The sequence below is a fragment of the Pelophylax lessonae genome (assembly GCF_965119305.1).
Source record: "Pelophylax lessonae genome assembly, chromosome: 13".
Classification (NCBI taxonomy): domain Eukaryota; kingdom Metazoa; phylum Chordata; class Amphibia; order Anura; family Ranidae; genus Pelophylax; species Pelophylax lessonae.
Window position 1 is genome coordinate 167,760,043 of NC_138780.1, and position 72,089 is coordinate 167,832,131.

The following is a 72,089-nucleotide window of genomic DNA, read 5'->3' on the forward strand; positions in this document are numbered from 1 at the left end:
ACCCTGCGTTTAGTATCCCTGGATAAAACTCAATGCTTAACAATAATCTATCAGTTTCAGGAATGCAACTGGTACATATTGGAAGATATGAATAGTGGTATAAAACTGTGTGACTGAGGGACATGATGCTGTCATAAACCCAGGACAGCCCGTAGACACTCTGTTTTATTGGTCAGGGGCATCTGTCAACATCCCTTTGATCCCAGAGAAAAAGGGAGATGCCAAGACACTTGGGAGTTCTCCTTTACCATCAAATCAGGAACATCTGTCAAGTCTGGGAACCGATAACACCTGGCTCATCGAATGAACTCTGATAACACCCAGGACATTGATTGCAAGTATCCTTCCTCCTCAGTTTTACCTTATTTCTCTGTTGCTGAATCATGTCTTTATTTCTGGGAAACACCTTTTTTTCTGTAAATATTTTATTTGCACCAACTTTGGCCTTTTCATTATTAAAACCTTATTTTGAAAAGTGTTAACCTTGTCCCTAAGTTCTTAATGCAAGCTAACAAAGAACCTGTCTCTTGAAGAGTGCTACTGTATAGGATAAATCCCATGAACATACCTGTCTGTGGTGATGGTGTCTGTTACAGACGATTATTCTAAAATCATAGTTGGTAGTTATGAACTCCCCCAAGGGGGTGGTGGCAATTAAAGGGTTAATTGCCTTATTAGCCCAGTGGTGATTCTCAGGCTTCTGGCACCTAGATTGTGGTCCCGCGAGCTGAAAAACCTTTGTGCAGGGTTCAGCGTAGAGTGGCATTGTTACGTAACTTACAGCACGGTGTGAGATCGGCCAGTCTTTGGTCATGTGTTCGTGATTCGTGAGGAGGGCAGGGATCACTCTCAGGCTGCTGGCACCTAGATTGTTGTCCCGCGAGCTGGAAAATCTTGGTGAAGGGCTGCAGCTGAGAGTGGCATTGTTACGTAAGTGACAGCATGGTGTGGGATTGGTCAGTCTTTGGTCATGTGTTCGTGAGGAGGGCAGGGATCGCTCTCAGGCTGCTGGCACCTAGATTGTAGTCCCACGAGCTGGAAAATCTTTGTGCAGGGTGCAGCTGAGAGTGGCATTGTTATGTAAGTGGCAGCGCGGTGTGAGATTGGCCATTCTTTGGTCATGTGTTCGTGAGGAGGGCAGGGATCTGACACCCCCATCTGTCACCTATAGGAGCGTTTGTTAAGTGTTAGAAACTTAGTCAAGTGTGAACAAGCCCTGACACTCACACTAACAATACACAACTATAAACTGATACTTGAGTTCACACACACTGATACAATGTATCATTGTTTTAAGCCCTGATAAAGGAATGGAGATACAGCGCCCAAGACATGTTGGCTTTACAAACATTTTATCACTGGAATAACCTTGTGTTTGGATTTGAATGTTATGATGTGGTGCTTCAATTCTTTTTTTTTTTAAAACAGTGAGGTTTATTGAAACTTTTGGTACAATACAAAAATAAACCGTGCATTGAAACTTCGTTTAGATTTATAACACACAGGGGTACAAAAATACAAATATACACAGTGATTAACACTTAGAAACAGAACAGACATAGTAAAAATAAGGCAGTAGTCAGTTACTTTCTTTCGGCCCAACACTCAAGCAGACAATATTAGTTTAACAGGGGCGGTCAGCATAAAGTAGTTACCCACTTCACTACTGAGCCGTATCAGGGCACTGCACCCATTTGTCCCAAATCTTGTTGAACTTCTGAGGGCACCCCCTATGTTTATATAAAAGTTTATGAAATGAGATGACACTATTAATTTCCTTAATCCACAATCCTAGAGTAGGAGGAGTAGGTCTCATCCACCGCCTGGCTATCAATTTACGTGCTATAAACAAAGTTTCCTGAAGAAATATGACAGTGGATTTGGGCATCTCTCCATCCGGATAGACCCCCAGGAGACACTCCTTAGGAGAGAGTTGTAGAGGAGACCCCATTTTGTCATGCAGAAATGTGACTACTTGTTGCCATAGAGTCTGTAATTGGGGACAGCTCCACAATAGGTGAAAGAAGGAAGCATCAGGGTCTCCACACATAGGACAAGAGGGGACCAAGTCAGGGTGATATTTGGACAGTCTAAGTGGGGTGAGATAAGCCTGGTGTATTATAAAGGTCTGGGTTAGGCGATCCGACAGTTTTGGCGACACTCTGCGGCACGTCTCCAGGGCATCCTCCCATTCCTCATCCTCCATGGCCCCCACATTGCGCTCCCAGCGGGTCTTAAGTGCAAAAGCTAAAGTGGTCGAGGAAGGTGTGTGAAGCTCAGAGTAGAACATGGAAATGAGGTGACTGGGTTCTGTACTTTTAACAATCTCAAGGGTGGTAACCGATTCTATCTCAGGAGGACCGTCAGGGAATTGAGATCTATAGGCATGGGAGAGCTGTAAGTATCTGTAGTGCATGGGGCCCTGGAGCGCAAACTGGTCTCACAGGGTCTCGTAAGACCGTAGACCAGTGGTCGTGGAGATATGGCTAAGGAGAAGAATACCCCTCCCACTCCATACCGACAGGTCAGGGATGGAGAGGAACTCACGCAATGTACTATTATGCCACAGAGGGGTGAATGTGTGGAATGGAGGGCACCGAAGCCTGGACGCTACCACCTCCCAGATCCGACAATAGTGATATAGAAGAGATCTGGGGCACAGGGGCTCCGGCGAGCCCCTGACGCCCCTAAGGATAACTAGGAGGGGGTCCCCGAGGGGATGAGCCCACCCAGGGCAGAGCAGGGTCAAGAAGCGTTCTCTATCCGTTTTATCTATGTGAAAGAACTGGGACAACTGAGCTGCCAGATAGTACAGATTAAAGTCCGGCAGGGCCAACCCCCCTAGATTTGTAGGATTCTTGAGTTTGCGCCAGGAGATCTTGTGCCGGTTAGCACCCCAAACAAAGGTCTTGAGGAGTGATTCCATCTGCTTAAACAGCCTGAGTGGCAGATATATAGGAGAGTGCCATACAACATAGAGAATTTTGGGAAGGAGAATCATTTTAATTAAATTGACTCTACCCATCACTCCCAGAGGTAATTTGGACCATACTTGAATTTTAGCCTTAAGCAGAGGGAACAAGGGTTGAACGTTATCCGGGACATAATCTGCTGAGCTAGCTGTCACCAGAATCCCTAAGTATTTAATGCGGGATACACATTGTAGGGCCGGGCTTGCGGGGGCGATCGCCTGCGGGCTCTCGTCAAGCGGGAGAATTTGTGACTTATCCCAGTTTATCTGAAAACCGGAGAATCGTCCGTACCGTTCAATTAAAGAAAGGGCTGTGAGCAGGGATTCTCGAGAGTCTTCCAAATATAACAAAGTGTCATCAGCATACATGCTGATTTTCTCCTCCAGCGGTCCCTTACGTAGGCCACGAATCCCGGGATGTGCTCTAATGGCCATCGCCAGGGGTTCCGCGGCCAGGGCATACAGCAGGGGGGAGAGGGGGCACCCCTGTCGAGTGCCACGGGATAAAGGGAAGGCGGTCGACTGCCAGCCGTTGGCCAGGACCCTAGCTACCGGGGCGCTATATAGAAGTTTGACCCACTTAATAAAATTAGGTCCAAAGCCGTATCGGTCCAGGCAGGTCCATAGAAATGGCCACTCTACCGAGTCGAATGCTTTAGCCGTGTCCAAGGAGACCACCACCCTGCCGCCCATGCCGTCGTGTTGTGCCTGGAGATTCATGAATAACCGGCGAAGGTTAAATGAGGTGTTCCTCCCAGGCATGAACCCGGCCTGGTCCGAGTGTATGAGTGAAAGGATCACCTTGTTAAGACGGAGGGATAAAATTTTCGCAAGGATTTTAGTGTCTACTGGGAGCAAAGAGATGGGACGGTAAGACTCTGGGGCGTGTAAGTCCTTGCCCGGCTTGGGGATGAGCACAATTAGCGCCTCCCGCATAGAAGGGGGCAGGGCTGCATCTTTGAACAGAGATTGAAACAAAGCCAATAATTTAGGAGAAAGGAGTTCCGAATATTGGGAGAAGAATTCAATCGGGAGGCCGTCTAGGCCGGGGGCCTTAGATCTAGGGAACTCGGACACGGCTGCTGCAATCTCCTCCACAGAAATGGGTGCCTGGAGGGTCGCCAACTGGTCGGGTGTCAAAGTGGGAAAGTCATGCATGTCAGTGCAGTCAGCGGGGGCCTTAGAGGTGTAAAGTGTACTAAAAAATGATCGGAAACACTGTGTCACCGCAGCAGGATCAGTGATCTCATTACCCAGGTCATCCTTTAAAGTAATAACTACCGGGGGCCTATCCTCACAATGGACTAAATATGCGAGGAGTTTCCCCGCCCGCTCTCCATGTGCAAACAGATTCTGCTTCTGAAAAAACATCTTAGATTTCGCCTTCTCATATTCAAGTTGGGAAAGGACTTTAGAGGTCAATTTATACTGGGATTCATGTGTCGGAGTCGGGTCCGCCATAAAGACCTGTTCAGCTTCAATTAGATTTGTCGTTGCCCTGGAGATCTCCTCAGCAGCCCGCGCTCTAACAGCTTTGATTTTGGAAATCATAGTGGATCTGGCGAACAGTTTAAATGCCTCCCACACTGCAGCCGGGGAGGCAGTGCCCTCATTATCAGAAAAGAATTGTGCCCAGGTTCCCTCAATGTCGTTCCCATCAGACACCAAGGGGAGCCAGGCGGGATTCAGGCGCCAGGCCGGGGGAGGTCTATTGCAGGGCAAGGACAACAGTATCCAATAAGGGCAGTGATCGGACAGAGTCCGTGGGGCGAAGCCTGCCGCCAGTAACCTGGGGAGCAGGGTTCGAGACAACAATATCAGATCAATGCGTGACATAGAATGGTGTGCAGCCGAGAAACAGGAGTACGCACGCTGAGCGGGGTATTTGCTGCGCCAAGAGTCGGCCAAACCAAAGCTCTCCAACAATCGGGAGAACCTGGTCGGGGGGGCGCCACCGGATCTATCCAGACCCGAGTCCATCACATTGTTAAAGTCGCCCAGCCAGATCACCGGGGCCCCCGGGCATTGTGCCATAAACGCCAATCCCTCCATTATAACCACAGCAGAGTAAGGGGGGGGCACATAGAAAGCCATCAGCAGCATCAATTCCCCATAGACTGACGTTTTGAGAAAGACATATCTACCCATTGGGTCAACCTGAGATCCTAGGAGCTGGAAATGTACCGATTTGGCCACCAGAAGCGCCACACCCCTGGAGTTCGAGCTATATGCAGAGTGCTGCACCCAGCCAACCCAGGGCCGTTTGAGAGACTGCTGTACGCGGCCCTCCAAATGTGTCTCCACCAGTACTATAATGTCAGCCCGGACACGGCGTAAAACATTAAAGACAGCCGTCCGTTTAATCTTATCGCGCATACCCCTGACATTCCACGTCAACAATTTCAACGCGGCCATGGCAGGGGTAATACGGAGCGTGGAGCGGAGGCTCCCAGGATCTCAGGTAATAAGGCCACAGAACTAACAAGTCCACGGTCATACACTAGCATTAATAAACGGCAGCAAAAGAGCGGGCAGTTATTACTTGAGGTCAATGTGCATAGAACAGAAACAGTATAGAGATTGTACCAATTATAAACTGTAAACAATGGTAATACCCCAATCCCCCCTCCCTGCCCTGCACCAACCCCAACTTGTGCGGGCATGTTCCCAAACAAGTGCCTCAACCAGAACAGGCCCACATGCGACTGGTAAAGAGCAAGATCAGGAGGCCAGGGACCCCCAGGATAGTCAGCAAAAATACAGCAAAATACAACTAGGACAAGCAAGGGGGCCCGGGGGCCCAGGTCTAACAGAAGTCGCAGGGGGCAACAGGGGAGTTGGGCACAAACACACGCCTGAGCGGGTGTAGGGGGCGAAAACCAACAGGTGTATCGCTGGGTAGCAAAGCCTATGGGCAGGTGGAAATCCATAGGAAGAGAACAGAAAAATCAGTTCCATCTGTGGAGCTAGGGCGCTCCGCCGGTCAAACACAGGAGCAGTAATGCAGGGAAATGAGGGGGGAGGGGGGGAAGGGGGATGCAAAGTCTTGAGTTCCGCAGGATCTACAAAACCCCCTCCACCTCTGCAGCAGCGTAAGGCATAGGCAATCAGGGAGAAAGTATCATGAAGTCGCCAGGGCAAGGTGGTCAGGCTCTAGCTTCCAGTCCTTCTAACCAGGAGATGGCGGCTTCCGGATCCTCAAAGAAGTGGGCTCGGTCCTCACCCTCCACTCTAAGACGGGCCGGGTACAACATAGAGTATTTGATGTTCTTGATACGCAGCCTGCGTTTGACCTCCAAAAAGCTCTTGCGGCGCCTCTGGACCTCAGCAGAGAAGTCGGGGAAAATCGCTATTTTGTGATTTCCAAATGGAATGTTCCCCTTAACTCTGGCCAGGCGTAATATGGCATCTCTGTCCCGATAGTTCAGGAATTTAGCGATGAATGTGCGGGGGGGTGCACCCTGAGTGGGGGGACGCCCTGAGAGGCGATGTGCACGTTCCACAACAAAAGTGGGTGAGAAGGATTCTCTGCCATATGTCTGAGTGAGCAATTGTTCCAAATAAGATGAGGGGTCTGCACCTTCAGAGCCCTCCGGGAGGCCAATGAACCGCAGGTTACAGCGGCGCAGCCTATTCTCCATGTCATCTTGTTTTTGAAGGATAAGGTGTACTTGTTGCTGCAGCCTGTCTGAGGAGCTTTGCAATGGGGGGAGGGAGTCTTCCACCTCGCTAATTCTGTGTTCAGCCTCACCAACTCTGTTCCTTAGCTTCTGCATATCCTGACGCATCAATGATATATCTGCCTTCACCTCCTCGATTTTAGTTGTCAGCATGGTCTGGCAAGTGGCAATCACTTCCAATACCTTGGATGTAGCAGGGCTCTCAGGCTCCTCCACCACAAGCGACGGGCCGGCGCCATCTTGGATCGGGGCCTCCTTCTCCAGCCTCCGGAATGCAGCTAGTTTTGCCGCAGCTTCAGAGCCTTTCTTCGGCGGAGACATGCGGAGGTCAGTGCCGCGGGTGTGCGGGAGGTGAAGGGAGGATTATCGTGCCCGGAGGGCTGCAGGATTAGCGGTAAAGGATATTAGTCCGGCGGAGCTCCTCTCACACACGTCCTCTCACATGCTGCGCCAGGCCACGCCCCCTGGTGCTTCAATTCTTAATCACTCATCACATTCAAGATGGCAGCACCCGGCAACAGTCTAAGAGCTTTTGGATGTCTACAAAAGGGAGGATTTTACAATTTAATAACATGCATAAAATATTTTAACTACATATATAATCTCTTGGAAGGATTGTGTTTGAAGATTGTTTGAATGGTGTGGTGAAGGGGTTATTTAACTACTTGCCAACCAGCCAGTAGCAATTTTACTGCTGGGCAGTGGCTTCCCTGGGCACCGCGATGTACCTGTATGTCGCAATGAAGTTTCTAGTTTAGAGGCACGCATGCGCGTACCTCCTGCTCTGTGTTGTGGTTGGACACAGCACGAGCTTGTCAGCAGGCTACAGCCAGTGATTTTGGCTGTAAACCTGTTGATCAGTATGGCCAATCACAGCACAACGATCTGTGTGTTAGTAAACACAACACACAGGATCTGGCTGGTCCTTTCTGCCTAGTCTCAGTTATCATTCAGATCTGAGATCAGGAAGAAAAGCCAGCCAGGTATGTGAGGAAAAGCAGCAAACATACACTTGTTAGGGACACAGGTAACTCCTTAATTGCCCTCCTGATCACCCCTGTCACCCAGCCAGGGTACAGTGGGTATAGAAAATAATCACCCCGCCTTTAAAATTATCACATTTTGTTGCTTTGCAGCCTGAAATGAAGACACAATTTGTGTTTTATTCAGCTGTATTTACTCAGTGCAACTTATAACATTCAAATGAAAGATAAAACACCAACATGTCAGAAAAAAAATAAAAATAAGAATCACTGAGTTGGAAAAAGGATCACCCCTCTCCTAAAAATGACTTGTAAACTTAATCAGGTGTAGCTAATCACCTTCTCAATGGCATACAAAGCCATTCCTACAGTAAAGCATGGAGGTGGTTATATCCTGTTATGGGGATTTTTCTGCAGCAGGGACTGGAGCACTTGTCAGGATGGAAGGAAAAATGGATGGGACAAAATACCATCAAAATCTGCTGCCCTCTGCCAGAAAGTTGTCAATGGGAAAGTTTACCTTCCCACATGATAATGACACAAAGTACACAGCAAAAATTACCACACAGTGGTTGAAGGAGAAAAAGGTGAATATCCTTGCACGGTCTAGTCAGAGCCCAGACTTAAACCCCATTGAATATCTGTGGAATGATTTAAAGACTGCAGTCCACAAATAGTCACCATCAAATTGAACTGAATTTAAGTAGTTCTGCAAAGAAAAGTGGGCAAATATTGCAAAGTCTAGATGTGCAAAGTTAGTAGAGACATATCCCAACAAACTGAAGGCTGGAATTAAAGCAAAAGTTGGTTCAACAGAGGGGGGAGCGGTGCTGACCCCAGGGTCTGTGATCACCCCCCCCCCCCACTTACACTGATGTGATTTGTTACTACCGCATATCACTAATAAGTGTCATTGCTGAGATTTTGTAACCCTACATGTTCAACTGGACCTGTGTATGCTTTGATATGACATTATGCTCCTTCTCACTCCTTGTAAATCTTTTTATGTTTTTTCAATAAAATAAAATTGAACTAAAAGTTGGTTCAACAAAATACTGACATAAGGGGGTGATCCTTTTTCCAACTCATTGATACTGTTTTTGAATTTGCTATATATTTTTTCTGGCATGTTGGTGTTATATCTTTTACTTGGATATTATAAGTTGCACTGAGTAAATACAGTTGGATACAACAAAAGCCGTGTCTGTCCTAATTTCAGGGTGCAAAGCAACAAAATGTGATTATTTAAGAGGAGGTGATTCTTTTCTTTACCCACTGTATCAGTTCCTCTCCCAGCCAGCGTCAGTTGCCGCCAGTCCCCGATTGGCCACCACACCATCACAGTCACACTATAACCTCTAATTACTAGTATAGTGTCTGTAGGGGTCAGCATTCAATCAGAACTATACTAGTGTCCCCAGCAGTATAGTGTCCCCAAAAACACATTGCCAGCAGGATCAGCCCAGATCACTGCCAAAACTTGTAGCAGAATACATTTTGACCTAAATTTATGAAGAAATTAATTTTCTCGGATATGTTGTATAACAGAAAATAGAAAATATTGTTTTTCTTTTTTTGTTTCAAAATTTCAAAAAATCTTTTGTTTATATAATAATAAAAAAAAAAAAAAAAACAGAGGTGATCAAATACCACCAAAAGAAAGTTCTATTTGTGTGAAAAAAATGATATAAATGTAAATTGGGTACAGTGTTGCATGATCGCGCAATTGCCAGTTAACCACTTGCCGACCAGCTGCCGCAGTTATATGGTGGCAGGTCGGCAGGTTCCCAGGAATCACTGTACCTGTACGGCGGTTTGCAGGAGTGATCCTGTGGGCCTGCCCACGGGCACACGCCAGCGGGGAATCCGAGGCGTGGGGCCGGCAGCCGCGATTGCTCCCCGTGAAGAGAGAACAGCGGTCTGCTGGTGTAAACACAGCAGACCCATTGTTCTCTCTGCAATCAACAGAGCCCCTGTGTTCCTGCTATTTAGGAACACAGGTCTCTGTGTTGGTATTATAAGCCCATCCCCCATACAGTTAGAAAACACCCTCTAGGCTCACACTTAACCCTTTGATCGCCCCTGGGTTAACCCCTTCCCTGCCAGTGTCATTATTGCAGTAACAGTGCATAATTTTAGCATGTCACCTGTCCCCCCAAAAGTGTCAAAAATGTAAATTAGGTGTCCGATCTGTTCACCGCAATGTCGCAGTCCCGTTAAAAATTGCTGATCGCCGCCATTACTAGTAAAAAGAAAAAATAAATAAAAAATGACATAAATCTTTCCCCTAGTTTGTAGATGCGATAACTTTTGCGCAAACCAATCAAAATACGCTTATTGGGATTTTTTTAACCAAAAATATGTGGCAGAATACAAATTGGCCTAAAAGGATGAAAAAATTTGATTTTTAATTTTTTTTTTTTTGGGGAATGTTATATAGCAGAAAGTAAAAAAATATAGTTTTTTTTTCAAAATTGTTGCTTCTTTTTTGTTTATAGCGCAATAATTAAAAATCGCACAGGTGATCAAATACCACCAAAAGAAAGCTCAATTTATGTGGAAAAAAAAGAACATCAATTTTATTTGGGTACAGCGTTGCACGACCGCGCAATTGTACGTTAAAGTAACACAGTGCGAATTGCAAAAAATGGTCTGGTCATTATTCATTAAAAGGGAAAAATCTCCTGGCCCTGAAGTAGTTAAAGTAGCACAGTGCTGGACAGTAAAAAATGTCATAGAGGTAAAACTTCTGAAGGTCAAGTGGTTAATGCTTGTTATTTCGTTCAGTATTGCTGGTCCACCCACTATCCATAGTGCCACCCCACCATGTCGCTATAATCTGCCACATAAGTTCCTGGACACACGCCAGTACCAGCACTTGTATATAAAGCACCTTAGAAAGGTGGCTGCTGATGGTAAAGAGTTGGGCAGCAATGGCTACAGAGCCTGTGCCGGTGCCTGTACTTTACATTCTTGTCTTTGCATTTTTATTGTGCATAACAGAAAAGAACAGTTAATCCATCTCCAGTTTTTCATTTGCCTGGAATGTATCTTCCGATCTGCAATATCTGAAATTTAAAAATTGCATTTTAATGTTACAAAAATGAATGTCGAGTCCGGTGTTTTGCAAACAACATACATTATGTGGCGTATCTTTCGGAGTCTTTTCCCGTGATTAAAATTCCTGCCAGTTTATGATGAATATATAGTAGGTAAACCTAGTTTGATATTGTCTCGTAGAAATGCATGGCTTATCTGATATATTCTGTCACCAGTTTTATGAGCACACTCATAGACGGCATAAGATGAAAGGCCATTGCTGTATATTTAGTTTCAACAAGAGAGTGATTATTGTATCACTGTTTATATGTTAAAGGGCACCTGTTAGTTAGTAATCTTCTACTCTATCTCTGAAAATTATGATTAGTAGGAATCAGTGACTTCACAAGACACCAACAACACCACTGAATATGGAGCCTAACCATTTACTACAGAGTGATGAGATCACTTAGAATGCAGCCTATCTATTGACCAAAGATCAGCAACATTACTGTGGGTGTAGCCTTTCTATGCACTAGAGATAAGTGACATCACTGAGAATGCAGCCTATCCATTCACCTGAGACCAGTGATATCACAGACAATGCAGCCTATCCAATCACTAGAGACCAGTGACATCACTGAGAATGCAGCCTATCCATTCACTGGAGACCAGTGACATCACTGAGAATTCAGCCTATTCATTCACTAGAGACCAGTGACATCACTTAGATCACAGCCTATCCATTCACTAAGACCAGTGACATCACTGTGACTGCAACCTATCCATTCACTGAGACCAGTGACATCACTGAGAATGTAGCCTATCCATTCACTAGAGACCGGTGACATCACTGAGAATGCAGCCTATCCAATCACTAGAGACCGGTGACATCACTGAGAATGCAGCCTATCCATTCACTAGAGACCGGTGACATCACTGAGAATGCAGCCTATCCATTCGCTAGAGACCAGTGACATCACTGAGAATGTAGCCTATCCATTCACTAGAGACCGGTGACATCACTGAGAATGCAGCCTATCCATTCACTAGAGACCAGTGACATCACTGAGAATGCAGCCTATCCATTCACTCGAGACCAGTGACATCACTGAGAATGCAGACTCTCCATTCATTAGAGACCAGTGACATCACTGAGAATGCAGCCTATCCATTCACTAGAGACCGGTGACATCACTGAGAATTCAGCCTGTCCATTCACTAGAGACCAGTGACATCACTGAGAATGCAGCCTATCCATTCACTAGAGACCGGTGACATCACTGAGAATGCAGCCTATCCATTCACTAGAGACCGGTGACATCACTGAGAACGCAGACTATCCATTCATTAGAGACCAGTGACATAACCCAGCATTAAATCTTTATATTCACTACAGATCAGCTTGTGGCAGCTCAATGATGTGCAGATCTTTCATTGAGAAATTTGCTTAGTGAGAAATCTGTTTTCCTAAAGTGGTTGTAAACCTCAGTCATGAAATCTGAGCAAAGCACATGCTGTATATCTGTAGTGTTTACTTATCTCTCTCCAAAGTGTTGATTCTCTTTGGTGCTTCATTCCTCTGTTATCAGCATGAGTCACTTGTGAGAAGTTTTCCCGGCACATGAGATAAATGTGTCTTGGGGAGGGAGCTCAGCACACAGCTTGTCTATTCAGTACACAGGTCTTCTGCTGTGTGAAGGGGGTGTGTTCCTTTCCTCCAATCAGCTCTCACACACTGTAACTGCGATCTCTCAGCCCCCTCCTCTCTGCTCCTCCTCACAGATAAGACAATTTTGTCCATTTTAAGGGGTGTAGGGAAGAAGAGACTGCAGATAAACAAGTGAAACTTCCAATGAAATGAATGAACAGCCAAAGGCCTGATGTGCCCGAACTCGCCTACATGCTTTCTGCCTACCTGCGTTAGGCTTTAGGCACGTTTGTAATGCTGCAGGAGAAAAGACATTCAGAAGAGTTGGGGATACCCCCAGTGTGCATGAGGCCTTAATTTGATCAATGTGATATTTCTCCCGTCCTGAATACCGTATACACATTTCAAAGCATAGGTGTGCGCAGTCCATTGCTTTAGGGTGTGCATCCAAAAGCTCAAATACATATCTTTCTCTGCAGCCATAGCTGCACGGGACAGCAAATAAATGGGAAGTGCTCTGTGTTGAGTGGCTTCCTGTTCATTCACCAACTGAAGCATAGTAAGCACAGCTTACTATGCTTCAGTTATGAATGGACACAGTGAGTGAGTATGTTCACTGTGTTCATTTAGAAAAGGAAGGGGCCCGTAAATTACATATTTACTAGCCCCTTCCCTTGTTCTCCATTCTGAAATATCACCCGCAGCAGCTGGGAGGAGAGGAGAGAAGGGAAGCCAGCAGAGCTGTGGAGGGAGGCACAACACGGGGGGGATTCCTGGCCAAAAGGGGGAATCAACACCGTACGTAGTGATTAGGATGTGCCCAGGCACACCTGGCACACCCCCTGCACACACCTATGTCTCAAATGTTTTCTTATCATTTCTATTGAAATATCTCTGCCAGCAATAATGAGTGTATTCAATGCAGGAAAAGGGTATTCATTATCATCCAGGAATTAACCCTTAAGTTGCTTGACTGATGTCAAAGGTACCAGAATTTACCTAATTTATGAATATTGGGCCGCTGTCTATCATTAACTTGTTCAAGAGATTTCAAGAGTAGCAAGAAAAATCAGTTTTCTGCGTGGCAGCAAACAATCATGAGAAAGTAGGAAGATGAACTAGCAGTCCCTTTTGTTTTCGGTGGCAATATTTGATGAAAAACTGGTCGGAGATTCCCAGAGCAGCGGAAAGACCACCAAGGTCACCAGCAAGGACACGACAGTCAATTAGTATGCAGATCAGAGTCTCCGAGTTCAAAGGTATTCTTCCAATTCAATCACATTAGCCAGACCAGTAATGAGGAAACGCAATGACCTTAATCACAGATCCAGAGCCACTTGCTCAGAATTGCCTGTGCAACGGGACCCCCTTCATTTATTTCATTCTTTTCAATTTTACAAATGACTGATAGCCCCAGTTTCCTGTCTTCCGTACTAAAATGTGTTTGTTTTAAAGGTCCAAAAAACATACATGTATGTATCCACATAAAAGGATATGCTTTGATACGACAATGCACTACCTCTAAGAGAAATCTTCTTACTAAATAGGCACATATTAGCAATATTAAACCCAAAAGCAAACATATATTTTATTGCAACCTACCAGTCCTACCAGTGATGGTTGTATTAGTTTTCTATTTAAGGCTTTCTTTTTTTTTTTTTTTTACTTTCATTTGGTGATTCAGCTAGTATGTCTGTTGTTTTTTCAACAGAACAAGCTCTCCTGCAAATTTAGCAGTTAGCGTGTTGGGACAAACCATTTACCACTCACAGGGGTGTTTATGGTTACCAGCTTTTATTTATTCATGGAAAACCTTTTTTACAAAAGGAACAAAACTGTTTGCTGTACCTGCTTGTGTAAGCTCGAATTTGTTAATGGGAAAACAAGTGAAGTCCAGGTAAGGTAGCAGGAAGCGAAGGGGAGGGGTATGGGAGGTGAAGGGGATGAGTCTCTTCCCTGTAGGATGTATGGGATGGATGTTTAGACTATATATGGCAATATCCCTAACCTTTGGCGGTTTTTGCCTGCTGACATTGGTTCTGACCATCATGGATTATTTGAGTGACTATTAGAATATTGCAGTCCTTTCATCTAGCTTTGGCTCCACCATATCCTGGCCCCTGGCAGGACACATCCCCTCCCGCCTAGGATCAACTTTTTTATCGTGGGGATTGTCCTTTTCACTTGGAGAGATTCTTTGTTTTTCCCCCTCACTTTCACCTCCAATACAGCGGGATTGAAGGGGACTTCACCTCTTACCATACCCTACATGCTTTGGTTTGATTTTAAGAGATGGATATCTTTATACTTTGCATTTCTTTGTGATACATACATACCGGTTGGATCCTGAGGAAGCTATGTCAGCGAAACGCGTTGATACGTCAGCGAACCATACTGTATACACTCAGATTTCCTGAATTTTCTTGTATATGTATCAATACTCCGATTATATGTACCGTATATACTCGAGTATAAGCCGACCCGAATATAAGCCGAGACCCTTACTTTTACCACAAAAAAGTGTGAAAACTTGTTGACTCGAGTATAAGCCTAGGGTGGGAAATGCAGCAGCTACTGGACCCAACTGGACCAACACGAGACACAAAACACGGGCTGCGGGCATGGTACAGGAGATGGCGCAGGTCATAGTACAGGCATTGCACAGGTCATGGTAAGGGCATGGCACAGGTCAGGGCACAGGTGATGGTACAGGCATGGCACGGGTGATGGTATAGGCATGGCACAGGTCATGGTACAGGCATGTCACAGGTCATGGTACAGGCATGGCATAGCACAGGTGATGGTATAGGCATGGCACAGTAAGTACAGGCATGACACAGTATGTACAGGCATGGCACAGTAGGTATAGGCATGGCACAGTGAGTACAGGCATGGCACAGTATGTACAGGCATGGCACAGTAGGTATAGGCATGGCACAATAAGTACAGGCATGGCACAGTAGGTATAGGCATGGCACAGTAGGTATAGGCATGGCACAGTAAGTACTGCATGAGGAAATACAGGGGCTGCGGAGGAGTCTCACTTACCTGTCGGTGAGGCACCGTCTTCGATTTAAAAATCGCGCCACCCGGCGCCGCCAATATGTCACTGCAAATGCGCCGCCGATGCTTGGGAAAGACCGAACATGTTCGGCTATTCCCGGGCATGCAGCACATGCGCAGTGACACGAGCGGCACCATTTTTAAAAAGACACTCTAGCCAGTGACTCGAGTATAAGCCGAGGGGTGCATTTTCAGTATGAAAAAACATGCTGAAAAACTTGGTTTATACTCGAGTATATACGGTATTTTTATTGATCTAATGATTTTTTTTGTACAAATAAAATATTGTAATTTTATATGAAACCCTTTCTAGTGGATATGTGGCACACTTAAATCCCCATCACCCAGGTCTGGTAGAAACTCATCCCCTTCACCTCCCATACCCCTCCCTTCGCTTCCTACTGCCTTACCTGGACTTCACTTGTTTTCCCATTTATATTTTTGGGGACAGTGCCGGTTTTGTTCAGCCTACCATTCTCCATACAATCTCCACTTGAATTTGTTACTGTATCTAAATCTACTAGTTTACCTAACACTCGCCTCTCCCCAGACTGACAATGCTGTTGTCCACAGGTACCCCCTGTGCTCCCTGTGGGGGCGCTCTAATACAGGAGGTGCGTTACTGGCCAGATCTCCAGGTGAAAACAGAAGGAAAAAAGTTAAAAAAAAAAATCTAATGCAGCCACCACATCTAAGGATTGGTCAGCTGAAATATATTACATTTTTGGTTTTGGGTTTAAAGTGATTCTAAAGGAATGGATCCTCCTCCCCGCTAAGTGCCTTTAATAGCAAGCCTCTTGCTATAGGGGAATTCAAGCAGGCTCACTCCTGAGCCCAGCTCTCCATGTCTATTCACACACAGAGCATGGATCTGCCCCACCCCTGCTCTCTCCTCATTGGCTCACTGGCTGTGATTGACAGCAGCAGGAGCCAATGACACTGAGATGTCATTTAGGTATATATAAGGGGAGGCTGAGGAGGGAGCTGCACCCTGAAGGTTTTTTACCCTAATGCATAGAATGCATTAAGGTGAAAAATATCCAGCTACTAGAACCACTTTATTACCCCTTTAATAAGCAATTCTGAGATCCATAACCCAATCTGCCATTTTAAAAGTTACAACCAAACAAAACAATCCAAGCCATTACTAGCCAATCACAGCTTGTTTTACTCAGTGACAAATTTCTTTCTGTAATAATTCTTTAGTGCTGATATTTTATTTTCGCAGAACATTAAAAAAGACATTCTGACCAGTAAATAATGTATTTAAATACAACTTGTACTGTAATGTATACATTGCTTATCATCTTCTGAACATTTTAATTTACTGGGTACTACAGGTTCTTTCCAGATCAGCCTTTTTCAATCTACATGGGGCAACCTTTGAAATAACTTTCAGAACTTGGGAAACCCATGCCAATAATTACAGTATCTACAGCTCATGGTACATAAACAGTAAGTCATTTAAGACATGCCCCCTTATATTGGGGGTCAGCAAAATTCTCCCTTACATAGATAGACAGTGGATGCAGGCTCCCTTAGATTTGTAGTCAGTGGGAGAAGGGCCCTATTACATTGGTAGTCAGTGGCAATATTGTCCATTGCATTGGTGGTCAGTGGTAATATTGTCCATTGCATTAGTGGCCAGTGGAAAGAGTGTTCCTTACATTGGTGGTCAGTGGAAAGAGTGATCCTTACATTGGTGGACAGTGGGAAGAAAGTTCCTTAGATTGGTGGTCAAAGCGAGGAATGTTCCTCACATTGGTGGTAAGTGGAAAGAGTTAGATTGGATTGGACTTAGATTGGTCGGCAGTGGGAAAAATGTTCCTTAAATTGGTGGTCAATGGGAATAATGCCCTTTAGGTTGGTAATCAGTGGGAGGAATGCTCCTTAAATTGGTGGTCAGTGGAAAGAATTTCCCTTACATTGGTGGGCAGTATGGAGAATGCTCCTTGTGCAGATTGCTAAAAAGATCTTTGGGGTCACAAATTTCTTGTTGCTCATGGAACCCCTAGCAAGCTTTGGAGGAATTCTAGGGTTGCATAGATCCTTTGTTGGAAAAGGCTGTTCTAGACCATTAATCCAGAAAGTGCAGAAACCACTGGATCAGCATGAGAGACAGGGAATATTCATTTTTAAAGGAAAAGGATCACAAAGTCATCCTCCATTTTTTTTTCTGCACAAATTTCCTTTGAAGATAGTGTTGATATTAGTATGGTTATTCTTTGACTGACCCATCTTCCCCCGGCTAACCTCCAAATGATTTTATTCACCTGTCCTCACTCTTACCAGATCTTGGCTATGTGACCTGCTGGGGCCAGATAGCGTCTATTGCACATGCACAAAAAAAAAATCTGTTCATTCTAATGAAGAGGCTGTCCACTGTTCAGATGCATAATTGTCAGCCTCTCCTTAGGAAAGATTGGATTTTTTTTGCACATGGGTAGAAGACGTACAATTATGCTTTAACCACTTATATACCACTGTCTGTTTTTGACAATGGAAGCGACGAACACTTATTTCTTCAATGCCATTTATAAACGGCACCCTTGAATGTCCAGTGTGCCTGTTTTTGGCTGTGAAAGGCTTTGTGTACAGAGCTGATCTAAGCAGTTCTGTACCATGTGATTGTTGTGAAGATCAATCACAAATGGAAGCAGTGTAGTGTTTGCACTGGAGAGCCCTCCCTTCTTCCTACACCAGAGGAAGGGGAGGAAGGAGAAAATAATGTCTGAATCATTTATAGGTTAGTTCCAGATCAGTGGATCACCAGATCCCAAGGTTGTGGGATTGCTTTAACCCTTTCACACCACTCCTCTCCTGTATATCTCAGCCCCATCCCATCTCTGTAGTCACCTGTATAATATTAAATTCACTTCCCTTAGCCTTCAGATCTTTACATGAATCCTTTCATCTTCGGTATATTAGCTTGGTGACCTTTCCTTATATGTATGACCTGCACTTTTAATGTACCCAGTGCATCATTACCAAGCTCCATGTTTTAAAGTGTATGGCTACCAGAAGATTTTTTTTTTTAAGTTTTGGATAGAATTGGGAGGGTTTTTTTTACTGCTATCCATGGCTCTATTACAGAGTTTTACCCTATGTTCAGGGACTGAGCTTTCACCAGAGAGAAAGTGAAGGAAAATCTCTAACAGCAAAACAGACATAAAAATATCCATATATATACTTAGTAAAGTAGGGGAAGTCTAACATCCCTATCAGTTTCCTGATTCCTTGTTGCACATAGTCACTCTTTTTCTGTCTGGTGACATCTTTGTCTTTGTGATAGAAGGCAAGGAGAAATCTCTGTAATGGAGTCCTTTCTCATTCTATTGATACCAAAAAAAAAAAAAAAAAAAAGCTGTGGCTGGATTAACACCTAACTGTGCATTAAAAAAAAAAAATATATATATATATATCTAAATATCTAAATATATATATATATATATATATATATATATATATATATATATATATATATATATATAGAATATATATATATATATATATATATATATATATATATATATATATATATATATATATATATATATATATTTATTTATATTGTATATATATATATATATATATATATGTATATATATTGTATAGGACTTTAACGATTGTCATTTCTAATCCCAAGTAGGAAGAGAGTACTCATGTATGTACAAAATTCTAAATTATTTTAACATAAAAGAACTGTCATAGAATCATATCAAGAAAAATTGTGCATTTTACATAGATACAACCTACTCCCAAGTATTAAGTGGCTGAATGTAGCTGTACAAAGAAACCTGTTCTAAAGGGCCCCTGATTATAGTAACTTAAGTAAAAGGAAAAAGAGATATACGATAATCTTCCACATGCAGGGCCAGACAACGGAATCAATGTACCATCACCAATGGATCACTACATGTTTCGCCAACAGCTTCTTCATGTTGGTGCTGGGAGATGTATCACAATTAATATGTGATTGTATATAAAAAATTGTAACCACATAATAATTGTGATACATCTCCCAGCACCAATATGATCGCATGAAGAAGCTATTGGCAAAACCCGTAGTGATCCATTGGTGATGATGGTACATTGGTTCCATTGTTTGGCCCTGCATGTGGAAGATTATCTTATATCTATTTGAACAAATTTCTTTGTACAGCTATACATTCAGCCACTTGATAGTTGGGAGTATGTTGTCTCTATGGAGAATGCACATTTTTGCATAAAATGTTCAATAAATGTTGAATTTTATACATAGATGAGTACTCTCTTCCTACTTGGGATTAGAAGTGGCAACCGTTAGAGACCTATACAATATTTGCTTTTTTTAAATTATTATACATTTTGAATGTAGTGCCACACACTATAGGTTATGTCTCTGCATTCTTTCACCTATCTGTGCATTACATAGAGTCTCAGAGAGAAGGAGCTTCTGAAACCATTTAACAGTTTTAACAGGCTCCGATACAAGGACCTTTGGAACTAATTATAGGGATATAGGTCTATGTCGTACCTTCCAACTTTTTGAGATAGGAACGAGGGACACCTATTAGCAAAAGTATGTAGGCATAGGACACACCCCCTTAAAGGAGAGTTTAAAAAAATGATTATCTAAGACTCCATTCACACTGATACGACTTGTCAGGCGACTTGGTCAGCCTGACAAGTCACGCACCGTCGCGTCCCATAGTGTAGTACAGGACCGGTTCTAATAGGAGCGACACAAGTCGCTCCGACTTAGAAAAAGGGTCCTGTACTACTTCGGGGCGACCTGGAGCGACTTGCATAGACATTCATTTTATGAAGTCCGTGCAAGTCGTGCCGAAGTCGCGATGCATGCGACTTCACAGGTCGCCCCCTAAGTCGGATCGCCGTAGTGTGAACCAACACTAAATCCAGAAGTGTTTATTTATTTATTTTACTTTTACTATTCTATTATATTGGCTTTTGGAATATACAAATGCAGCAATTTAGAAATTGGATGAAAGGTTGAGCACTGGGAAACACTTTTTGAAAGATAAAAAGTACATTTTATATACAACTATATAGATCAGACCAAAATGAGGGACAAATGAGTAGGAAAGAGGGACAGAGAGACTTTGTTCCAAATCAGGGAAGGTCTCTTGAAATCAGGGACAGTTCCTTAAAATCAGGAAGCTATGGTCTATGTCATAGTGGACAAGAATCGAAAGAGCCAGCATCAGGGAGAACTACAATCCATTTTTCCTTATGCAAATATAACGAAGGGGTAAAAAATCCAGGAACCAGAGAACTTCGTCATAGTGGCCCTTCTGAGATGTAACCAGGGGCAGGATCCCCATGGCCCAGCTAGTATTCTACTAATGGAAACAGCTTCTTCCTTGGCCAAAACTCAGAAGAACAGAACGACATCTTGCTGATTTGCCAAAGAGAAGAATGACATCAAAGGAGATGTTGAGTGGGGAGAGACAGCAAGTGGGACCTTGAGAGCAAATACCTGAACGGCAGGATGAACATTGGTATCACTCAGCAGGCAGTCTGTGATACCCAAGTCAGTTTAAATGCAAAGGATTCATGTTTGACTTAAATATACCTTTAACAGGAGAACTAATACAGAAGGGGTCATCACCTCTAATTTTAAAGATAAGTACAATAATGCGTTCATCATTTTCACGAAGCAGTGTAACAACCTGTATTAGACACCCGGTGATACCAGCAGTGACCTCTTCAGAACAATAACTTCACCTTGCCAGAACGAGATCCTTGAGTCCCTAATATATTTCTTAATCTCTTATTAAAGGCTTTGCATGGGCCTTGCACACTTTCTCCAGAGCGAATGTAGCCAATTTCTTAAGTGGAATTATGGTACTCACATTAGAGCAATTCCGGCTGCCTGTCATGCTCCCTTCAAAATGACACAGCATTTGCATAATGATGACTCTGAGCTCATACATGCCTGCCAGCCAGCCCACCTTCACCTTTGCATACATATATAATATATATAATGTGAATATACTATATATACATATATATATATATATATATATACATATATATATATACCGTATTTTCCGGCGTATAAGACGACTGGGCGTATAAGACGACCCCCCTATTACATGATCTACCGGTAATACTAATACTTAGGTTACCTTGGAGATATTATACTCGGCGTATAAGATGACCTCCCATTTTTGGGGGATTTTTTTTGAGGTTCAAAAGTAGTCTTATACGCCAGAAAATACAGTGTATATATATATATATATATATATATATATATATATATATATATATACAGTATCTCACAAAAGTGAGTGTGCCCCTCACAAAGGGTCATTCCTTCAGTGTTGTCACATGAAAAGATATAATAAAATATTTACAAAAAATATGAGGGGTGTACTCACTTTTGTGAGATACTGTATTTTCTTATATCTTTTCATGTGACAACACTGAAGAAATGATAATTTACTACAATGTAAAGTAGCGAGTGTACAGCTTCTATAACAGTGTAAATTTGCTGTCCTCTGAAAATAACTCAACACACAGCCTAATGTCTAAACCGCTGGCAACAAAAATGAGTACACCCCTAAGTGGAAATGCCCAAATTGGGCCCAAAGTGGAAATATTTTTTGTGGCCACCATTATTTTCCAGCACTGCCTTAACCCTCTTGGGCATGGAGTTCACCAGAGCTTCACAGGTTGCCACTGGAGTCCTCTTCCACTCCTCCATGATGACATCACAGAGCTGGTGGATGTTAGAGACCTTGCGCTCCTTCACCTTCTATTTGAGGATGCCCCACAGATGCTCAATAGGGTTTATGTCTGGAGACATGCTTGGCCAGTCCATCACCTTTACCCTCAGCTTCTTTAGCAAGACAGTGGGAGTCTTGGATATGTGTTTGGGGTTGTTATCATGTTGGAATACTGCCCTGCGGCCCAGTCTCCGAAGGCCGACTGGGCCTACTTTCTAAACTTTTGCGCAAACCAATCAATATACACTCATTGGGATTTTATTTTACCAAAAATATGTGACAGAATACATGTTGGCCTAAAGTCATGATAAAAATAGATTTTTTAATTTTTTTTTATTGGGAATGTGATAATTATTGTTTTTTTTTTTTTTTCAGAATTGTCGCTCTTTCTTTGTTTATAGAGCAAAAAATAAATTTAAAATGCGTAGAATGCATTAGGGTAAAAAACCTTGAGGCTTTAGAACCACTTTAACTGTTTGCTTGAATAAGGGCTTCAGTACACAGTCACAAATTCTCTCCGTTCTGTAAAATCCACATGTCCGGTAAACCGTGTTTCTTCCCAAGTCATTCTTTTCTTTTTCCTTTATATTGTTACATCTTATGTCATGTGTTTTATAAATCCATTATGTTACCATCCGCTTGCCCTGCCTTACAATTCTGACACTTGCATAATTTAGATGACAGCAGCATGGACTGCAGCCTGCCTGAGGGGACTGCTGATACTAAGGGTCTGGGGGTCTCCTTTATGTAACACAACAACACAGAGAGACAATATATCAGCTTACTTCCTAATATCACATAAAGAGATGGGATTTGACCCATGAAGGTTGATTCCGTGATGTTCAGTGCAGAAAATGTATCTCATTTGAAATCTGAGTCTACAACAGTGAAATGCAAAGCATTGTTTATAGCAGAAATTTCTACATTACGGATTAGTAAGTTTACACACACATGAAATCTATTTAGGTCTATTGTTTGAGAGTTTGGAAAAGATGGTCACTGTTTGCAATCATCGTTTAAATGGAACCTATACTAAAAGAGAAATATAGAAGATGAAAATGCCCACCTACCAGAAGCTTGCCCATGTCATTGGGTAAAGGATTTCTTCAACAAAGGTATGTTTTTTGACAGAACTGACCCGAGGCACTTAGGCTTTACTCTTCCCTTGTACTTCTGGTCCGACCCCCAAATGCTCATATATACGAAAAAGTCTGCCTATTTATACATTAGTGGACAATGTCACCTTTAAAATAGCCCCCTTGTGGAGCAGCTCACTTTTACAGAGAATTGTGCCACTGCCAGAAACAATCCTAGCATTCGTTTTCCAGGATGTTGGGCAGTATCTTTTTCATGGTGCGCTGGATGTCTGGAATGTCATCACATCTGTGGCATTTTTTAATTTTGGAAACAGCCTAAATTCGCAGGGTGCTAAGTCAGGAGGAATAAGGTGGATGGTCATGTTTCGGGAATGGATTTCTAGACGAGGAGCCCGCAAACACTTCATGTGCGAAGGAAGTGGAGGTTTTGCTTGGAGTTTTTCTGGGCACAACCTTCTCTATCTGGCCGGCTTTTCCACTTTTGAACTTGGGAATAGATCTGATCCCTCCGAAGTACCAGACTATAGTACTCCACATCTTGTTTGCTGCTAGATTGACCATCACTTACCATTGGAAATCACCTGAGTCACCAAAAATTCAGGAACTTACTTCACGGGTAAACACACAATGTCATTTTGAGAAGTTACTAGCTTTTAAAGATCATAGAATGCCTACCTTTAGCAAACGATGGATTCACTGGTTAAAGCATCCTAATGCTGCTCCTGGTCTCAAGCCCAATTAGCCTGCTTTGATTTACTACCAAAGAGTATTCCCTTTACATTACCTTTCATGTATTCTCTGTTAGTGTCACAAATAATACCTTGTAGAACTATGTACATGTCAGTCTAATATATGGTGGTCCGCGGATGTTTAGCTGTCGGAGGGTCTACCCCCTCCCCCCCAACTGGACACAGTGTGTACCCATTTGGGGTGTTCAGGGGGGTTGGGGGTGGCCCTATTAGAGAATGAATACAAGAAAAAAAGTGGGAAAAAAAAATGGACTTTAAAGGCACCATACTAAAAAACAATACTTTATTGTTGATGAGTGTAAAACCACAAGAATGTGCGTCGACCGACCAAAAAGGGGCGGAGACAATTGATCAAGAAATACAAGTGGTCCGGTATATAGAAACCTCGCCACTACGGACATACAATACAACATAAAGTACAAAATTAACATGAGGTATCAATAACCTAAAACTGAGAACGCTATACGCTGCAGACAACCAGCACCAAAGGTGCAGGCAACGCAGAGCGCTCTGCAAAGTACAGATACACCTTCCACAGGGAAATATACTGATATATCCAATTGCTCTACATGTTTCGCCTGGTGTTCAGACTTCTTCCGGAGCTGTTTGGAATACAGATTCCATAAGAAGATGTTGCTGGGGCCAAACCAAGGGCACCAGAGGGATAGCACACCATAAAAAATATTTAGTAATCACGAGGGGTGACCTGCTGAGGCAACTGGAGGAGCATGCACTGCTTATGGCCGATTAAGAGAGTATCAAGTGGTCAAAGTAGAAAAATCGCAATAAGATAATGCCTGTTGCATAGATAGCCAGACAAAGGGCACAGGAGTAAATAGTAAGCAGTTCCTCCAGTAGAGGGCAGCGTGCAGCGCCTCCTCCAAGTGTTCCTCAAGACCGCAGATCCGTACCCCCTGGATGGAGAATGGCCATCAGCGACCCCATCTTATAAGTATTAATGCTATTCGTATATTTGGATTGCTTAATGCTGTAATGGCTTATCTACATGGGCATGAAGTTAGATTACATAACTGCACCTATGTGCTACTGGCCATAATATCAATGTTTTATGAGTTTGCTTTCCTCTGTTATTATTATGATTTATTCCCTCTGTTATTATTATGCAGAGATGTATAGTAACTAAGTAGAACTACTTCACTACTGTACTTAAGTACCGAAAGGCGGTATCTGTACTTTCCTGGAGTAGAATTTTTTTCTCCTACTTCCACTTTTACTTCACTACATTTTTTCAATGATTTCAATACTTCTACTCCGATTTTTTTTTTTTTTTTGTGCTGCATAGTTACTCGTTACTATTATAAAAATTACCACTGCCAGAACAGTAGATGGCAGGTTTCATGAAGCTCAAAACATGTGTATTATCAGCGCATACGAAAATAAATGCTACTGTATGCATAAATAAAAGCTGCATTTGAAATAATAAAAAACAATATGATGTTCAAACTTTTGACTTCTTTCTTTAATAACTACATAACACAGTACTTGTACTTTTACTTTCAGTACTTAAGTAGCAATTGTTTTTTCAAAACTACTGGTACTTTTACTTTCAGTACTTAAGTAGCAAAATTTAAAAAAAAAACTACTTGCAATACTTAAGTACAAAAAATGTTGAATACTTTAGTACTTCTACCCAAGTCACTTTTTGATGGAGCACTTCCACTTCTACTCAAGTCACTTTTTGATCGAGCACTTGTACTTTTACTCAAGTATGGGTTTCTATTACTTTATACAACTCTGTTATTATGATTTCCTTCCTCTGTTATTATTATGATTTCTTTTCCCTGTTTGTTACTATTTGAAATAATCTTAATAAAAACTATTTAACAAGAAAACACTTCATGTGCAGGAGCATTGTCCTGGTAGGGAATCTATTTTTTAGGCCAGAGTTCTGTTCTATTATTCCTCTGAACAGATTCCTGCAACCCTTTCAGAATTTCCAAGTAACAATGTTGGCTGACCGCACTTGTGTCATCGTGGACATCTTATATCTCCTTAAACCACCTATGGCATTCAAATACACTCAGTTTCCTAATGGAATGTTCACCATAAGCATATTTTTACCAATTTTTAGGCAAAATTGGATGCTAATCTACTGCTGCAGATTCTTGTCACTCATTTTCCACCAACAGTGCAATGGACACACATGTTAATTCTTCTACTACTCAACTGATCTGTTAACTAGGAGATTAGTTAGAACATGTCAGTATAGATTTGAGTGTGAATGGCTTTGTGACTCCATAGTGCTACACAGACCTAACATTATTTTTATGACTGTTACAACCTCTGGGAACCTTGTACTCTTCTAGAACACAAGTGAGGTACACAATGCCATTGATATATAATTCTTATATCAGAGAACAGCACCCATCCCCCATTCTAAATCTCAGTAGAAAGAAGGTTTGCACACCAAAAAATGGGACAAAATGTGTACCCTCATTTATAAATGTCCCATCAACATGAATATTCAAGAGTGGTGGGAGTGCTCAATGATCAAACCATATTGGGAAGCCATACATGCTACCGTTTTGAGGCTGTCTAGAATTGCCCCACCTTCCCCCCTCAAGCCTACCTTTACATCAAACAGCCTCTCTGTTGGACACATATACAAGAACTCTGACAGTACACCTACTCAACACAGCTAAGACCCTTATCCCATTACACTGGAAAAACACTATCCCCCCCCCCCCCTACTCTAACGGAAAAGCTAGGCAGAGTAAACCAAATATCTCAGATGGAAGAGGCCCTCCTCTGACCATAGCTCAGGATACCTTAGATAAATACAGACATATGTGGACTGTCTAGCTATTATTTAAACCCCATTCCACAAAGACCTGAATATCTGATAGTGGACACTTTCAACCGATCCCACATTCTTACTTTCCTTTTAAGTCTCCATTCACACTGGTACGACTTGTCCGGCGGCTTGGTCAGCCTGACAAGTCGTGTACCATCGCTCCCATTGTGTAGTACAGGACCCGTTCTAATAGGAGTGACACAAGTTGCTCCGACTTAGAAAAAGGTTTCTATACTAGTTCGGGGCGACCTGGAGGCGACTTGCATGGACATTCATGTTATGAAGTCCGGGCAAGTCGCGTCGAAGTCGCGCTGCACGTGACTTCACAGGTCGCACCCGAAGTCGGAGCGACGTAGTGTGAACCGGCACTTCGTATGACCAACCCCTCTTTCTCCTAATACCCTTTCCCTTCTTTTTTTTTTTTTTTCGTCCCCCTTTCTTTTCATTTATTTCTAATCTGGATATTTTCTCCTCTTTCCTCAAGCTGTTTCCTCTACCATCTTTGGCTTGTTTCTGAATCCTTCTCCCTCCGTGAACTGCTACACTCAGACAGTGGCGCCCTTTGTTTGTCTTTTTGTTTACAGAAAGCAGGCACTGTGGAAACCAGAGAATCTAGCCCTGCACATGCATACACAAGCAATCAAACCTATACCATATATATTATCCTAGTTTAAGCATATAATAATATTACACAACATTAATTGTTACTCAGCTGTAAATTAGGGACTTCATTTCTGGTGGTTGATGCATGCGTCAGGATGAAGTTGTTTGGTGAGAGAGCTCAAGCATGGCTTCATGGCTTCATTCTATTTAACCAGCCCTTTAAAACTAGTTAGACATGTTAACTAGCACTTTAATAGACCCATATGGAAGAAAAATATATTTCCAATATATTTAGGGAAAACATTTTAGAAATATATTGAATATGGCCAAAATTGTAGCATTCCAAATATATTTCCAATATATGTGGGGAAAAAAAATTAAGAATGTTTTTTTATAATATATTTTTCTTCCATGTAGGGAGGAAGTCTATCTACTCCCCGAAACTCAATTAGCCCTTTAAATACTAGCTATTAGTTAAAAAAAAGTGTATGTTTTCTATTAACAAGGCACTATCATTATATAGCTTTACAGTGGAGAATGTAGACTTAGCTTAGTGAATTTGGTGAAGCTGTGTTCATGGTGAATACCATATTACAAGCAAGGGCAATAAAAAAAAAAAAGAAAACATACTTTTTTCTTACAAATCACTGCATGATTGCAACAAACGCTTTTTAATTGTATTTACTCACCTAAGTAAACTTATTTTTAAAGTGAATATTTTCTACTCCTTAAAGAGGTTGTAAACCGAGAAATTGTTTTTTTTTTCTTTACATCCTGAAAGAGAAAGACATGATGAGCTAGTATGCATCGCATACTAGCTCATTATCAAATACTTACCTTAGAACGAGCCCCCGCCGCGCCGCTCGCTTACCTCTATGACAGGCGACATGTCCAGGCGCCCGTCTTCCGGGATCGCAGGATCCGGCCATCTGATTGGCCGGAGCCGCGGTGACGTCACTCCCGCGCACGCGCACGGGAGCCGACGGTCACGGCACGGGGCTCTGAAGGAACGGCACCAGCGGCCGTTCCGTCAGAGCGCATGCGCCAGTGATGTCACTGGCTGCATGTAAGGTAAATATCTCCTAAACAGTACATGTTTAGGAGATATTTACAGTACCTATAGGTAAGCCTTAATATAGGATTACCTATAGGTGGAAGTGTCAGAGGAGGGTTTACTTCCTCTTTAAGTGATTCAACGTCAAGGAGTTTTTGCTTTATAACCCTCCATGAGAAGAAATGAAACAGCCACCACCTTAGCTTTAACAGAACCATAACATTCTACAGTCAACATTCATCAGTGATTTAGAGCCTATTCAGACTAGCGCGACACGACTTTGGGGGGCGACCTGTGAAGTTGCGTGCCCCGCTGTGCACCGCGACTTCGGCGCGACTTGCAGAGACTTCACATAATGGAAGCCTATGCAAGTCGCCTCCAGGTCGCCCCGAAGTAGTACAGGACCATATTTCTAGGTCGGAGAGACTTGTGTCGCTCCTATTAGAATGGGTCCTGTGCTAATCAATGGACCGCGACCGAGCGCGACTTGTCAGGCTGACAAGTCGCTTAACAAGTCGCACTAATGTGAATGGGCTCTAAGAGTTCATAAAAATCCCTTTAAACCCAAAACAAAAATGTAATATATTGCAGCTTTACCAGTTCTTAGATGAGTTGTTTCCATTGATTCTCTTTTTTCAGGCTTTTCCCATATACTGTCACCTGGTGATCCTGTGGATAACACATTTTCTGTCCCTGGGTGGCTACACTCATTCAATCCACTGTATCTATGGAGACATCCATGGTTATTACACAAATATGTCTCTTCCTCCCTCTTACATGATGGATGTGGAGATTAGTAGACTACAGAAGAAACATAAAATGATTTGTGCTTTTAGTTCAGCTCACATGGTATGGGAAGGATATTGCCTTTCTGGCCAGATCAACAGGGAGTTGATCTTGTTCTGTAGTTGATGAAAACGTTCTTAGCCTGAAAAAAATGAAACAAATGCAATCACCATATTTAACTAATTGCTGACCGCCAGTAGTACATTTACTGCAGCAGGTCGGCTCTATTGCCTGAAACTACGTACTTGTGTGTCGTTTCGTGCAGTAGCCAGTGGGGGCATGCTGATTGGACAGAGGGGGAGCCAATGAGCAGGTCTGGCAGATGTAATGCATGCTGGCCACCCGCGATCGCTTCCCAGAGAGACAGAACGGCGGTCTGCCGATGTAAACAAGGCAGACCGCCATTCTGTCACAGATGACCACAGGGATCCTGCTATTTAGAAACATCTCTGTGTTCATCTAATGAGTCCATCTCCCACACAGTTAGAAAGCATCCCCTAGGGACACACTTGACCCTTTGATGTTAACCCCTTCCCTGCCAGTGTCATTAGTATAGTAATAGTGCATATTTTTAGCACTGATTACTGTAGTAATGTCACTGGTCCCCTCAAAAAAGTCAAAAGTATCAGTTAGGTGTCCGATCTGTCCGCCGTAATGTCACAGTCCCGCTAAAAATTGCAGATCGCCACCATTATTGGTAAAAAAAAACAAAATAATTAAAAATGCCATAAATCTTTCCCCTAGTTTGTAGACGAGATAACTTTTGTGCAAACCAATCAATATACACTTATTGGGATTTTTTTTTTTACCAAAGTTATGTAGCAGAATACATAATGGCCTAAAATGATGAAAAAATTTGATTTATTTTTTTTTTATTGGGAATGTTTTGTAGCAGAAAGTAAAAAAATATATATATTTTTTCAAAATTGTCACTCTTTTTTTGTTTATAGCGCAAAAAAATAAAAAAATTGTAGAGGTGATCAAATACCACCATAAGAAAACTCTATTTGTGGGGGGAAAAAAATACATCAATTTTTTATGGGTAAAGAGTCGCACTACCGCGCAATTGTCAGTTAAAATAACGCTGTGTCATATTGCAAAAAATGGCCCGGTCATTAAGGGGGTAAAACCTTCTGGCCCAGAACTGGTTAGGGACTAGTAAGCTGCAATATATTTAGATATCCTTTAAGTCTATAAACAATTAGGGACTTTCAAGACTAAAGAACAAATATTCTAGTTTATGGGATGTCTAAGAAAGTGACCTTCCAAAAAAGGCGGGGGATTTACTAAAACGGGAGTGTGGCAAATCTGGTGCAGCTGTGCTTAAAAACCAATCAGCTTCCAGGTTTTGTTGTCAAAGCTTAAGAGTCCTTTCACATAGGCTTTCCGCCCGGCGGACTCCGTTTTGCTCAGCGGGGGATCGATCCGATAATCCCCGCTGAGCAGGCGGATGACAGTTCCATCTCCACTCACTGTGCTGAGATGGACCGGTCAGATCCCCGCTCTCCTCTATGGGGGATCTGATGAAAACAGACGTCCTGTGCATCTTCATCCGATCCAATCCGATCCTCCAGACAGATGGAAAATAGTGTTTCCATCCGTCTGGATTTCACAGACAGGATCAGTTCGGATAGCGGCGGGTGTCAGCGGAGATGTCACCGCTGACATCCACAGCTCCATAGGGGTGCATGGAGCATCCAATCAGGTCAACCCGAAAAACAAACAGACGGACTGGATCGGAAAGCCTGTGTGAAAGGGCCCTAACTGAGCAAAGTGAATTTAGAAGCTGATTGGCTACCATACACAGCTGCACCAGATTCTGAGTTCTCCGGTTTTAGTAAATCTCCCCAACAGATCTTCCAAAGAATTCAATCTTTTTTTTTTTTTTTTGATTGGGTATTTGAACTTTAAGTAAGTTGATTTTGCAGTACCCTATCTGCCTGTTTCTATGTCTATGAAAAAACACGACTATCTGTCTGTCTGTCTGTCTTTCTGTCTATCTATCTATCTATCTATCTATCTATCTATCTATCTATCTATCTATCTATCTATCTATCTATCTATCTATCTATCTATCTATCTATCTATCTATCTATCTATCTATATCTATCCATATCTATCTATCTATCTATCTATCTATCTATCTATCTATCTATCTATCTATCTATCTATCTATCTATCTATCTATCTATCTATCTATCTATCTATCTATCTATCTATCTATCTATCTATCTATCCATATATCTATCTATCTATCTATCTATCTATCTATCTATCTATCTATCTATCTATCTATCTATCTATCTATCTATCTATCTATCTATCTATCTATCTGTCTGTCTGTCTGTCTGTCTGTGTGTCCGTCCGTCCGTCCGTCTATCTATCTATCTATCTATCTATATCTATCCATATCTATCTATCTATCTATCTATCTATCTATCTATCTATCTATCTATCTATCTATCTATCTATCTATCTATCTGTCTGTCTGTCTGTCTGTCTGTCCGGATCCATCCATCTATCTATCTATCTATCTATCTATCTATCTATCTATCTATCTATCTATCTATCTATCTATCTATCTATCTATCTGTCTGTCTGTCTGTCTGTCTGTCTGTCTGTCTGTCTGTCTGTCTGTCTGTCTGTCTGTCTATCTATCTATCTATCTATCTATCTATTTATCTATATTTCTATCTCTCTGTCTGTCTATCAAATTAAAAAAAGTTTTGCAAAAAAAAAAAAAAAACAAACAACCCCCAACTGATTTTTTTATTCACTTTTATCTGATACAAAAAAAACAAAACTGTCAGCTTGCATTATAGTAGCAGATTAGCCGTGATCTGGAAATATATCACAATTTAAAATGTATTTCTTAAGTTTTAACATCACTGTTTAATTTTCCTCTTCATTATCGAGATGTTTTTAACAGTTTCCAATTAAAAACAATTAGTGGTCTGTAAAAATGGGAGCTGAGACATGTTATTTACAAAATACTTTTTTTTTCTTTCTTTCCCGTTAATTGTTTTTATGTTGTCACTGAATAACTCGTAACTTCTTCACGGTAGGAATTCGGCCATTTTTTTTTCCTTTCCTTTTTTTTTTTTTTTAAACGTTTCACTTCCTAAACAAAAGTCATAGAATATTTAGTTTCAATAAATCTCAAAGTTCTAAAGGGAAGGAGATGAAGTTCTTACTGCGTTATAAATGTAAGTGCTTTTTTTTCCCTATAATAGAAGGTGTTTAAAAGGTTCTCTACAGCTTTAAACAGAATTACAATTTACTTCTTTCAAGTGTCCAGGCCATAAATTCTTCTCAATTCTCTCTCTCTCTCTCCTTGTCGGAATTAATGAGATCAGATTTGATCAGGGCAGTGATGTGTTCAGAGCCAAATCACACAACAGCGCTCGTGCTGTAATGGAATTTGCATCTAATGCATACATAAATCAAACATCTTTCTGGACATTTTCATATGCATAATGTCATTTCATCCACTTCTCTTTCTCTCGGCAGAGGGGGCGATTTTTTTTTTTTTTTTCTCTCTCCCTCTCCAAGAAAATGACTTTTTCAAATGCTTTCATTTTATTTTCGCTGACTAGAATCCCGGAGAATACGCTCGGTCGGAGCAGCTTTTGGGGTGAGGTTGACAGCTCCTTTTTCCAAGAGGGGTCCTTCGCATTTATCATGCCTCTTCCTCGGGGGCTTTGTTATGCAAATGTGGCTGAAATTGACGATTCCAAAGTGCTTCATTTCGGTTACTTGGCGGTTGGAGATGGTAGATAAAAAGAAAAGTGACAAGACATACTGATTGCCCTCAACGCTTGTAACCCTCTTGCTAACAAGCCCTCCATATTGTTAAAAATTCCCATTGTTACTGGGATGGCAGTTCCATTATGCAGGCCTTGCAGATCTGCGATTTGAATATTAACCCCTGAAACGCCACCAAATCAAGTGGCAACTGAGCCACTCGAGTGCAAGCTCTGGCTTGATTGAGCCCTTTATTGCCCCGAGCAGCTGCGGCACTCCTTTCCCTTTCTTTTTAAATCACAGATATCAATTATGTATGCTTCATTAGTAGACAACCTTAAAATTTCCAATAGATATATAAATATATTATATATATATATATATATATATATATATATATATATATATATATATATATATATATATATATATATATATATATATAATAGATAATATGTGTTCCACAGTTATGAATGAAGGAGCTTTCATTACAGAATAATAATATTCAGTGACTTTATATATATATATATATATATATATATATATATATATATATAGTCACTGAATATTATTATTCTGTAATGAAAGCTCCTTCGTTCATAACTGTGGAATGTTGATATTCTGTATAATGATGGTGGTGGGTGTGTCTTTTGTTCATCTGGATGAATACTGTAAAAGATTATATTAAGTTACTTCATTTCAGAAGCTGTTTAACCAAGGATTCCCCATAGACATACAATGTATCTATCTATCTATCTATCTATCTATCTATCTATCTATCTATCTATCTATCTATCTATCTATCTATCTATCTGTCTGTCTGTCTGTCTGTCTGTCTGTCTGTCTGTCTGTCTGTCTGTCTGTCTGTCTGTCTGTCTGTCTGTCTATCTATCTATCTATCTATCTATCTATCTATCTATCTATCTATCTATCTATCTATCTGTCAAATGTTTTAAATGTTTTAACCACTGATTATTCCATATCTGGTCATTGAAAGCCCTCTCTAGTCTTCTGAACTCAATCTATCTACCTATATATCTTTTTACCTACCTCCCCATTCATACGTTTCTCTCTTTATTTCTCTCTCTCTTTCTTTTTCTCTTTCTCTCTCCCACTAGAATAGACCCTCAAAGCTCTATCTATCTATCTATCTATCTATCTATCTATCTATCTATCTATCTATCTATCTATCTATCTATCTATCTATCTATCTATCTATCTATCTATCTATCTATCTATCTATCTATCTATCTATCTATCTACTTCATCATCTGTTTCTCTCTTTATTTCTTTCTCTCTTTCTTTTTCTCTTTCTCTCTCTCACTAGAATGGACCATCAAAGCTCTATCTATCTATATCTCTCTATCTCCACTATGTTTAATATCTTTAAAATGATTATAAAGTCTCGTGTTTTTTTTTTAATAACAAACATGTTATACTTACCTGTGCAGGTGGTTTTGCACAGAGCAGCCCGAATCCTCCTATTCTCTGGTCCCTCTTCGGCGCTCCTGGCCCCTCCCTCCTGTTGAGTGTCTCCACAGTAAGCTGCTTGCTATGGGGGCACCCAAGACGAGCTGCAGGTCCCTGTGTCCATTCAAACACAAAGCTGCTGTTTGCCCCCCCCATCTCTACTGATTGGCTAGCTGACTTTGATTGACAGCAGTGGGAGCCAATGGCACCGCTGCTGTGTCTCAGGCAATCAGGAGGGAGAGTCCTGGATGGCCAAGGGGCTTGTGGACATCGCTGGACAGAGAGGGGACACAGGTAAGTATTAGGGGGGCTGAAGGGGGATGCTGCACACAGAAGGTTTTTTTATTGTATACATAGAATGCATTAGGTTAAAAAACCTTCTGTCTTTACAACTCCTTTAAGTACTTCAATTATCCCATATAGGATCTTTTCTCTATGTCTGCCCCTTCTATACTCTTAAATCTCAGATCGATCTATCTATCTATCTATCTATCTATCTATCTATCTATCTATCTATCTATCTATCTATCTATCTATCTATCTATCTATCTATCTATCTATCTATCTATCTATCTATCTATCTATCTATCTATCTATCTTTAATATTTTTAATCATTCCCAGAACCCCATCTATTCTGTCTTGTCTGTCCGCCTGGCTCTGCCCAAGGCCTGAATCTCACAGCAGACAAAGGGAAAATGGTCAAGTCCCACACTGTGCAGCCGGTTAAATGAATTTCGTACATCCTGCATGCATCATTGATAATGCAAACAAGCTAATCTGGTTAAAAGGGGAACCTCTTAATATGCTGAGAGATGAGGATAAATCTAGCAGCTGCAGTCGAAGCCTTAGACCTCTCTAATGTGAATTCTACAGGGCAATTTTGCTAATAGGCTCACAGTGAAAGAAGTCCCCTTAAAGGGGAACGCAGGGAGGGCCTAGCCTGAGGATAGCATTACACATTTCTCTGCTTCATCGTCTGAGAAGATTAGCCATGGGAGTGGTAGGACCTAGCTGTTCTTTGAAGTCTTATTTTGTTAGATCAGACGTGAATTTAAACCTTGAAGATGGCACTTCTGGGATTATTGAATAAAAATGATGATGTGTAATGTGTCACAATAACCCATAGCAACCAGTAAAAATTAATGTTTGATTGGGTTGAATACAGAAAACCTAAGTTTGATTGGCCAGTAGGGCTTAGTGCTCTCTGCACATTATTGTTGCCTTTTGCACTGTCTCCTGGAAAATAGACATTTGCAAAAAAATATGGGTATCTTTAAAGAAACATCAACATATTATATACAGAATTATATGCAGTACTCAGTGGTTGGTTTACTAAAATTAGAGAGTGAAAAATCTGGTGCAGCTTCTAGGGTTTATTGTCAAAGCTTAATTAAACAAGCTGATTGGCTACCATGCTCAGCTGCACCAGATTTTGCACTTTCCAGTTTTAGTAAATCAACCCCACAGTGCCACATTTTTCATCATGCAACCACGGATTTGGGCATCATTTATTCAAAGTGGCTCCCCTTCCTTTAAATCTACATACGATAAGGAAAAATAGCTAGTTAATATACTTTTCTTTCCCCAATATCTGTAGTGCAGGGTGTAATGTCAGCACTGCAAATGCTGAGCACCACATCGCCTTAGAAGACAGCATCAGTAGAGATTTGGACTACTCAAACTTCTCTGAAATCTGTTTGGTAGGAAGATGCTTTCATCCTTGCCTAGGTGGTATGGGAGAATGTCAGGGAAAGGTAAGCATATTATCAACCGCCGTCTCTCTAGAGGTTTTCTTTTTTGGACTTGTATGCAGCATTTGCGGGGGGGTCACCTGGGGTCATCCTAAATAAGCAGTCATTGTTGATGAGGTGCAAGATCCAATTTCCAATTTGACATGAACCTTCCTTTGACTTTTGGTTATCTGTTTGAGAGGGGACGTGTGATGTTGTTTAGCTGTTGACCAATAGGTTGACCAATGAGGCACAATAATACTTCAAGAACTTGAACAGGCAAGGATTGAAGATAAAACTTATTCTTATTAAATTACATATTTAAATCATATTTGTTGGAAAATATTTTGATACTTTTACACAACATAATCCCACTTGTCCCCCTAGGACAGTGATGGCGAACCTTGGCACCCCAGATGTTTTGGAACTACATCTCCCATGATGCTCAACCACACTGCAGAGTGCATGAGAACCATGGGAAATGTAGTTCCAAAACATCTGGGGTGCCAAGGTTCGCCATCACTGCCCTAGGACCTAGGGTTTTCAGAGCATCCTGATGTCTCTCAGACTATCACCTAACCTTCTTCTGTCCCTAACATGTAACCTATCCTTGTCCCGAACCTTAAAAGAGAAGTTTGTTTTTTGTTTTCAAAATCATACATTCATAGGTGGATGCAGCATTGGCCCAACCAGCTCTAAGACTGAGAACCGAGCGATCAAAGACTGCTGATCAATCGGTTCTCACAGCTCCGTGAGCAGAGAGTTGGTAACTGTCAGTCATCGGCTCTCTGCTCTGCCCCCCCCACCCCAAGCCCACTCACTGGAGCGCTGGGCTGTGGAGGGAGCTGGAGCAGCCGGCTCAGAAACTCAGCAGCTCACTGAGCCAGGTGCCAGTCCAGGGTTGTGGGTGGAGCCCGACTTCATTGTTACCATCTTGCCCCAGCCTGGACCGGCTTAGTGACATTGGCTGACAGCAGGCTTCAGAACGAACTGCACTCCTATGATCCACTGGAGAAGTACAGCCAAACGAGCTTTGGCTGTACTTCTTCTTTAACATTTTACTCACTCCCTAAAATGAATTCCTAACACTTTACGTGGTTCTAAATGCAGAAGGTTTTTTTTTTATCCTTAACATATTCTTTAAGGTAAAAAACCTTCTGTGTTCAGATCACCCCTCCAGCCACCCTTTATATTTACAGTACCTGAGCCCAAACTCGATCTAGCACTTTGCTCAAGTGCAGCAAATTTCTCTGCTCTCTCCATCCTCACTGGACATGGAGGCAGCAGTGTGTGCCATTGGCTCCTGCTGCTGTTAATCATAACCTGTGAGGAGGGAGGGTGGTGGGGCTGACCTGCGCTCTGTGTTTAAATTAACATGCAGAACCAAGCTTGGGATGTAGCAGCACAAGTGCACCCAAATCAAGTGGCTTTCTATGGGGGCACTCATAAGGGGGGAAGAGCCAAGAGTGGGGGACACCAGAAGAGCAGGATCTCTGCTCTGTACAAAACAAATGCACAAAGCAGGGAAGCATGACATGTTTGGTATTTTTTTTTTCTCTACAATCACTTTAACTTAGCCTTAACACTGATTCTTAAAGCGGAGTTCCACCTAAAACAAAAAATACATAAAAATACCCCAGGGGCAGTCAGGGCTAGTGCATTCCACAATGGATAGCCTCTGAACTGTCCCGGGTTGCACTTACCTGCAAGAAGAAATGCTTACCTTGACAATGTATTGTCCAGCGCTGATATCTCAGGTGTGGGCAGCTTGAAGCCAGCGCGATCCTCTTCTGCGTCCTCTTCCGTCCTCTTCGGTCCCACGATGCACAGCACTGCCCCCGCCGTCACTTCCGGGGCTGCAGCGTCATCCCTGCACAGCTTCTGGGCATGCCCAGAAGCTGTTTAGAAAGGTATGACGGCGCCTGCACCGGAACTGACGTCGGGGCCGGTGCAGGCGCATTGATTCCTGGGAGCGATGACGTTCAGCTCCCAGGAATCATTGCAAGCCAGGAAGTGACGACTCGCCGTGGCCGCCGAGGGGAGGAAGAGGAAGTAAGGTGAGTATATGTTCTTCTAAAGCAAGGCAAGTGAAAAAAAAAAATTTGATTATCCATTTGTGTTTCAGGTGACCCGGAGCAAGAAGATGGACCGAACTTCAATTTTAGGAATGGAACTCACTTTAAGCTCTAACCACATTCTGAGAACTTAAAAGATACCGCATTCTCAGAACTTAAAGGCTAAGTTCACCTTTGGGAACATGTTACATGTTCCCGCTCTTGCAGCTGTCCCCGCTTCCCCCCTCTTTGTCTTCTCCCCACACCTGCTGTCACTATTTGGGCTCTGCCCACACAGCCGCCTCATTCATTCACACATTTCTGTAAATGAATGAATTACAACTACCAACAGCCTTTGCGGCTGACAGCTTGTAGTTCTCAAAGAACTATCAGGACGCTGTTGAGTACTCAAGTAGTTCATTGATTCCTTCTGTCATTGTGTAACTGCCTGCTCATACCAGGTTTGGGCAGACAGCTTATACTGACAGTCTGCAAGAGCCCTGCATTGCACCCTCAATCTGTTGATCATGGTGGGTGCAATCCTTTCCAGGCTCCTACAAAAAAAAAATTAGCAAATGTACATTTATTATTGAAAATTCAATCTTTCTCAAAATCTTGAGTTGTAACCAGAACTGGAATAGAGGGAATATGTCTTTGAATAGGGATGCTTGTTCTGGAGGGAGGGAATTTTGCTTATTTTGGAGAGAATTCTTCTCACTTCCTGTTGTGTCTATGGGGCAAGAAGTGGAGTTATACCCCATTCAAACACTTACAGAAGAGAAAAGTTTTGGATTTTGATATACTTCAAGCTAAACCTTAAAATAACCCCTAAACCAACTCTTAAAATTACCCCCCCCCCTCCCCTCCCAACCCAACCTAATGCTATATAATAACCCTTTACAAATTACCTAACCCTTAACGTGTCTATAAACCCACTTTCAACATATTCTATGTTCATTTACAGTTATCTTGATCACTTCCAATACTAGTGACAGACAGCACATCCTGAAATATTGATTTCTAATTTGTTTTATGAGGGCAAGTAGGTTTGTCCTCCATGGTTCCCCTATATGTGGGCATGTCCTTGCAAGGATTTTAAACCAGTGGCTTTGACCTCCTACATTATGAAGACCTTGGAGAGACATCAGTTACGACTCATGGTTAGTAAATATTTAGACCCTTTGCAGTTTGCCTACCAGCCGAGACTGGAGGCTGAGGATGCTATAATTTTTAAGGCTAAATCACATGTATGCACATCTGGATAAGCCAGCAAAGACTGTGAGGGTCATGTTTTTTTACTCATTCAGTGCTTTTGGTACTATCAGGCCGAATCTCTTGGACGAGAAGCTAGCAACAATACAGGTTAATATTTACCTTGTGTCATGGATTGTAGACTACCTGAAAGTATGTGCATTTGCAAGGCTGTGTTTCAGATAGGGTGATCAGCAAAATTGGAGTTCCACAGGGGACATTTCTCTTTCTTTCTTTTTACTGTCGATACCAGGGATCTCCAAACTATGGCCCCCCAGCTGTTGTGGAACTACACATCCCACAAGGCAATGTAAAACTCTGACATTCACAGGCATGACTAGGCATGATGGGAATTGTTGTTCCTGAACAACTGGAGGACCATAGTTTGGAGACCCCTGGTCTATACCACTGGTTTTGGCTACCAGACAAAGTCTTGCCATCTTCAGAAGTTTTCTGATGACTCTGCGGTAGTGGGATGTATCAGGGATGGGGAAGAGACTGAATATAGGACTATGGTGGAGAACTTTGTCACATGGTGTGAGGATAATTATCTGTATCTAAATGTGACAAAGACAAAGAAGCTTGTTGTGGATTTCAGAAAGATGGAGGCACCAGTGACCCCAATCTCCATCCGGGGAGAGGACGTGGATGAAGTAGAGAGATACAAGTATATGGGGGTGCACATAGATAATAAGCTGGACTGGAGTAAGAACACATATGGGGCTTTTCCACTGCATGGAACCAAATGGTTCGGCTTGCTTTTGTGCTTTTCCACTGCTGGTCCTGCATGGTATGGTGTAGGAATGGTTCGGTACGGTACGGTGGCGCTTTTCCACCACATGGAACCGAACAGTACGGCTCTCTAAAACAGTACCACCTCGATTGTGGTTCCAAGAGGTACCATACCGGTACCATATCCCACAATCCTGTGCATGCAGTCACTACTAGCCACTGATTGGTCAGAGAATCGTTGTTATTCCACCCACTTTAGTACTACTTTAGTGGAAAAGCAAACCATACCAAACCGTACCGAACCGTTCCAACACCGTACCATGCGGTACCATGCAGTGGAAAACCAAACAGGGCCAAGCAGGTCCGACTAGAGCCGAGCCGGTACTTGCAGTGGAAAAGTGCCATGAGGTGCTCTATAGGAAGGGCCAGAGCCGCCTCCATTTTTTGAGGAGACTGAGGTCTTTTAACATCTGCCGGACGATGCTGAAGATGTTTTATGAGTTTGTGGTGGCAAACGCTCTACTGTATACTATAGCTGGGGAAGCAGGCTTGGGGTGGCTGACACCAACAGGCTCAACAAACTGATTTGCAAGGCCAGTGATATTGTTGGATTGGTGTTTGAGTGTTCAAAGAGAATGTTGTTCAAGGTACCTTCAATCTTGGACAACTCCTCCCATCCACTCCTCAATACGCTGGCCAGTCTGCAGAGTACCTTCAGTGAAAGATTGTTACAACCACGATGCACCACAGAATGACACAAGAAATCATTTTTGCCTATGGCCATCAAGTTATTTAACCGGTTGCCGACCGCCGCAAGTACATATACTGCGGCGGTCAGCCCCGGCCAGGCAAAGTGACGTACCGATACGTCACTAGCCTGTCACTAGCTTGTGAGCCAATAGCGGGCGAGCGTGCGCCCGCGGAGGCGCGCGCCCGCCCGGCTAGTTCCCTAACAAGTCAGTGCGTGTGACCGGCGGACCCGATGCTTGCCAGTCACTCGCGATCGTTCGCCGTGAAGGGAGAAAGGCAGGCGGCTAATGTAAACAAAGCCGCCTGTCATTCTCCCCTGTGTAAAAATGGAGATCACACGGTTCTACTATGTAGGACCGTAGATCTCTGTTCTTACACCAGTAGCCATGTCCAATCACAGTTAGAAACACGCCCCTAGGGACATTCTTAACCCCTCCTTCCCCAATAAAGTTAACCCCTTCCCTGCAAGTGTCATTTTTACAGTAACAGTGCATATTTATAGCACTGATTACTGTAGTAATGTTACTGGTACCCCCAAAAGTGTCAAAAATGTCAGTCAAGGGTCCGATCTGTCCGCCGCAATGTCGCAATCCTGCAAATAAAATCGCAGATCGCCGCCATTACACGTTAAAAAAAAAAACAACAAAAATGACAACAATCTTTCCCTTAGTTAGTAAACGCAATAACTTTTGCGCAAACCAATCAAAATACGCTTATTGTGATTTTTTTTACCAAACATATGTAGCAGAAAACAAATTGGCCAAAAATGTTAAAAAATTTAGATTTTTAAATTTTTTGGGGGAGAATTTCATATAAAAATATGTGAAAAATATTGTTATTTTTGCAAAATTGTCTCTCTTTTTTTGTTTATAGCGCATGATCAAAAAATCGCACAGGTGATCAAATACCACCAAAAGAAAGCTCTGTTTGTGGGAAAAAAAGGACGTCAAATTTGTTTAGGTACAGCATCGCAGGACCGCGCAATTGTCCGTTAAAGTCACGCAGTGCCGAATCGCAAAATAGGCCCTGGTCAGGAAGGGGGTAAAATCTTCCGGGCTGAAGTGGTTAATTCTTCTCTGTGAGGGCTGAAGGTGAAGATTTAATTCTGGTACATGATCAGGATTTTATATTGTTTTTATGTATGTTGGTATTATGTAATTTTTATTTGGGGTAATGTTAGAGAAAGTGGTGTATGACTTGCATTTGGTAGTTTGATTTTCTTATATTTTTATCTGTGTTATTTATTCTATGTTGTATGTTAATTGTATGGGTAGTTTATTAGAGTGTAGTTTTATTTTTTTTATTTGGTGCTAATGACTGTTGGTAATTTTTTTATGTCTTTGTTCTGTTCATTGTTGTGACCTTGTGTTGTCTTTGTTGAGTGTGGCAGTGTCACAACAATTCCCCAATTCCCCTTTGGGATTAATAAAGTAAAGTAAAGTAAATGTAGCCACCCTCCTTGGCATACTCCTGACATGGACTGGAGTAATAGGGCCTGACATAGCCAGTGCTGGCACATAAAAGCAGAGATCCCCCCGTTGCAATCGCCAACCACATGGTACTATTCACCTCAATCCAACCCACACAGCACTATCCTCACCAGAGTGATTTTCCTGACAAGCCCCCTGTAGCCGAATGAAAATGACTCTTAGACGTACATCTCAAGGATCAGAACATTCAGGGGTATGCAAGATGATTACAGCCACACACATCTACACAGGTTGAACTGGATGGTCTTTTGTCTTTATTCAACCTCACCAACTATGTAACTATATGTAACTATGTAACTATGTAAAATAGGGACACATGCACAGTAGAATCTAATATTGTATATTGGAATTTGTATCAGAAGAATAAATTGTTCAATCCACAATGTATCAGAAGAACGATGGGCCGCACACTGATGAATTCTCTGAAGTAAAAACAACTTTATTGCAGTCCAACAAACTGTACTCAACGATTGGGTGAAACATGATAAAGTGGAGTGGCTTCAAAGTGGGATGTTTGGCAGTTTAATGAAGGGGGGAGGTATTGCGCTTCAGGGAGAATTAATACTTTAAAATGGATAAAATAATCTAATAATTGTGTTGAAACTCAAACAATAGTGATGTGTAAATTCAAATACAAATTCATAATAATGTGATATATCAAAATTGTGAATATATAAAATAATAATGTTGCTTGTAATCAATCCACAAACGGAAAGAGTGTATATGCTTCAAATATTCATACAATATACATAAAGTGCCCATGTGCTATTATCATCAAAACATTAATTAAAAAAATATAAACTGACAGTAGTCAGATGAAGGTGAATAAAGTGACAGGTGCTTCTTCAAACTCTATAAAACAAGAAAAAGTCCATAAGGTGCTTAAAGATCAAAAGAAAGTGCTTGAAGTGTCCAGGAAAGGAATGTCCAAATCAATTCAATTGACCCTTGTAGGTAAAAATCCTTCTTAATCCTTAACTGTATACCTCCACCTTTCACCAAGTGATACAGGGGGTGCTCCTTATTCTTTAGACCCCCTCGGGGTGTACTAGCTGCTCACCTAAAAAAAAAAGGGTAATGTGCCTTATAGTTAAATGGTACTCTTTTTCCACCTCTCCTCTTGGCCAATCTGCAGACAGGGGATGGATCTGGTCTTTTTGAATCGGGGTGAATCCACATAGGGTACTCCACGATATCTCAAAAAGAAGTGCTCATATAGTGCAGTATGTCTATTCAAACATTTATTCAATAAAAATTGTATTGCACTCACATATAGACGAAAGTTTGCAAGCCTTAAAAACGAGTACAGCTTTCCTGCGGACTCTAACTCCGCGTCTGACGTCACTTCCGGTATACCGCCCTACGCGTTACGCCACTTCCTTTGTTCACATCTAAGTGCATCATGTTGCATTTTAGTTGCATTCTCTTATTTTGTATGAAATGCCATTGATCCAAAGAATGGCTTTTTTTAAGGTATCACTAAACCCAGGAGCCTGCAGTCACTATATATGGTGTCCCACAGTACACAGAACATGGAAATGTGATTATTTTAGTAAATATAAACTGCTACATACCTTTTCTCATCAGCAGTATATAGCAGTCTTGTGACTTCTATCAGTGTCGGGCTAAGCACTGGTCAATGCTTGTAGGAGGAGTTTTCATTCTCCTCTGAAGGTCCATTGAGGCTGCAAGATCCTGGCCCCGCTGTCTAAACAGTGCTGATTGGCCCTGTGCTGATCCCATGCACTCTCACAAGAAAAAGTTAAACTCTCTAGCAATACACACCAAACTGAGCATGTGCAGAGTGCCTTCTAGGGCTCTGTACTATTAGGAGATGGATTCGGCACTGTGGAAGAAGGGGAGGATCAGAGAAGACAGGATCAAACAACCTTTTTACACAATGCAGAGGATTAACCCCTTAGGTTCCACAGTGAGTTTAAAAAGCATACTTTACTGCATATGCAGACTGATTTTACGGTTGTTGGTTTAGTAATACTTTAACATACTAATTAGGTATGAACAAAATGTAGCTTTTTTTTTTCTTGAAACTTTGGCGAAAATTGGGAGATTTTGGTGAAATTATTCCAATTGGCTAAATGCATTGGCATCAAAAGGGGAAAAAAATGTATGGTTTTTGAAGGTGCATTTAGCTCCTGGGGGTTACAGAAGATTTTCATTAACCTCATGGTTTTATATTTTTGTTTTTTACAGAAAGAGAATCAGACAGTGAAAAAAAAAAGTTAGACAAAAAATTGGAGGCATTTAAAAAAAATAATAATAATTAAGTGCACAAAAAAAAAAAAAAAATTAAAAGAATACTAAATGAAAAAAATCAAATTGCCCTAAATATAACCCCAAAACAAAAAAATAAATAAAATAAAATTTAAAAAAGCTAATTTTTACCCAAGTAGCTCAATGAACAAAAAATGTGAGTTTTGGCAGATTTTCGCCGCCAGAAAAATTCGGGGCTGAATTAAATTTTGCCAAAATCACTAGTATACATTCACATATTTGAATACAGTAAAACTTGGTGCTGGTTAATCTTAGGCCTGGTTTACACCTATGCAGCTTGCTTTTGATCCGTTTCTGCAGTGCTTTTTGTGGTGCAATTTGCATTATTGTACACGTTGTTGACATTTTTTTGTATGCATTATGCGTTTTGCATTTTTTGTGCTAGTTTGTCGTTGGACAGATTAAAAAACGCAAATCACAGCAAAATCGCTGTAAAAACATACAACATGCTTTTCTGCAGCTTCACCATTGAAATCTATTAGACCAGAAACATGTTATAAAAAGTCCCTGATCCTTTCCAAAAATGCAGTGGCTGAAAAAAGCATTTCAAGTGAACATGTCCTATAGGAAACCATGTTAAATGGATTGTATTGCGTTTCTGCAAAAAGCACTAAAAACGCATAGGTATGAACCAGGCCTAAGTGTTTTCCAGTTTCAATAGCCTGGCCTGTCTGACTTTTAGTGACATTGCAGCCCATATAGCCATCCCAGAAGGGTACTTATATTAACTAACACACCAGCAAAATATCTTTTGCCTGCAAATGACTTGAGCCACTCAGAATCGCTGTGATCCTTTGGCCTCTCCTGTGATATCCAGCAAAATGAACCGAGCAATATTTCCTGGCCCATATCGGAAATAATTGCCCACCTGCCAAAGTTTCCACTCTGCCCCCTGCCTGTGGTCACTATCACAGCAGGAGGGGACAGAGGCTTCTAGGAAATTTCGGACTGCTGCGCGACAATAAAGGCCAAATTGAGCTTGAGGATTTTTTTTTCCCCGGAGCCGCACGGAAAAGTGTCAGCCTAAGTGGGGAAGAGATTTTTTTTTTTTATCTGTCATCAAATTCTATGTTTCCATATAAGATATTGTGTCTGTAAAATTCTATTTACTGTTAGCTATATTGGGCTCATGAAGATCTTTGATTGCTGTTGGAAGAACATTGCGGTGTAATATAAAACCCTAGTCCTTATTAGATTGCTCATATTTCTACAGAAGTGAATAAAATCCCAAAGTGGTAATTCCCCCTCTCCTGCTGCAGGTGCTTATAACTGTTTCTTGTGAGTATGGTCGCTGGCGGAGAAGGAATAAAGGAAAGCGGAGGGTGAAATGAAACAAAAAAAAAAAGGAAAAGCTGTCGACTGCTATCCACTAAGTACTTCACTCGCTCTGTCGTGCTATGTATCTTATTACCGAAACGGCATGAAAGTTATTTAGCTATAATTGCCCGACTGCTGCACTATTTGGAATTGTTCTTTGTCAGAGCCAAGCAAAATCGACTGAAATACCTGTGCATCGTCAGCCAAAAATTCTCTGCAGATTTATATTGGCCCCGCCGAGAAATTTCTGTTTAACTTGTAATCAAAACAACTCAAACCTAGTTACTGTTTGCATAGCTGCCAAAGCTCTCAGTTTGAGCAGTAGGCAGTGCACTCTTGGTATGACAGGCTGTCGCTCATGTATAAGTGGGATCTGCCAAGGCTTCGCTGTAAGGTGGTGAATTAAATGGCAACAAGTAAGGGCACCGATGAACTAAAGAGAACCGCCAGCTTTAGGATAGATCTCATGTCAAGAAAAAAAAAAAAAAAAATTCAAGTAGACATAAACATCATCTCTAAAATCTCATCAAATCTTTAATGTGTTCATGCAATCTCAAAAGTGATTTTCAGTCTCTTTAAATTTGATAACATTTTAGTTAATAAAAATTAGTGATCCCACCATTAAGGTAAAACTAAGGACAAAACTTCTGTGTGTGTGTTTTTTTTTTTTTTTTTATTCATTTTATTTTATTTATGTATTTCATTTTTTAAATTTTATTTTTCATTATTTTTTAAAAAAATGTAGGAGTCCCATTGGGGGACTTTGGTGAAATATCAGGGGTTAATAAAAACTAGTGATCCTACCATTAAGGTAAAACTAAGGACAAAACTTCTGTGTGTGTGTTTTTTTTTTTTATTCATTTTATTTATGTATTTCATTTTTTAAATTCTATTTTTCATTATTTTTTTAAAAAAATGTAGGAGTCCCGTTGGGGGACTTTGGTGAAATATCAGGGGTTAATAAAAACTAGTGATCCTACCATTAAAATAAAACTAAGGACAAAACTTCTGTGTGTGTGTGTTTCTTTTTTATTCATTTTATTTTATTTATGTATTTAATTTTTAAAATTTTATTTTTCATTATTTTTTAAAAACATTTAGGAACCCCGTTGGGGGACTTTGGTGAAATATCAGGGGTTAATAAAAACCAGTGATCCTACCATTAAAATAAAACTAAGGACAAAACTTCTGTGTGCGTGTGTGTGTTTTTTTATTCATTTTATTTTATTTATGTATTTCATTTTTAAAATTTTATTTTTCATTATTTTTTAAAAAAAATTTAGGAGCCCCGTTGGGGGACTTTGGTGAAATATCAGGGGTTAATAAAAACTAGTGATCCTACCATTAAAATAAAACTAAGGACAAAACTTCTGTGTGTGTGTGTTTCTTTTTTATTCATTTTATTTTATGTATTTCATTTTTAAAATTTTATTTTTCATTATTTTTTAAAAAAAATTAGGAGCCCCATTGGGGGGCTTTGGTGAAATATCAGAGTCTAAACAAAACTTTTATGTGTGGTTGTATGTGTGTGTGTGTGTGATCAGGTAGACCATCAGGTTTTCATTGCTGTCTGGAGATTTCCTTCCTCTAAATGTCCTGTGGTGGGATAAAATCAGTCATGAAACCTTACTGGTATTCTGGGACAGAATCTTTCATTAATACTATAAACTGATAACAATCCATTGATCACGCTTTTTTAGGATAGATCTCATGTAAAGTTCTTTCTTAAAGAATAAAAAACTCAAGTAGGCATAAACGGCATTTCTAAAATCTCATCTAATCTTTAATGTGTTCATGCAATCTCAAAAGTGATTTTCAGTCTCTTTAGATTTGATAACATTTTAGTAAATAAAAACTAGTGATCCTACCATTAAGGTAAAACTAAGGACAAAACTTCTGTGTGTGTGTTTTTTTATTTTTTATTCATTTTATTTTATTTATGTGTTTAATTTTTAAAATGTTATTTTTATATTTATAAAATTTAGGAGCCCCGTTTGGGGACTTTGGTGAAATATCAAGGGTTAATAAAAACGAGTGATCCTACCATTAAAGTAAAACTAAGGACAAAACTTTTGCATGTGTGTGTGTGTGTGTGGGGGGGGGGGGGTTGTATTTATTTATTTTTTTAATTTAATTTATTTTTTTTATTTAATTTTTAACATTTAATTTTTCATTATTTCTAAAAAAAATAGGAGCCAGGTTGAGGGGATTTAGTGAAATATCAGGGGTTTAAACAAAAGTTTTATGTGTAGTTGTGTGTGTGTCAGGTTTTCATTGCTGTCTGGAGATTTCCTTGCTCTAAATATTCCATTGTGGGATTAAACCAGTCCTGAAACCTTACTGGCATTCTGGGACAGATTATTTCAATCACACTATAAACTGGGGATATGATTTATAATACTCCATCGATCGCACTTTTTTTAAGATAGATCTCATGTCAAGTTTTTTCTTAAAGAAAAAAAATATATATTTAAGTAGACATAGCATCTTTAAAATCTCATCTAATCATTAATGTGTTCATACAATCTCAAAAGTAATTTTCAATCTTTTTAAATTTGATAACATTGTGATCCTACCAATAAAGATTTTTCTTAAAGAAAAAACATTCAAGTAGACATAAACGGCATCTCTAAAATCTCATCTAATCTTTAATGTGTTCATGCAATCTCAAAAGTGATTTTCAGTCTCTTTAAATTTGATAACATGCTAGTAAATAAAAACTAGTAATCCTTAGATTAAAGTAAAAGTAAGGATAAAACTTGTGTGTGTGTGTGTTTGGATGGTATTTTTTTTACCATTTTATTTTATTTATGTATTTATTTATTTAATTTTTATTTTTACAATTTTATTTTTTGATATATTTTTTTAATTTTTTAGGAGCCCCACTGGGGGGATTTGGTGAAATATCAGGGGTATAAACAACATTTTTATGTGTGGTTGTGTGTGTGTGTGTGCGTGGGGGGGGGGGGGCAGTTAGACTGTCAGGTAATCATTGCTGTCTGGAGATTTCCTTTCTATAAATGTCCTGCGATGGGATAAAACCAGTCCTGAGACCTTACTGGCATTCTAGGACAGAATCTTTCAATTATACTATAAACTGATAGGGGATAAGATTTATAATACTCCATCGATCACACTTTTTTAAGATAGATCTCATGTCAAGTTCTTTCTTAAAGAACAAAAAATATTCCACTAGACATAAAAAACATCTCTAAAATCTCATCTAATCTTTAATGTGTTCATGCAGTCTCAAAAGTCATTTTCAATCTCTTTAAACTTGATAACATTGTGATCCTACCATCAAAGTAAAACTAAGGGCAAAACTTGTTTGTATGTGTGTGGTATTTTTTTTTTTACAATTTCATTTTATGTATATATGTATGTATTTATTAAATTTTTATTTTTACAATTTTTTTTTTTATTTTTTTTTTAATTGGAAGCCCTGTTGGGGGGCTTTGGTTAAGTATCAGGGGTCTAAACAAAACTTTTGTGTGTGGTTTTGTTTGTATGTGTGTGTGTGTGGGGTGGGGTGGGGTTACTAGACCTTCTGTCAAGTTTTCATTGCTGTCTGGAGATTCCCTTTCTCTAATTGTCCTGTGGTTGGCTATAACCAGTCATGAAACCTTACTGGCATTCTAGGACAGAATCTTTCAATTATACTATAAACTGATAGGGGATACGATTCCTAATCCTCCATTGATCACACTTATATCCATGCTACAAACAGAATAAGAAAAGTCTACTCCACCACTTCCTAACAGCAGTCCGTACTGGTATTTCTAGAAACTGGTGCAAACCGGGCACCACCTCGCTCATTGACTGGGCTTTCGAGATGGACTCCTTGGGCCATGTGGAACAAATTGTCACCTGGGAAAATGACAAGTCAGAGTCATACAGTATTACATTTTGTAGGATTGAAGATTGTCCTGGACTGACTCAATCAGTTGTGGGTCAATGGTTGGGTGATGTTGGGGGCAGATAGGAAGAGTTCGCTGCTGATGCTATCTGCCCCACTACACCAGACAAAGGTGTTTTTTTCCTTTATTGGGGGCCTGGGCTGCTGCCTTTGGGTATGGCCTTGAGGTCGTATTCACATGTACTAGTAGAGGTAGAAAAGGGGGGGAGTGCCCAATCGTTAATGAAGGGCAAGTCGAGGGGTCAATTTAAGATTGTTTATTAAAAGTAAGTCAAGCCAATGCGTTTCGGGGAAAAAACTCCCCCCTTCCATAGGGCTGCTGCTGTCTGCTGATGGTAAATGGGGAAAATCCCACATGGTTGTGTCCAGGACACCAAAATCAGAATGCCCTGTGTTTGTAGTCAACGCTCCTGCTGCAAACACAGGGCATTCTGATTTTGGTTTGTCCATTTGGGATTTTCCCCATTTACCATCAGCAGCAGCAGACAGCAGCAGCCCTGTGGAAGGGGGAGTCTTTTTCCCCCGAAACGTGTTGGTTTGACCTTCTTTTGCTAAACAATCTTAAATTGACCTCTCGACTTGCCCTTTATTAAAGATTGGGCACTCCCCCCTTTTCTACCTCTACTAGTACATGTGAATATGACCTCAAGGCCATACCCAAAGGCAGCTCCCTCCTTTTTTACCTATACTAATACAGTAATACATGGACTTCAAATTGTTTTTTTTACAAGCAGGACAATGTGCATACTTCCTCCTAAATGTGCTATTTGTCCACATCTGTATGCAAAAGTATGTATTTCAAACAATATTAGGTAGCCATGGATTTTTTTGTGGACATATAGAGAAAACAGTAACACAAAATCAAGAAATTTTATTTAAACATAGGTAAAAGGCAAAGAAGCAGCAAATTCTGCAATAGCATAAAATGTGTCTATTTTTAGGTTCACGTAGATGTATTGATCCAAAAGAAATCCACATGTAAACTCAACGTGTTTCGAATGATTTTTCTCAGGAGTACATGTGAATGGAACCGATACGATGAAGCCAAAATCGCAAAATCACTAAACGACAAAATTAACTGGAATCCACATCAAGTGAAATATTTCCATCGCATAGGAGGTGTATTGACATGGAGAGATGGAAAGACAACTTTATCAATCTTGTGCAGTTTCCAAAAAGGTCAAAAGACATACACAGGCACTTGTTGCAATATCCAAGGCCTTATGATACAGGGAATTGGCATTATATTGATAAATCTTCACAGGAGCAATTGTATGTGCAACATACAACAACAAAAGAAGCCTCTCACATCACTTAGGTCAAGAGGATGGATGAATCATAGAGTCTCATCAAGAGCAATATCAGGTTCAACAACATCACAGTGTTGTTTCTTTTCTTTTCTCTTTCTCCCCTTCTCCTCTTGCCTTCTCTCCTTTCCTCTTCATTTCTTCATATCTATGGCTTCTTCGAGTAGTCAATTTAAGTTGCGTGAGTATATCGCTGGCATTTCTCAATTAAATGATTACAAACCTAACCACCTACACTGCAGTGGTAATACACTAGAACCTCGCAATGGATCACATTCTCCCACATACTCACCATGGTTGTTCTGTTAGATTTTGCACTTTTCCTGCACTATGAATTCTTTTTTGCTCCTGATTTAAAAATAATGCATCTATTCATTAGATGTACCTACACTATATTGTCAAAAGTATTGAGACACCTGCCTTTACGCGCACATGAACTTTAATGGCATCCCAGTCTTAGTCCGTAGGGTTCAATATTGAGTTGGTCCACCCTTTGCAGCTATAACAGCTTCAGCACTTCTGGGAAAGCTGTCCACAAGGTTTAGGAGTGTGTCTATGGGAATGTTTGACCATTCTTCCAGATGTACATTTGTGAGGTCAGGCACTGATTTAGGACGAGAAGGCCCAATTTATCCCAAAGGGGTTTTATCGAGTTGAGGTCAGGACTCTGTTCAGCCCAGTCAAGTTCCTCCACCCCAAACTTGCACATCCTTGTCATTATGGGCCTTGCTTTGTGCACTGGTGCACAGTCATGTTGGAACAGGAGGGGCCCAAACTGTTCCCACAAAGTTCCTGCTTCACTGCCGGTTTCATACTGCGCATGTGCGATCCACGCTGTACTTTGTGAAAGGTCCTGCAGTCTTTTGGGACCTGTGATGTGTCCCAGAAGGCTGCAGGGGGAAAGGAAGAGGGGCTGAACTTCCAGTCATATCGCTGCAGTGATCTGACCGGAAGTGGGAGCAGGTACCTGTCAAAACCAGGTACCCACTTCCCCACAAAAAGTGCCAAATGTGCCAGTGGAGGGGGGATGGATGCAAACATGGGGAATTTGCCCTTTTGGGTGCAGTTCTGCTTTAAGTCACATTTGTTGATTGCTGGGAAGGGTTGCATCCCTTTGTTGTTGAAGTCACCTAGTAAAAGGATGGTAAAGAATGGTTACTCAGAGCCCAGTATTATGAAAGCAGATCATAAAATACAAGCGAAATATGATCACTTTTACAAATTAAAACAAGCTTAAAGCACAGGTTAATTTTTAGCCATGTGTTACATATTGGTATGTATCATATGCCTCATTATATGTAAAAAAAGTTTGGTAAATTGGAGCCCATATTATTCTTCTCTTTCCTTTCCCTGTGTTTTTTTTTATTTTTCATTTCAGAATTTCCTGTCCATTTTCCCAATTTTTCTCCTTTGCTAATTCTTCAGAAGATACAACATGTACGTAGGCACTGCACTGCACGGCACTGCACTTGAATCTACCATGCTTGTATTGCATATTTTATTGCAATTGATCAGAAGTCTGTAATAGTGTTCTTGTAACACATCACTTGTTATTATATGGAAAAATTATGAAAACTCTTAAAAAAAAGTTTCCACAAAAAAAAAAAAAAAAAAAAAAAAACAGAAAACAACCTAATATAGGTACATGAATAATGTTCATTTAAAAGTAAAAATAGGCGATTCCACAAATTGTACTAAACTCCTGACAGGCTGGTGGAAGCCACATACTCGACCACTTCACCAAAATGTTGGAGAGGGTGCGACAATGTTGGAACACTACGACACATCTGGTGCGACTGCTAAGCCATCAAAAGCTACTAGCTAGAGAAAGCTAACTTTATCTCAGCACTATATGACATTTCATTCTCTATGTCTCCATTAGACCTACTCCTGGGATTATCACTACCTACCTGGCCTAGACAAGCCCAGGTACTAGTAACACATGTCTTGATTGCTGCTCGTCTGGCATTGGCAAAAAAATGGAAGTCAACTCAACCACCTGCCCTAACGGACACCATCCGCCTAATGAACGCCAGCTTTCAAATGGAATTTGCAAAAGCGTATTTATCCTTCTTAATTTTCTACAAAACATGCGCAAAATGGATAGCTGATCCAAGGAGTACATCTCTTTCATAACGAGTTCCGCTTGGCTGAATACTATTTGCTACCAAAATTTGGAAGAAATTTCCCCTATCTGCTTTACTATGGGGTAGATCTTCCCCATACCCTTCTCCCAATAATTAGTAGATTCCAAAAAGACTGCTCCATTATCTCAAATTCATTAACATGACGCTCCACGGTACAAAAAAACTTTCCCTCTCAACAAGCACCTACCTCATGTGTCGCCACATGAAGATTTGATGTTGTTGTTATGTCCATAGCATGCTACATTATTCTATGTATCTATATATACTTGATACACTTTTTCTGTTATCTACCTGCCTTTTCCTTAAATAAAGAGAAAGAATTAAAAAATAAAATAAAAAAGAGGGGTAAAAATAAAGTATTGCTGCTCCTGATGGTAGAGGAAAATTCTGCAATATTACCCAAAAACTAACACTACGACTATGGGCACAACAACCCTGAGCACAAATGACCCACTTGAATAAAGGCTTGTATGCAAACTTTGTGTCCTAGTGGTGGATGTCCTTCATAAGATTGCCATACTCAAAACTAGAATGGTGGTGTGATTGCTTAGGAGAAAGTCAGGTCTAACAGTTATCCAAAATCATGTCTTTGGTAATTTTTCAGGCATTTTTTTGTGCTTGTACAGGAGTTTTTGTGTACTTTTCCACACATTTTAGGCCTGAGAGATTTTATTTTTATTTTTAGCCAAAATTGAAGTCTATCAGTGCCAAAACGTGCGACTCTGGCCCAGAAGAAACTTTTACGTGTTTTTTTTTCATGTGATGAGCTTCAAGCTTAAAATGACACTATGCTGAGATATGAACAGGCACCATTGAATTGTGATGGAAATTATAGTGTTGAGCCTTAAAGGACTTTTTGTGTAGCTTCAAATCAGGTTAAGTTGCACAGGTGTGAATGCAGATTTATGGTAGTGGTGATCTAGGAGGCAACAACAACACGTGTACATAAGAAGCACATGGACCTTGTGCAATTAAAATGGAAACCAGTAAAAAAAAGTAAGAGGCACTTACAAGCACGTTTTTTTTTACTCCTCTCTTATTTAAGCAGCTCTTTTTGAGAGCCGAACCGACCCTTATATCTACTGGTCCTATACTAATGCATGAGATCATTGCATCCCTTGTGTTTGATCTTAGCTACACAGCATACATTATTGCTTACTATCTGTAACACATTTAGGCTCGGTTCACACTGATGCGATGCGGGAAGGCTGCGAATTCGCAGCCTGTTCCCGCATCGCACACGCACCCCCGGCAGTTCACACTGCCATATGCGATCCGCTGGGGGTGTCAATGTAATCTTAACGACACCCCCAGTTTGATCGCATATCGCAGTGCGATCGTGCAGTTCGCACAGGATGGGATCGCACAAGTGTGAACCGTTGTGCGATCCGATCCTGATGCGGCTGCAAAAATGCCTCCTGTGCGTGTTTGCACCGGGTGCGATGCGAATTTAGCCATACAAACTGTATGGCTAAACTCGCACCGCACAGCTGATCGCATGTAATGTCGGAGCAGTGCGCTCCGACATTACATGCGAACCCGGCACTCGCAGAAGTGTGAACCGGGTCTTAATTATATGTTTTAAACTGTTGTCCTGATCTCATTGGCTCTATACTGTTGATTCTTTTTTTTAGTTTTGGATGGAGTGGAGAAGGATTAGAACTCCTGCCAGTTTTTATTGCTGGCTGTGTCCCTGTTAGGGGGATTATAACGTCCAAAGTGGGCCCAAAGTGTCAATATTTTGTGTGGTCACTATTATTTTCCAGCACTGCCTTAACCCTCTTGGGCATGGAGTTCACCAGAGTTTCACAGGTTGCCACTGGAGTCCTCTTCCACTCCTCCATGACGACATCATGGAGCTTGTGGATGTTAGACACCTTACGCTTCCACCTCCTGTTTGAAGATGCCCCACAGATGCTCAGGTCTGGAGACATTCTTGGCCAGTCCATCACCCTTACCCTCAGCTTTTTTAGCAAGGCAGTGGTCATCTTGGAGGTGTGTTTGGGGTTGTTATCATGTTGGAATACTGCCCTGCGGCCCGGTCCCTGAAGGGGGGATCATGCTCTTCTTCAGTATGTCACAGTATATGCTGTCATTCATGGTTCCCTCAATGAACTGTAGCTCCCCAGTGCCAGCAGCACTCATGCAGCCCCAGACCATGACACTCCCACCACCATGCTTGACTGTAGGTAAGACACACTTGTCTTTGTACTCCTCACCCGGTTCTCATCACACACCCTTGACACCATCTGAACCAAATAAGTTTATCTTGGTCTCATCAGACCACAGGACATGGTTCCAGTAATCCACGTCCTTAGTCTTCTTGTCTTCAGAAAACTGCAGGCTTTCTTGTGCCTCATCTTTAGAAGAGGCTCCTTCTGGGACGACAGCCATGCAGACCAATTTGATGCAGTGTGCGGCATATGGTCTGAGCACTGACAGGCTGACCCCTAACCTCTTCAACCTCTGCAGTGCTGTCAGCACTCATATGTCTATTTCCCAAAGACAACCTATGGATATGATTCTGAGTATGTGCACTCAACTACGTTGGTCGACCATGGTTAGGCCTGTTCAGAGTGGAAACTGTCCTGTTAAACCCCTGTATGGTATTGGCCACCGTGCTGCAGCTCAGTTTCAGGCAAACTTCTTATAGCCTAGGTCATCTTTATGTAGAGCAACAATTATTTTTTCAGATCCTCAGAGAGTTCTTTGCCATAAGGGGCCATATTGAACTTCCAGTGACCAAATTGACACTGTTATACAAGCTTTACACTCACTACTTTACATTGTAGGAAAGTGTTATTTCTTCAGTGTTGTCACATAAAAAGATATAATATAATATTTACAAAAATGTGAGGGGTGTATTGACTTTTGTGAGATACTGTATATGTATGGGCTGTACAAAAAGTGCAAATGTGGCCATAATTTTTTTTTTTTTATCAAAGTGGTTCTAAAGGTACATGTTCTTTTTTACCTTAAGACATTTTATGCAATAAAGTGATTGTAAAGTCTCGTTTTTTTTTTTTTTTTAAATAACAAACATATAATTACTTGCTCTAAGCAGTTGGTTTTGCACAAAGTAGCCTGGATCCTCCTCTTCTTGGGTCGCTCTTCGGCTCTCCTGGCCCCTCCCTCCTGTTGAGTGCCCCCACAGCAAGCAACTTGCTATGGGGCACCCGAGCCAAGTCACAGCTCCCTGTGTCAATTCAGACCTGGCCCCATCCCCTCTCTCTCTTGATTGGCTGAATGATTTTGATTGACAGCAGCAGGAGCCAATCATGTCCAATGTGAAGGGGAGTCCCAGGCAGCTCAGACATCAGGCAGCTCCTCCTCCAAGCCCCCTTATGCTTACCTGAGCTCTATCTTGATCCAGTGACATGCTGGTCTCTCTCTCTCTTTCCTTATTGGACTGAGAGGCAGCAGAGGGAGCCAGGAAGAAGAGAGAGGGGGCAAGGTCGAGCTGAGCTCCGCTGTGTGTGTCAATGGACACAGAGTGCTGGCTCCGGCGCAAGCATGCACAAGTGTAGGGGCATGCAAGTGACCTGCTATAGGGGCACTCGGCAGGGGGAAGATCCAGGAGCCCCCATATTCGTAATCACTTTAATTTACATAGGTTCTTATTTGTGACTGCAGGTAAATAATGCATAGCTCCCAACTGTCACTGATTTCGAGGGAATGTCCCCGATTTGGAGCAATGTCCCTCTGTCCCTCTTCTTCCTCATTTGTCCCTTATTTTGGTCTGATCTATATAGTTGTATATAAAATGCACTTTTTATCTTTCAAAAAGTGTTTCCTAGTGCTAAACCTTTCATCCAGTTTATAAGTTGCTACATTTGTAAATGTCAAAATCTTGTAAAAGCACTTGTGAGTTTACCTAATTATTTTTTGTATAATTTTCTTTTAAGAGGGCTTGGTGGGGGAGGGGGGGTTCCTATGCCTACATACATTTAGTAATAGGATAGGTGTCCCTCATTCCTATCTCAAAAATTGGTAGGTATGATAATGGATTCCAAGCATAAGCAACATGCCATCATTGAGTTCTTGATGAAGGGGGGGGGGGTGCAGACTAACATCCACAGAAGGCTACAGAATGTGTACAGAGATCATACCACTGACAAAAATCAACAATAAAAAGACATTGGTCTTGTCAATGGTGTAATCTCCATAAACATTCTGTAGTCCTCTGTGGGTGTCAGACAGCATGCACCCCTCTTTCATCAAGAACTCAATGCTTCTGCTTGGAATCTATTATTTACCTGCAATCAAAAAGAAGAAGAGTTACTATGGGGGAAGAAGGAAAAAAGTGGCGTTGGAGCAGTAAAACTATGCAGTCACTAAGCTATGATAATAAACAAGAAGCCCACTGTTCATATATAATAGGCCACTATGAAATGTGCATATCAAATTAAACCACCATACAATGACAATTAAAACATTGTCATCAGATCATCAGGTGTGTTTGCAATGGTGTAACAAACTGCTGCAAGACTTTCATTTTCTTGGTTTGGAAGTTGATCTCTTCTTACACAAAGACATTAACAGATTAATTACCAAACCCCAGAAGAAGAAAATGACACTGCCACAGGAAGATATTAATGAATGCTTTTATCACCAGGCTGGGGCTGCCGAAGTTAGTCTCCTACTGTGCAATTGATTTACACGTTGTTACCGAATGGATATTGTTAATATAATCTATTATGTGCAAAATACACTGGCAATAAAACATATAATGTAGAGATCAATGTAATTTAGAGGTATAAGACAGGCTACATGGAATTAGCTATAAACGTAGGTGAAAGCTATTAAAAGCTACTTAAAGGGGAACAATGATACTAAACTAAAGGATCTCCTATTAAAGAAAACCTGTACTGAGGTACTAAAGTGGAATGATACTCACCCCCATTGCAGGGCTACAGTGTCTCAGAGATCCCTCACTGGCCGCTGACATCTTGTCTGGTCTTCTTTCTGGTTCCGATCTTCAGTTTTGATTGGCCAGGATGGGAATTTGTCATTCCTATGCATGTGCAATAGTTTACTCATCTTGGCAGATGCCAGATTTGAACTCTTCTGCAGTAAAGACCTGCCTGTTCACATTTTGTTTTTAAAATTAAAGTTCCACTTTAACGAGGCTGCCATTGTTGAGCTCTGTTTCTACAAATGCTGGTTTCCTGGCAGTCATGCTGGAACAATGGCTTTGATAAGAGCTAGGTCACAGCCCTGGAAATGTATGCAGATCAGGAGTATTGGATTTCTAATTTCTAATCTGCACACCTGTTCTAGGTTAGTGACTCAAAGTTTTAAAAAATATATACACATGGCTGCGCGAGCAAAAGGCATTGGAAACTAATAGATAGTCCATAGGGTAGCCATATAGGATGCCCTTATTGTCCTTTAAGTCTATGAGAAAACAGTCTGTGCTCAGGGCCAGCCTGGTCGGGAGTGGAAGCAATCTCCAAACATGTAAGAGAACAGAGAGAAAACAGGCACCTCTGAGTAAGGACTGTTTTCACTCTGTACTCAAAATTTTAAAGCCAGGGGATCAACATGATGAGCAGACAAAGAATGTGTTTATAGTGAGATCAGTAGCTGATTTAGTATCTTCCATACTTTCATCGACAAATTAGTCATTGACTTAGAACAAGAATAATAACAAGGAGATCCCCCTTCATCACGTAGTAGATTGACGAAACGCATAGTGGTGGGGCTGGATGACATCACGGGGAACATACTAGATTGAGGGTGGAGAAGGCTGGTCTTTAAATATTCCTATGTCATTGGTTCTCATTGTCATCACAGAGGATATACAGCAACACACTACTGGATCCATGAGGGTATTTTTATAGTCCGCAGAGGAGGACAAGAGCACATTTGACCCTACATAATATATAAGGTCATGGAGACCAGTTGTGAGTACAACTGGTGTTGGTTACAGAGACTGATAAATCACAATGGTGAAAACACACAAGGCACAAAATAATCACAAATGAACTGTTCAATATTCAACCACATCTTTATTGGAAAGATAATTGATGGAAAAGACTATATTTATTTTATTTTTGTTTTGGTTGCGTATAATTGATTGTTGGTTACAATAAGAGTCCATTCACACTAGCGCGACTTTTCAGGCGACCAAGTCGCCTGACAAGTCGCGGTGGGTCACTCGCCATTGAGTAGTACAGGACCCGTTCTAATAGGAGCAACACAAGTCGCTCCGGCTTTAAAAAAGGGTCCTGTACTACTTTGGGGCGACCTGGAGGCGACTTGCATTGAGTTCAATTATATGAAGTCCGTGCAAGTCGCGCCGAAGTTCACAGGTCGCCCCAGAAAATCGTGTTTCGCCAGTCTGAATGGGCTGTTAGCGCTGAATATAAGTGGGTGGGAATTTAAAGGCAACCAAACATCAGATTAAATGAAATCATATATTTATTCATTCATGGTAAAATTCAAATACAATAAATGATGATGTAGTTGAACAGTGCAGAAAAAAAAGTGTGCAAACAAGTAAAATTGTATCACGGCTTAATCTTGGTGATCATCGAGATGTGTGGAACATCTTTATATGGATTTCACCAAGTTATCCGATGTGTTTTAGGTGAAACTTTTCCTCAGGTGTATTGTAGATAAGAAAAATGACTCTTGCGCTTGAGGGGTTATCCTGAAACGGGTATCCTGAGAATGCGATTCAGGATGAATGGACGTGGTCACAGCTTTGCTGCCACTCTCAACAGGTCGTGGTAACCCAAACAGACTCTAAAAAAGGAACGGACAGAGAGAACACCAGCCTAACGCATTATCTTTAAAACAATTTATTAAAATAAAATAGCATACACATTGTACTCACAAAACAAGTTGGAACACGGGCAAACATGTGCAATCAAGTACCACCAAGACTCTCCACTGGGCTTCCTCTACTGATGCAGGCCGTGGTGGGATGTGGACCTCAAAAAAAACGCTTACGCGTTTCAGGATGTCCCCCTTTCATCAGAGATTAATAAATAGTTTTAAAGATAATGCACCAGGCTGGTGCGCCCTCTGTCCATTCCTTTTTTAGAGTATTGTAGATGGAGATATGGATATTCATATATTCTATTATTAGAAGAACATATCCATTCAATCATAAATGTATTACAATTTTTATATGACATTAACCACTTCAGCTCTGGAAGGTTTTACCCCCTTAATGACCAGGCCATTTTTGTGATTCCGCACTGCGTTACTTTAATGAAAAATTGCGCGGTCGTGCAATGCTGTATCAAAATACAATTGATGTCCTTTTTTTCTCCACAAATAGAGCTTTCTTTTTTTATCACCTCTGTGGTTTTTAGATTTTGCGCTATAAACAAAAAAAGAGCGACAATTTTGAAAAAAACACAGTATTTTTTACATTCTGCTAGAAAACATTCCCAATAAAAAAAATAAAAAAAAATCTAATTTTCTTATCAGTTTAGGCCAATTTGTATTCTGCTACATATTTTTGGTAACAAAAAAATCCCAAAAAGCGTATTTTATATGGTTTGTACAAAAGTTATAGCATTTACAAACTACGGGACAGATTTTTATTTATTTATTTTTTTATTAGTAATGGCGACGATCAGCGATTTTTTAGCGGGACTGTGACATTGCGGCGGACAGATTGGATCCCTAACTGACACTTTTGACACTTTTTGGGGATCAGTGACACTAATACAGTAATCAGTGCTAAATAATATGCACTGTTACTGTATAAATGACACTGGCAGGGTTAATGTTTGCTTACTCACTGTGGGGGTAAGGGGGGGCTTAGCTGAAACTCCTGATCTCTCCCTGCCTGTGTAAAAGAAGACCAGCCTGCTTTGTTTACATAAGCAGGCGGGTCTTCTGTCAGTTTCTCTGACGATTGCGGGAGGCTGGCGGCAATCGCCACCGGTCCTTCCGTGGCCGCCTCCATCTGTGTTTAAACACAGTGGGAGCGCGGCTCCAGTGGCGCACAGGCGCTGCCGAGACCGCATGCACAAAATCACGTAGATCTGCCCTGTCGCAGTAAATTTGCGTGGGGCAGTCAGCAAGCGGTTAATGGCTGTGTGTTGAGTTATTTTGAAGGGACAGCAAATTTACACTGTTATACAAGCTGTACACTCACTACTTTACATTGTAGCAAAGTGTCATTTCTTCAGTGTTATTTTCCAGCACTGCCTTAACCCTCCTGGGCATGGAGTTCACCAGAGCTTCACAGGTTGCCACTGGAGTCCTCTTCCACTCCTCCATGATGACATCACAGTGCTGGTGGATGTTAGAGACCTTGCGCTCTTCCACCTTCTGTTTGAGGATGCCCCACAGATGCTCAATAGGGTTTAGGTCTGGGCCAGTCTATCACCTTTAGCTTTAGCTTCTTTAGCAAGGCAGTGGTTGTCTTGGAGGTGTGTTTAGGGTTGTTATCATGTTGGTATACTTCCCTGCGGCCCAGTCTCCGAAGGGAGGGGATCATGCTCTGATTCAGTTTGTCACAGTACATGTTGGTATTCATGGTTCACTCAATGAACTGTAGCTCTAGTGCCGGAAGCACTCATGCAGCCCCAGACCATGACACTCCCAGCACCATGCTTGACTGTAGGCAAGACACACTTGTCTTTGTACTCCTCACCTGGTTGCCACCACACATGCTTGACACAATCTGAACCAAATAAGTTTATCAAGACCACAGGGCATGTTTTCAGTAATCCATGTCCTTAGTCTGCTTGTCCTCAGCAAACTGTTTGCGGGCTTTTTTTTGTGCATCATCTTTAGAAGAGGCTTCCTTCTGGGACGACAGCCATGCAGGTAAATTTGATGCAGTGTGCGGCGTATGGTCTGAGCACTTACAGGCTGACCCTCCACCCCTTCAAACTCTGCAGCAATGCTGGCAGCACTCTTACGTCTATTTGCAAAGACAACCTCTGGATATGACGCTGAGCATGTGTTCTCAACTTCTTTGGTCGACCATGGCGAGGCCTGTTCTGAGTGGAACCTGTTCTGGTAAACCGCTGTATGGTCTTAACCACCATGCTGCAGCTCAGTTTCAGGGTCTTGGCAATCCTATAGCCTAGGCCATCTTTAGGTAGAGCAAAAATTCTTTTTTTCAGATCCTCAGAGAGTTCTTTGCCATAAGGTGCCATGTTGAGCTTCCAGTGACCAGTATGAGAGAGTGAGAGCGATAACACCAAATTAAACACACCTGCTCCCCATTCACACCTAAGACCTTGTAACACAAACGAGTCACATGACACCAGAGAAGGGAAAATGGCTAATTGGGCCCAATTTGGACATTTTCCCTTAGGGGTGTACTCACTTTTGTTGCCAGCGGTTTAGCCATTAATGGCTGTGTTATTTTGAGGGGACAGCAATTTTACACTGTTATACAAGCTGTACACTCACTACTTTACATTGTAGCAATGTGTCATTTCTTCAGTGTTGTCACATGAAAAGGTATAGTAAAACATTTACAAAAATGTGAGGTGTGTACTTACATTTTTAAGAAACTGTATTTACAAAAATGTGAGGAGTGTACTCATTTTTGTGAGATACTGTACATTGACTGTATACTGTAAAGACACACACACAAATACACTGGGCTTTTTCTCCTGTGGCCAGCGCACGGTCTGCATGGACGGCATTGACAGGAGCTCCGTCCTGCAACAGGGGATAACGGCGACTTCTACGGCGACCGAGCGGTAATTTCTCGCCCAACACCTCAGGTACCCCACACACACTGCTGAGAAATGTCCCCCAAACTAAAAGAGGATCGGGGACCCAAGAAATGAACAACATTCTTTCATCAGCCCACACGAGGGAGCAACAGAGTCCACCAAATAGAAAATGCATTGGGAGACATGACCTCCACTATAAAGAACCTAGTGGATGCACATGACGAAAACATTGAAGATGGATCTGGATCAAATCCAATCTCGCCGATCTAAAAGATTGCTCACGGCGTAACAACCTCAAACTTAGAGGTGTCCATGAATCAGAACAAAACACAGATCTTAAAAAATTTGCTACAGACCTTTTCAACATCCTTCTCCCGGACACGCCTCCTATAGAGCTAACTATAGGTCGCATCCACAGAGTCCCTAAACCATCCTACCTGCCAAACAGTATCCCTTGTGATGCCATTATGAAAATTAATTTTTATCATGTGAAGGAACAACTCCTCATTACACCCCGCTCAATGGTAAAACTCCCGCACTCTTAGAACGATATCCAAATCTTTGCAGACCTTTCTAAGCATACACTTGATCTACGGAGACAGCTCAATACCATCACAAAAGCTCTACACAACCACAAAATCGATCACAAGTGGAAGCAACCTTCCAAACTCATAATCAAAAGAAACCGTATCACCAGTGGCGGCCGGCCCATAGGGGGCGCAGGGGCGCCGCCCCCCCCCCAAAAAAAAGAAAAAGAAAAAAAAAAGATTTAAAAAAAAAAAAAAAATTTTTGCCCACAAGGGGCGCCCGTCTCATTGGTGCCTATGGGGGTGGGGTTTTCCATACCGCAGAGGCGCCGATAGACGGCCTTCTGGGGCGTAACTGTAGCGCAGAGCTCTGCGCTCCACCACCCCTCTTTCGGCGTCCGCCGCATTGGTGCCGATGGGGGGTGGGGTTTTCCACCAGCAGAGGCGCCAATTGGCGGCCTTCTGGGGCGTAACTGTAGCGCAGAAAAATGCGCTACACCACCCCCTTTTGTGATGTCTTGGATCATGATTGGTCCAGACTCCAGCCTGGACCAATCATGATTCAGGACATCCATGGTGACCTCGTTGGGGGCGGTGCCGGTGCGTGCATCAGTCACTCACCGTCACCGCCCGGTCACTTTCCCGCCGCAGCCCGCGAAGAAGAGGAGTCGCGAGGAGGGGAGAAGCCGCCGCCGGGAGCCGAGCCGTCGCCAGGTAAGTGCCTATTCCACCACCTGCGCCATGCCTGTGCCATGCCTATTCCACCACCTGCGCCATGCCTGTGCCATCTGTGCCATGCCTATTCCACCACCTGTGCCATGACCTTACCACCACCTGTGCCATGACCTTACCATCACCTGTGCCATGCCTGTACCATCTGTGCCATGCCTGTACCATCTGTGCCATGCCTATTCCACCACCTGCGCCATGCCTGTGCCATGCCCATTCCACCACCAGCGCCATGCCTGTGCCATGCCTATTCCACCACCTGCGCCATGCCTGTGCCATGCCTATTCCACCACCTGCGCCATGCCTGTACCATCTGTGCCATGCCTATTCCACCACCTGTGCCATGACCTTACCACCACCTGTGCCATGACCTTACCACCACCTGTGCCATGACCTTACCATCACCTGTGCCATGCCTGTACCATCTGTGCCATGCCTATTCCACCACCTGTGCCATGCCTGTACCATCTGTGCCATGCCTATTCCACCACCTGCGCCATGCCTGTGCCATGCCTATTCCACCACCTGCGCCATGCCTGTACCATCTGTGCCATGCCTATTCCACCACCTGTGCCATGACCTTACCATCACCTGTGCCATGACCTTACCATCACCTGTGCCATGCCTGTACCATCTGTGCCATGCCTATTCCACCACCTGCGCCATGCCTGTGCCATGCCTATTCCACCACCTGCGCCATGCCTGTGCCATGCCTATTCCACCACCTGCGCCATGCCTGTGCCATGCCTATTCCACCACCTGCGCCATGCCTGTACCATCTGTGCCATGCCTATTCCACCACCTGTGCCATGACCTTACCACCACCTGTGCCATGACCTTACCATCACCTGTGCCATGCCTGTACCATCTGTGCCATGCCTATTTCACCACCTGTGCCATGCCTGTACCATCTGTGCCATGCCTATTCCACCACCTGCGCCATGCCTGTGCCATGCCCATTCCACCACCAGCGCCATGCCTGTGCCATGCCTATTCCACCACCTGCGCCATGCCTGTGCCATGCCTATTCCACCACCTGCGCCATGCCTGTACCATCTGTGCCATGCCTATTCCACCACCTGTGCCATGACCTTACCACCACCTGTGCCATGACCTTACCACCACCTGTGCCATGACCTTACCATCACCTGTGCCATGCCTGTACCATCTGTGCCATGCCTATTCCACCACCTGTGCCATGCCTGTACCATCTGTGCCATGCCTATTCCACCACCTGCGCCATGCCTGTGCCATGCCCATTCCACCACCAGCGCCATGCCTGTGCCATGCCTATTCCACCACCTGCGCCATGCCTGTGCCATGCCTATTCCACCACCTGCGCCATGCCTGTACCATCTGTGCCATGCCTATTCCACCACCTGTGCCATGACCTTACCATCACCTGTGCCATGACCTTACCATCACCTGTGCCATGCCTGTACCATCTGTGCCATGCCTATTCCACCACCTGCGCCATGCCTGTGCCATGCCTATTCCACCACCTGCGCCATGCCTGTGCCATGCCTATTCCACTACCTGCGCCATGCCTGTACCATCTGTGCCATGCCTATTCCACCACCTGTGCCATGACCTTACCACCACCTGTGCCATGACCTTACCATCACCTGTGCCATGCCTGTACCATCTGTGCCATGCCTATTTCACCACCTGTGCCATGCCTGTACCATCTGTGCCATGCCTATTCCACCACCTGCGCCATGCCTGTGCCATGCCCATTCCACCACCAGCGCCATGCCTGTGCCATGCCTATTCCACCACCTGCGCCATGCCTGTGCCATGCCTATTCCACCACCTGCGCCATGCCTGTACCATCTGTGCCATGCCTATTCCACCACCTGTGCCATGACCTTACCACCACCTGTGCCATGACCTTACCACCACCTGTGCCATGACCTTACCATCACCTGTGCCATGCCTGTACCATCTGTGCCATGCCTATTCCACCACCTGCGCCATGCCTGTGCCATGCCCATTCCACCACCAGCGCCATGCCTGTGCCATGCCTATTCCACCACCTGCGCCATGCCTGTGCCATGCCTATTCCACCACCTGCGCCATGCCTGTACCATCTGTGCCATGCCTATTCCACCACCTGTGCCATGACCTTACCACCACCTGTGCCATGACCTTACCACCACCTGTGCCATGACCTTACCATCACCTGTGCCATGCCTGTACCATCTGTGCCATGCCTATTCCACCACCTGTGCCATGCCTGTACCATCTGTGCCATGCCTATTCCACCACCTGCGCCATGCCTGTGCCATGCCCATTCCACCACCAGCGCCATGCCTGTGCCATGCCTATTCCACCACCTGCGCCATGCCTGTGCCATGCCTATTCCACCACCTGCGCCATGCCTGTACCATCTGTGCCATGCCTATTCCACCACCTGTGCCATGACCTTACCATCACCTGTGCCATGACCTTACCATCACCTGTGCCATGCCTGTACCATCTGTGCCATGCCTATTCCACCACCTGCGCCATGCCTGTGCCATGCCTATTCCACCACCTGCGCCATGCCTGTGCCATGCCTATTCCACCACCTGCGCCATGCCTGTGCCATGCCTATTCCACCACCTGCGCCATGCCTGTACCATCTGTGCCATGCCTATTCCACCACCTGTGCCATGACCTTACCACCACCTGTGCCATGACCTTACCATCACCTGTGCCATGCCTGTACCATCTGTGCCATGCCTATTTCACCACCTGTGCCATGCCTGTACCATCTGTGCCATGCCTATTCCACCACCTGCGCCATGCCTGTGCCATGCCCATTCCACCACCAGCGCCATGCCTGTGCCATGCCTATTCCACCACCTGCGCCATGCCTGTACCATCTGTGCCATGCCTATTCCACCACCTGTGCCATGACCTTACCATCACCTGTGCTATGACCTTACCATCACCTGCGCCATGCCTGTACCATCTGTGCCATGCCTATTCCACCACCTGTGCCATGACCTTACCACCACCTGTGCCATGACCTTACCACCACCTGTGCCATGACCTTACCATCACCTGTGCCATGACCTTACCATCACCTGTGCCATGCCTGTACCATCTGTGCCATGCCTATTCCACCACCTGTGCCATGCCTGTACCATCTGTGCCATGCCTATTCCACCACCTGCGCCATGCCTGTGCCATGCCCATTCCACCACCAGCGCCATGCCTGTGCCATGCCTATTCCACCACCTGCGCCATGCCTGTGCCATGCCTATTCCACCACCTGCGCCATGCCTGTACCATCTGTGCCATGCCTATTCCACCACCTGTGCCATGACCTTACCATCACCTGTGCCATGACCTTACCATCACCTGTGCCATGCCTGTTCCATCTGTGCCATGCCTATTCCACCACCTGCGCCATGCCTGTGCCATGCCTATTCCACCACCTGTGCCATGCCTGTGCCATGCCTATTCCACCACCTGCGCCATGCCTGTGCCATGCCTATTCCACCACCTGCGCCATGCCTGTACCATCTGTGCCATGCCTATTCCACCACCTGTGCCATGACCTTACCACCACCTGTGCCATGACCTTACCATCACCTGTGCCATGCCTGTACCATCTGTGCCATGCCTATTTCACCACCTGTGCCATGCCTGTACCATCTGTGCCATGCCTATTCCACCACCTGCGCCATGCCTGTGCCATGCCCATTCCACCACCAGCGCCATGCCTGTGCCATGCCTATTCCACCACCTGCGCCATGCCTGTGCCATGCCTATTCCACCACCTGCGCCATGCCTGTACCATCTGTGCCATGCCTATTCCACCACCTGTGCCATGACCTTACCATCACCTGTGCTATGACCTTACCATCACCTGCGCCATGCCTGTACCATCTGTGCCATGCCTATTCCACCACCTGTGCCATGACCTTACCACCACCTGTGCCATGACCTTACCACCACCTGTGCCATGACCTTACCATCACCTGTGCCATGACCTTACCATCACCTGTGCCATGCCTGTACCATCTGTGCCATGCCTATTCCACCACCTGTGCCATGCCTGTACCATCTGTGCCATGCCTATTCCACCACCTGCGCCATGCCTGTGCCATGCCCATTCCACCACCAGCGCCATGCCTGTGCCATGCCTATTCCACCACCTGCGCCATGCCTGTGCCATGCCTATTCCACCACCTGTGCCATGACCTTACCATCACCTGTGCCATGCCTATTCCATCACCTGTGCCATGCCTGTACCATCTGTGCCATGCCTATTCCATCACCTGCGCCATGCCTGTACCATCTGCGTCATGCCTATTCCACCACCTGTGCCATGCCTGTACCATCTGTGCCATGCCTATTCCACCACCTGCGCCATGCCTGTGCCATGCCTATTCCACCACCTGCGCCATGCCTGTACCATCTGTGCCATGCCTATTCCATCACCTGTGCCAAGCCTGTGCCATGCCTATTCCACCACCTGTGCCATGCCTGTACCATCTGTGCCATGCCTATTCCACCACCTGCGCCATGCCTGTGCCATGCCTATTCCACCACCTGTGCCATGCCTGTACCATCTGTGCCATGCCTATTCCACCACCTGCGCCATGCCTGTGCCATGCCTATTCCACCACCTGCGCCATGCCTGTACCATCTGTGCCATGCCTATTACATCACCTGTGCCATGCCTGTGCCATGTCTATTCCATCACCTGCGCCATGCCTGTACCATCTGCGCCATGCCTATTCCACCACCTGTGCCATGCCTGTACCATCTGTGCCATGCCTATTCCACCACCTGCGCCATGCCTGTGCCATGCCTATTCCACCACCTGCGCCATGCCTGTACCATCTGTGCCATGCCTATTCCATCACCTGTGCCAAGCCTGTGCCATGCCTATTCCACCACCTGTGCCATGCCTGTACCATCTGTGCCATGCCTATTCCATCACCTGCGCCATGCCTGTACCATCTGCGGCATGCCTATTCCATCACCTGTGCCATGCCTATTCCATCACCTGTGCCATGCCTATTCAATCACCTGCGCCATGCCTGTACCATCTGTGCCATGCCTATTCCACCACCTGTGCCATGACCTTACCATCACCTGTGCCATGCCTATTCCATCACCTGTGCCATGCCTGTAACATCTGTGCCATGCCTATTCCATCACCTGCGCCATGCCTGTACCATCTGCGGCATGCCTATTCCACCACCTGCGCCATGCCTGTACCATCTGTGCCATGCCTATTCCATCACCTGTGCCAAGCCTGTGCCATGCCTATTCCACCACCTGTGCCATGCCTGTACCATCTGTGCCATGCCTATTCCACCACCTGCGCCATGCCTGTGCCATGCCTATTCCACCACCTGCGCCATGCCTGTACCATCTGTGCCATGCCTATTACATCACCTGTGCCATGCCTGTGCCATGTCTATTCCATCACCTGCGCCATGCCTGTACCATCTGCGCCATGCCTATTCCACCACCTGTGCCATGCCTGTACCATCTGTGCCATGCCTATTCCACCACCTGCGCCATGCCTGTGCCATGCCTATTCCACCACCTGCGCCATGCCTGTACCATCTGTGCCATGCCTATTCCATCACCTGTGCCAAGCCTGTGCCATGCCTATTCCACCACCTGTGCCATGCCTGTACCATCTGTGCCATGCCTATTCCATCACCTGCGCCATGCCTGTACCATCTGCGGCATGCCTATTCCATCACCTGTGCCATGCCTATTCCATCACCTGTGCCATGCCTATTCAATCACCTGCGCCATGCCTGTACCATCTGTGCCATGCCTATTCCACCACCTGTGCCATGACCTTACCATCACCTGTGCCATGCCTATTCCATCACCTGTGCCATGCCTGTAACATCTGTGCCATGCCTATTCCATCACCTGCGCCATGCCTGTACCATCTGCGGCATGCCTATTCCACCACCTGTGCCATGCCTGTACCATCTGTGCCATGCCTATTCCACCACCTGCGCCATGCCTGTGCCATGCCTATTCCACCACCTGCGCCATGCCTGTACCATCTGTGCCATGCCTATTCCATCACCTGTGCCATGCCTATTCCACCACCTGCGCCATGCCTGTACCATCTGTGCCATGCCTATTCCATCACCTGTGCCATGCCTATTCCACCACCTGCGCCATGCCTGTACCATCTGTGCCATGCCTATTCCACCACCTGTGCCATGACCTTACCATCACCTGTGCCATGCCTGTACCATCTGTGCCATGCCTATTCCACCACCTGCGCCATGCCTATTCCACCACCTGTGCCATGGCCTTACCATCACCTGTGCCATGCCTATTCCATCACCTGCCCCATGCCTGTACCATCTGTGCCATGCCTATTCCACCACCTGTGCCATGACCTTACCATCACCTGTGCCATGCCTGTACCATCTGTGCCATGCCTATTCCACCACCTGCGCCATGCCTATTCCACCACCTGTGCCATGACCTTACCATCACCTGTGCCATGCCTATTCCATCACCTGCGCCATGCCTGTACCATCTGTGCCATGCCTATTCCACCACCTGTGCCATGACCTTACCATCACCTGTGCCATGCCTATTCCATCACCTGTGTCATGCCTATTCCACCACCTGTGCCATGACCTTACCATCACCTGTGCCATGCCTATTCCATCACCTGTGCCATGCCTATTCCATCACCTGCGCCATGCCTGTACCATCTGTGCCATGCCAATTCCACCACCTGTGCCATGACCTTACCATCACCTGTGCCATGCCTATTCCATCACCTGTGCCATGCCTGTACCATCTGTTCCATGCCTATTCCATCACCTGCGCCATGCCTGTACCATCTGTGCCATGCCTATTCCACCACCTGTGCCATGACCTTACCATCACCTGTGCCATGCCTATTCCATCACCTGTGCCATGCCTGTACCATCTGTTCCATGCCTATTCCATCACCTGCGCCATGCCTGTACCATCTGTGCCATGCCTATTCCACCACCTGTGCCATGCCTGTACCATCTGTGCCATGCCTATTCCATCACCTGTGCCATGCCTATACCATCTGTGCCATGCCTATTCCACCACCTGCGCCATGCCTGTGCCATGCCTATTCCACCACCTGCGCCATGCCTGTACCATCTGTGCCATGCCTATTCCACCACCTGTGCCATTCCTGTACCATCTGTGCCATGCCTATTCCATCACCTGTGCCATGCCTATACCATCTGTGCCATGCCTATTCCATCACCTGTGCCATGCCTGTACCATCTGTGCCCTGCCTGTACCATCACCTGTGCCATGCCTGTACCATCACCTGTGCCATGCCTGTACCATCTGTGCCATGCCTATTCCATCACCTGTGCCATGCCTATACCATCTGTGCCATGCCTATTCCATCACCTGTGCCATGCCTGTACCATCACCTGTGCAATGCCTGTACCATCACCTGTGCAATGCCTATTTCATCACCTGTGCCATGCCTGTACCATCACCTGTGCCATGCCTGTACCATCTGTGCCATGCCTATTCCATCACCTGTGCCATGCCTATACCATCTGTGCCATGCCTATTCCATCACCTGTGCCATGCCTGTACCATCACCTGTGCAATGCCTATTCCATCACCTGCGCCATGCCTATACCATCACCTGTGCCATGCCTATACCATCACCTGTGCCATGCCTATACCATCACCTGTGCCATGCCTATTCTACCACCTGTTCAATGCCTATACCATCTGTGCCATGCCTATTCCAT